Here is a 72,089-nt window from a genome sequence, read left to right as displayed (position 1 = left end):
AACTCTTTGAGAACTAGTGTACCTTGACTGAGAAACAAAGAAACTCTTCGAGAAAGCAGCTCAACCAGTTTTATGAGAATAAATGTAGGAATCAATTAAAATAGGTTTATAAGACACAGTTTTAGAATAATGTTAGAAATATTATTTTATTTAGATTCTTAAGTTTAGAAATTCTTAAGTCTTTAAGTTGTATAGGTTTCTGATATGTTTTAAGGATGATTCATAAACTTTAGGATATTTTAAATATAAGATTTAAAGGGACTTTTTTAGATGGGAATTTTAATTTAGAAATAAAGTACAAATGTACTTTAGGTTAATGATTGGCTAAAGACTTAGAGTCTGGTTACGTAGTTTGGCATCAGTTAATAAGGAAATAACATCTTGAGAAAAATAGTAAATCTTGGGAAAATCTGAAGGATGTAAATTGGTGACATGTTTTATTGATGATTCTGTACTTTGATGATTGTATGGCTGGGGGTCATATCCTGGAAGAATGTAGATCGGTGTGCTCTCAATCATGGTTAAGGAAATGTCATGTCTTGGCAAAGTTTTAAATTATATAATCAATGACGTATTGTGAATCTATAATGATGAGAAAAATTGTAATAAAAAGGGGACCCAGAGAAAGCAGTTTTAGCTCTCTCTCCGGAGATTGCTCAAACGGAACGACTCCTGTCTCATCATTTCGCCGACGCCACTCCTCCTTCAGGACTCCCTGGACCCTGCTGGGGCTGGACCCCGGCAATTGGCGCCCGAGCCAGGGACCTGAAGGTAATCCCCTCGGCACCTGAAGGTAAGCCCCCTCGGCATTTGCCCCCTTGTTTTCGGAGTGGATAGGCCATTACCCGTGGGTTTCGCGAGCCCCCTGTTGGCAGAACAGGTGAGAGTGGGTAATTAGGTAAAAGAAAAATGGGAAATACAGAATCCAAGGAACGAGGATTATTCATTGATATTGTTAAACATTTGCTTAGAAAAAAAGGAGTTCAGGTTCCCACTTCACAATTACAGAGGTTTTTTCATTTTATTCAGGAATGTTGTCCTTGGTTCCCAGAAGAGGGAACCTTAGATCTAAAAACATGGGTAAAAATAGGAGAAGCTTTAAGAGCATATTACTCTAATTATGGACCAGAAAATATGCCTGTAGATGCTATAGCATTATGGAATCTTTTAAAAGATATGTTAGATCCAGCTCAAGAAGCTGAAATCTTAAATAAGATTAACTTAACTGTCCCTACTGAAGAAACTCCCCTAAGGAAGGACTCTAGAAGTGAGACTTATGTCCTAAAAAAAGATGAGGAGAAGGATCACTCTTGTTTACAAAATAAAGATAATTTAGAAGAAGCAGCTACTGAATATCATAATGAAGAATTCTTTGCCCCCATAAGTACACATTCTTGCGGATCTTCTACCAAAAATAAATTGGGTTCCAAAATGAAAAATACTTTACCACCTCCTCCACGGAATGTAGGATTTAAAGGAGCTATGAAAGAGGCTCTACAATCTGGAGATTTAAGTTTTACTCTCCCTATCACTTTTGATTCAAATGATGAGAATTATATGCCTCAATGGGAGCCCCTTCCTTTAAAACTTTTAAAAGAATTAAAACAGTCTGTTCATGATTATGGGCCCACTTCTCCTTATACTTTACAGATAGTAGAAATTATTGCCACTAGATGGATGACTCCATATGATTGGTTTGCTACTGCAAAATCTTGTCTCCCTGGAGGAACATTCTTACTATGGAAAACAGATTATGAAGATAGAGCTAAAGAACGCTCTCGATATAATAAATCTATAAATAGTGAAGTCACTCTTGATATGTTAATGGGAGAAAATGATTGGGCTCAGCCAAGTGATCAATTACATCTTCCTCATCCTGCCTTGATCCAGTGCTCAGATTTAGCAGTTAATGCTTGGAGACAATTGGAAAATAAAGGAGTTAAAACTTCTGGCTTAAGTACTATAAAACAAAAGCCTGAAGAACCTTTTGAGGAATTTTTGTCTCGATTAAAAGAATCAGTGGAAAAAATTATAACAAATAATGAAGCTGCACAAATTATAATTAAACAATTAGCTTTTGAAAATGCAAATACTACATGTCAGACACTCCTAAGACCTATTAGAAAGACAGGAAATTTATCTGATTTTGTTAAGGTTTGTGCTGATGTATCACCCTCATATTTGCAAGGTGTAGCCATAGCTGCAGCATTACAAGGACAAACAAATGTTCAGTTTCTTAAAAGACTTCAAAACAGAGAACAAAATAAAGGAAATCAAAGCTGTTTTTCTTGTGGACAGACAGGTCATTTTAGTAAAGTTTGTCCTAATAAAAATTTTCAAAATAAAGAAAACATAGTTTCTAATCAGATATCTAGACCCAAAACTTTATGCCCACGTTGCAATAAGGGTTTTCACTGGGCAAAAGACTGTCACTCTAAATTTCATAAAGATGGGACACTTTTAATAGGTGGACCAATGCCTCAAAAATTTCCACAAATCACTGCCAATCCATTGCCGGGAAACTAGTAATGGGGCCCTCCTCGGGCCCCTTAAATAATAGAGGACATCAACAATCTTTTTCAACAGAATATACTATAAGGGCTTTATTAAGAGCCACACCAGATTCAGCAGGATTAGATTTGGCATCTTCAGAATCAGTAGTTATTCTCTCAGACTCTTCTGTTCTAGCTATACCTACTAAAATTTATGGACCTTTACCTAAAGGAACTTTTGGTCTTATTCTAGGAAGAAGCTCTGCTTCCCTACAGGGAATTAAAGTTATTCCTGGAGTTGTTGATTCTGATTTTATTGGAGAAATTAAGATTTTAATAGAACCTCCATCTCGGAAGACTTTGATTATTCATAAAGGGCAAAAAATTGCTCAAATTTTGCTACTCCCCTATTTATCTATCGGAAACCGAACTATTTCAAATGAACAAAGACAAACAAAAGGATTTGGCTCTAGTGATATGGCATTTTGGGTTCAAAAAATTCAAAATTCTCGTCCTATGAAAAAATTAGAGATTCAGGGAAAAATAATTGATGGTTTATTAGATACAGGAGCAGATGTGACTTGTATAGCTGGAAAAGATTGGCCTTCAACCTGGCCTACAACAGTAACTCCCTCAACACTTATGGGACTTGGAACTGCTACTAATGTAGCAAAAAGCACTCAAATACTTAAATGGGCTGATGACAAAAATTCAGGAACTTTTCAGCCATATGTTATTCCTTCTCTTCCTTTTACTTTATGGGGCCGAGATATAATGTTTAAAATGGGAGTTTCTCTCTGTACTGCTCTTGTAGAAGAAGCTCAACAGGATTTTTAATTGGGGCCATTGTTGAAACAGCAGATAAAATGACTTGGAAAAATGATGAGCCTGTATGGATAGAACAATGGCCCTTAACAACAAAAAAATTACAGGCTGCAGACTTGTTGGTTAAGGAACAACTTAATTTAAAACACATAGAACCTTCTAATAGTCCATGGAACACTCCTATATTTGTTATTAAAAAAAATCAGGTAAATGGAGATTATTACAAGATTTAAGAGCTATAAATGCTACCATGGAGGATATGGGTTCCTTACAACCAGGACTCCCATCTCCAGTAGCTGTCCCTAAAGGATTTCATGTTATGGTAATAGACTTACAAGATTGCTTTTTTACTATTCCATTACATCCTGATGATCGCAAAAGATTTGCTTTCAGCCTTCCCTCTGTGAATTTAAAACAGCCATATCAACGTTTCCAATGGAAGGTGTTGCCTCAAGGTATGAAAAATAGTCCTACTCTTTGTCAAAAATATGTTGCAATAGCAATACAACCAATAAGAGATAAATATAAAGATGCTTATATCATTCATTATATGGATGATATATTAATTGCTCATAAAGATGTCCAATTGCTTCATCATATATTATTAATGCTGACACAGTCTTTACAAAATTTTGGTTTAATCATTGCCCCAGATAAAATTCAGCAATCACCTCCTTACAATTATTTGGGTAGAATTATAAATACTCAAACTGTTTCCCATCAAAATTTGAAATTACGGATTGATCATTTACAAACTTTAAATGATTTTCAAAAACTTTTAGGAGATATTAATTGGATTCGTCCTTTTTTGAAACTTACTACTGCAGATCTTAAACCCTTATTTGATATTTTGAAAGGAGACTCTAACCCACGTTCTTCTCGTATTTTGACAGAAGAAGCTAAATTGGCTTTAAATAAGGTAGAAGAAGCTATTAATAAACAACAATTACAAAGAGTTGATTATACTCAAACTTGGGATTTTCTTATTTTACCTACTCCTCATACACCCACAGGAGTATTATGGCAGTCAGGCCCTTTAGAATGGATTCATATGCCAATTACTTCTAAAAAGGTTATTTGCTCATACCCTACTGTGATTGCTTTATTAATAATAAAAGGAAGACATAGAAGTAGAGAGTTATTTGGGAAAGAAATGGATAGTTTGGTGATTCCTTATTCCAGAGATCAATTAAATACACTTATGGAACATTCTGAAGATTGGCAAATAGCTTTACAGGGATATTATGGTCATATTAAATTTCATTTGCCATCTCACCCTTTGTTATATTTAGTTAAGAATAATCCTGTTATTTTTCCAAAATTGTTTTCTTCTGAACCTTTACCTCAACCAGCAGCTTTAGTTTTCACTGATGGCTCCTCAAATGGACGAGCATCTTTAGTTATTAATGATAAAACCTATGTTCAACAGACAGAGGAAACCTCTGCTCAGAGGGCAGAAATCATAGCTGTAATTATGGCTTTTACCCAATTAAAAGATCAAATGTTTAACTTATATACTGATTCTCAGTATATTGTAAAAATTTTTCCTCATATAGAGACAGCTTCTCTTCCTCAACATAAGACTACAATTTTTTATCATTTAAATTCTTTACAGAAGTTAATTTTAGATAGACAACATCCTTATTTTATAGGACATATTCGAGGACATTCTAACTTACCAGGAAAATTGTCACAAGGCAATTCATTGGCAGATTCATTAACCAGACCCCAAATTCTTACTGTTCAGGAAGCTACAGCTAGTCATGCTTTACATCATCAAAATGCTTCTGCCCTTCGACAACAATTTCATATCCCTAGGGAATCAGCTAGAACTATTGTCAAAAATTGTCAAACCTGTCCATCATTATTGCCAACTTTACCCATGGGAGTTAATCCTCGTGGTTTAAGACCTAATGATTTATGGCAAATGGATGTTACTCATATTCCTTCATTTGGAAAATTAAGTTATGTTCATGTTGTTGTTGATACTTTTTCTCATGTGATTATTGCCTCAGCAAGAACTGGGGAAGCATATAAAGACGTAGTGCAACACTTGTTTATTTGTTTCTCGTATTTGGGAATGCCTAAAGCATTAAAAACAGATAATGCACCAGCTTACACTTCAAATGCTTTTAAAAAATTTTGTGATATGTTTAAAATTTCTCATTCTACAGGAATTCCTTATAATCCTCAAGGACAAGCTATAGTTGAGAGAGCTCATCAAACATTGAAAGCTCAAATTACTAAACTTCAAGAAGGAGAATATAAATATAGTTCTCCTTATCATGTTTTACAACATGCTTTGTTTGTGATCAATCATCTTAATTGTGATTATAAAGGAGTGACTCCCATGTTAAGACATTGGGAAAGTGAAAAAATATCAACAAAACCCTTGGTAAAATGGAAAGATCTTTTGACAGGTAAATGGAAAGGACCTGATGTATTACTAACTTGTGGGCGAGGATATGCTTGTGTCTTCCCACAGGACGCAGATTCCCCCATTTGGATTCCTGACAGACTGATTTGACCCTATGTCCAGCCTCCGGACCAGAAAGCGGAACAGATCGTGCCCTCTGAGTCTCCGACACGCCTCACCATTGACCACGGTGCCTGAGGAAGATTTGATGACTACCTTGATTCCATCTTTCTCTCGAATGAGCTTTGATGACCCTCAATCCTTATTCAGACGATCATCTTCTACAAAATTTGCAGAATTACCAACTTGGGGACAATTAAAACAATTGACTCATCAAGCTCGAGAACTTATTTCTATTCAGTTAAACCCCTGCACTCCTAAGAAAATGTTTGTTGCTATACTAGCTATTCTTGCCTGTCAGGTAACCAATGTGTCTTCTGAATATTATTGGGCATATTATCCTGATCCACCTTTATTTCATCTCACTACTTGGGGAAAAGGAGATATTAAGGTATTTACCAATAATACTAATCTCCTGGGGGGTAAATCTAATTCTTTTATTACTCCTATATCAACTCATAATTTTAGTTTTAAGGGTCATAGTCATTTACCTCCTCTGTGTTTTAGTTATAATATTATTCCAATTGTGGGCTGCATACCACTTAATTATAGAACTTTTATGACAAATTCTCCAAATGAGGAAAATGATATAAAAGATCTTTGGATGCTTTCTATTTTAGCTTTAGATTTTCCTGATTTTAAAAAAAATTTGCCTTCAGAAAAGCCTCCTTCTATGTTTCAAGATTGTAAAAAAGCTGAGTCCCATCTTGATCATTCATGGGTAAGAATAGATAGACAATTTGGATTTCCAATGTGGCATACATGTATGTTTATTAAAAAAGGATTTAAAATCTTTCCAAAAAATTCTTCTTTTCCAATATATGATTTTTCTATTTCTGAATCTAAATATGAGGCTCCTAAAATTTTATCGTCACCTTCATGGAATACTCCTTGAATACGAATTATTAAGAACATTCCACTTGAACCCATGAATGAATGGTTCTCAGCTGGATGGGTTGCCCCTTTATATTTTACTAAAATTAAACAACATTATCAGGTTTATACAAAACTTTACAGATTATTGGCTTCTTTAGACATAATACATATAATTAGGCCTTCTTTAGTACATGAAAGTCATTTTGTTACAGCTTGTGTAGGATCTCCTTATACAATATTACTTAAAAATCAAGGAACACTAAAAATTTCAAAATTAGAGGATAAAACTTATGATGTTGTTTGTGAAGGTTGTACATTAACAAATTGTATTGATCCTAGCATATCAACATCCAATCATATTTTAATTGTACATAAACCTTCTTATGTTATGTTGCCTGTTAAATTAGATTCTGTTTGGTATGATGATCCTGGGTTACAAGCATTAGATTCAGTTAATCAAGCCTTAATTTGACCTAAACGTTTTGTAGCTACCTTAATTTTAGGAATTTCAGCATTAATTGGTATAATAGGGTCCATAGTTGCTTCCACCACTGCATTAGTTAAAGAAGTTCATACTGCTCATCATGTAAATCAGTTGTCAAAAAATATTTCTACTGCACTTATGATTCAGGAACATATAGATACAAAGTTAGAAGCTAGAGTTAATGCTTTAGAAGAGGCTGTCCTTTACATTGGTAATCAAATTCAAAACATAAAAACTCGAATGACAACTAGATGTCATTCTCAATATAAATGGATTTGTGTTACTCCTCACACATATAACTATTCTGAAAAAACATGGTCTCAGATACAATGTCATTTACGAGGATTATGGAAAAACACTAACTTAACTCTAGATATAGATAAATTACAGGAAAAAATTAAAGACATTAGCCAGGCACATATTTCAGAAACAACCATTCCAGAATTAGCTGACACTTTTGTTTCCAAATTAAACTCTTTAGTCTCCAGCAAAACTTTATTTTCTATTTTAATTAATAGTGGTTTAAGTATTTTAATTATTCTTGTCCTTATTTTTGTCCTTCCAGTCCTGTTCAGATTGCTGAGTCGTGAAATTCGTTCAGCCCATCTGGAACTAAAATTACTTCATTTAAAAAATAAAAAAGGGGGAATTGGTGGAGGCGATCCCCCACTCACTGTCTTGACAGGGTCACAGTGAGAAAAAGTGTTGGCAAAGCCGCTCTCCCACTGTCTTGACAGGGTCACAGTGAGGATGAATGCTGGCAAAGCCACACTGGTTGGTGGGTAACCGAAACCATGAGACCCTTTTTTATGTAATTGGGACTTTGCATTTTCATGCTTATGTTTCTCACAGGAGACATGAGTATGTTAAATGCCAAACAAATTAAATTTCAGATGGCTAGAACAGAACAGGTAGTTCATGCCTTGGAGGCCGTTCTACCCACCCCTCAGCATATCAAGGACAAAGTAAAAGGCTATTCTTCTATCTTAGTACATTGTGGACAAACCTAATAATGGACAACAATCATCCTCTGAAAAACAAACTCTTTGAGAACTAGTGCACCTTGACTGAGAAACAAACTCTTTGAGAACTAGTGTACCTTGACTGAGAAACAAAGAAACTCTTCGAGAAAGCAGCTCAACCAGTTTTATGAGAATAAATGTAGGAATCAATTAAAATAGGTTTATAAGACACAGTTTTAGAATAATGTTAGAAATATTATTTTATTTAGATTCTTAAGTTTAGAAATTCTTAAGTCTTTAAGTTGTATAGGTTTCTGATATGTTTTAAGGATGATTCATAAACTTTAGGATATTTTAAATATAAGATTTAAAGGGACTTTTTTAGATGGGAATTTTAATTTAGAAATAAAGTACAAATGTACTTTAGGTTAATGATTGGCTAAAGACTTAGAGTCTGGTTACGTAGTTTGGCATCAGTTAATAAGGAAATAACATCTTGAGAAAAATAGTAAATCTTGGGAAAATCTGAAGGATGTAAATTGGTGACATGTTTTATTGATGATTCTGTACTTTGATGATTGTATGGCTGGGGGTCATATCCTGGAAGAATGTAGATCGGTGTGCTCTCAATCATGGTTAAGGAAATGTCATGTCTTGGCAAAGTTTTAAATTATATAATCAATGACGTATTGTGAATCTATAATGATGAGAAAAATTGTAATAAAAAGGGGACCCAGAGAAAGCAGTTTTAGCTCTCTCTCCGGAGATTGCTCAAACGGAACGACTCCTGTCTCATCATTTCGCCGACGCCACTCCTCCTTCAGGACTCCCTGGACCCTGCTGGGGCTGGACCCCGGCACCTTGTGAACAATCATTGGCTGTAAATGTAAAGATTGATCACTGGACCTTGTATTACAGTGCTGCATCTTGGTTTCAGAGCAACTGATCTTCAGACACTTGAGCATCTTGACCAAGTTGGAAGCAAAGAGAACCTTGGACAGGAACTCTACAACTTCTAGCCAAATGTTCTTCTCTGTTATATTCTACTCCTGCCACTGGCCTCCATGCAGCCCCATCTCTGGAGGCAGGGTACTCCAGAGGAAATGGAATAGTCTCAGAGTCGGAAAGCTAATTTGATGCTAATATTTCAGACACATATTTCTTTGAACTTTGAAGCTATTGTTGTATGCACAGATAAACAATTAGGAAATAACTCTACAGTAAATAAAAGTTTCATGTGCACGTAGAATGGGCTTTAAATCTTCTAAATGTATAGAAAAATGTAGTGAACTGAGTACATAATGTCTATGTTTAAGTATTCATATAAGGCTATATAGACAACTCCTGAATAAATTATTGAATGGCACATGGTGTCAGCACACACGGGGTTTGATTACACACTAAGGTTCCAAAAAAAAAAAAAAAAAAAGTAAAGGATGTTAAATTATATAAGTTAAAATTCTAATTCTCCTACTTATGTTCTGCATTATCCTTTCTCTCTGAAACTCAGATGTGTTTTTATAAAGTGAGACTCTTGCAAGTACATATCAGATATGAAATATGAAACACGATTGCCTATTGAGAAAACAAATTGTTTCTAAAAATGTACCATGTCTTCCTGCAAAAGGAGAATTTTCTTTTGGTAACTGTGCCCCCTAAATGACAAACAACTTCAATTCCCATGTCATTCTGAGTGGAAATTTACAACATAACTGGCAAAAACAATCCCCACTGAGCCACATCCCCAATGAGCCACATCCCCACTCAGCCTCACAGCCACAGGCAGAGGCCCTCCCACATGTGACCACAGGTTGAACTTGGAGGACATGATGTGAAGTGCAATAAGCCAGGCACAGAGAGACAGTACTATGAGGACCTCTGGATCTACTCCTACCTGAAAGCTGAAACACTTGATCTCACAGAAGTTGAGAGCAGAACCAGGATGAGCAGAGGCAGGGGAGGTGGGGCAGAGGAGAGAGGTTCGTCAGTGGGTGCACTGTTTCAGACACAGAGAATGAGTAAGTTCTGGGCTGCTGCACTCAGGGGTAAACACATCATGCATTTCAGATATCTAGAAGACAGTCTTCTCGCCACACAGAAATGGCAGGTGGAGGATTGCATTTAGAAATCAACTAAAACCTGCTAAGGGATGACTCAAGTCATTTACCAAAAATAAAAAGGCACTTTTTTTCATTCTCAAGGTCTTTGCAGCATTTTGGGGTTGGCAACTAATTACCTGCAAGAGAAGAGGTCCACTGGGGCCTCCTGAACACCCACTCTCCTCTGTGCTCCCTTTTTTCCTTCTCAGTAGGAAAAAAAAAAGGATTTGTAATTTTTCTCCCCATTTCCCGAAGTCAGTGCAATGTCTTATAATCAGCCATGAAGCTTGTCAGATTCAGGCATCAGCACTAAGTCCTCAAGAAGGAGCATCCCCAAGTGACTAGAAGGCAGGGCAGCGTCGCTCCCTGGGACACTATGAACTCATGGCTCCGCACCACCAGGTCCCTCCCTCTGACAGAGATGAGCTTCCTTTCTGGAGGCAGGACCTGAGAAGGCTGGTCCTGGGACCTGGGGGGACTCAGGTCTAGGTCCACATCAATGGAGCTGGCAAATCTGGGCAGGGACCTCTGTGGGGGAACAGGGGGCCTCATGTTTTGTGGATCCTTATCATGACCACACTTAGTGTCCTGAACCATAAACTAGCAGGCCTCTGCATTTATTTAACACTTCTTGCATTGTTCTCAGTGAGTTTGTATTAGTTTTCCGTGTTTGAAACTTTAGTTTTTTTTTTCAGTTTTTTCCTCTTAAATATTTCTTATTTTATTCAATTACATTCTTCACAGAATAAGAAGAAAAAAAAAGCAATTTCTATACAAGCTCAAAAAAGATCCCAAATAGCCAAAGCAATTTGGATTAAAAAGGGACACAGCCACATCAATGTTTATAGCAACACAATTCACAGTAGCTAAACTGTGGGACCAACTTAGATGCCCTTCAGTAGATGAATAGATTAAAAAAATGTGGCATTTATACACAATGGAATACTACTCAGCAATAAAAGAGAATAAAATCATGGCACTAGCAAGTAAATGGATGGCACTGGAGAAGATGATGCTAAGTGAAGTTAGCCAGTCCCCCCCAAAAAAAAATGCTAAATGTTTTCTCTGATATAAGGAGGCTGACTCATAGAGGGGTTGGGAAGGGGAGCATGGGAGGAATAGATAAATTCTAGATAGGGCAGAGGGGTAGGAGGGGAAGGGAGGGGGCCAGGGATTAGCAAGGATGGTGGAATGCGATGGACATCATTATCCAACGTACATGTATGAAGACATGATTTGGGTGTCAACATACTTTATATACAAATGGAGATATGAAAAGTTATGGTATATATGTGCAATAAGAATTGTAATGCATTCTGCTATTGTGTATTAAAAAAATAAAATCAATTAAAAAAATAAGAATGTGGGAACAATCTCTCATTTCCAGACACAGCAGAGCCAACCAAACAGCACAGTACACAAACCAGTGGAACAGAACTGAATTCCAGAACTAAGCCCACATGGACAGCCAAGTGGCTCCCAACAAAGGTGCTAACGACACTGGAGAGAACACTGCCTTATTTTTGACTTGCTTGTGGCTTATTTCTAGGAAACAGTTTCTTTCTTCATGTTGACATTTTTTCCCAAAACCAGTTGAAGCACTTAGAGGACTTTTGGGGTCATTTCTCAAGGCTGACTGAGGAGTAGGTGGAATCACCTCTTTTTGTTTTACTCCAAAGTGTCCATTGGGAGATTTTGATCTCCAAGGATGAAATTCCTGTCTGTGAAGTTTGGAATCAGGCAGGAGCTGGTGATAGAATAGTCCACATTTTGAGCTAAAGGTCTGTGATATCAAAGAAACCAGGGTCTAATGTGACACAGAAATCACCTCCTTAGAGCCCGCTGAGAGCTGCCTGCAGGAGACCAGGAGAGTGGGACCAGTGCAGGGTGGCTGGTCCCACTCTTCCATGGCTCTGGAGCACCATGACGTCCTAGGAGCACAGCTTGGAGGGCTTCAGGAACAGTGGCCTCATCCTCCATCTAGAGCCCAGAGGTCTACATAACACCTGAGCTCACCTGCACATCTTTGGATCCAGAGAAGTGCCTTTTCTGCATGTTTGTAGTTGAAGAGGTACTGGGAGGGCTCTGTGGCTTCTGCTGGAACCTGCATGTCCTTTAGTCACCAGGACTGAAGCCACTGCTCGGGTGCAGGTGAGTCTGGCCCATGCTCCAGGGGATGCAGAGGGGGAGGAGGGCTGAGCCAGCACAGGCTGGGGAGGGACCTGCAGACCTCAGGGGTGATGAGCCAGCACAGGCTAGGGAGGGACCTGCAGACAGACACTCAGGGGTGATAGACTGGCAGAGAATGGGAAGAGACCCACAGATAGACCCTCAAAGGTGATGGGCTGGCACAGGCTGGGGAGGGACCTGCACAGACACTCAGGAGTGATGGAATGGAGGCCAGAGGTAAACTGCTTGGTGGTCTGAGGCAGAGGGCTGACACAGGCTGAGGCTGTCCCTGTCTCTGAGGCCTGTCCCTACCTGTCAGTGTAAGAGGAGCACAGGAGGAAGGAGTCCAGGCCATGGTGAAATCAGCCTCCTGGAGCCCCAGAGCAGGGCTGCTTGGCTGAAGTCTCTTTCATCTTCCCCAGTGACCTGAAAGAAGAGGGGCTGGGCATGCCAACTGATTTCCACTCTTGGTGATCTCTGCTCCATACTGAGACTTAGTGTCTACACACAGGGTGCTGATGGGTTAGTTCTAGAGCTTGCCCATGGGAAGGCGAAGGAGGAGCAGCTGCTGGGACCTTGCACAACTGTGAGGAGGAGACTATCCAGTCCAGAGAGGCACAGCTGGTGAGTCCCTGTCAGCAGAGGCAGGCACCCACACCCACCCCTGGGGATTTGGGAGGGTTGCACAGCAGCAGCAGCCCCAGGGCACAGACCTTGGGAAGAGCCACAGTGCCCCCTGCTGTTCACCAGGCAAACATCAGTCTTGTGGAAATGGTGTCAGGAACATAGCCTGGGAAAGCTGGGCCACACTCCCCTGCTCCATCTCAAAGTCACTCATGTGAGTAAGCAGCCTTTGCCTCTGGGGAACTCCTGAACTTCCAGGAGGTTAGGACATGGGGAATGTGGTCCTCACAGCATGAGAGGAGGTTGTCAGGAAGGGGTGAGAAAGCCGAGGGGGCTCTGGGAGAAAAGATGAAAGGACCTGGGCAGTGGCTTCCTCAGGGAACTGGGAGCAGAGAGAGAGAGAGAAAGTGTGCTTTGCTTGCCAGGAATATAAATATAAATATAAACCCCAAAGGCGCATCCTCCAGCCACACCTCACCTGCCTATAGTTACTGCAGGTGATCCATATCAGTGGATTAATCCACCAGTTAGGTAGCACCTCTCATAATCTAATCATTCACCTTTGAAATTCCTTGCATTACCTTCCTTGCACATGAGCTTTGGGGGGAGAGTTCATTTCTAAAACATAACATTCAGCAAATGTCCTCTACTGCCAAGCTTGACAGATGGGTCACCAGATGCTTGATAAACCAAAGGAGGCCAAATAATAAATGATCTTATGTTGTTGTAATAAGAAAGTCTTTCTTCTTTTTTTAAAAATATTTTTTAGTTGTATATGGATACGTCTCTTTTTACTTTTATGTGGTGCTGAGGACCGAACCTAGTGCCTCATGCGTGCTAGGCAAGCGCTCAACCACTGAATTACATCTTCAGCCCATCTTCTTTAGAAAAAGATGTGTGTTCCCCCTTCTGAACAATGAAGAAGGTGTCATAGGTGATCTCTTTGACCGGTCTCTGGTCCGCTTCCATGGCCCTTTCCTTGACTGGGCCCATCCTTGGCACAACTACAGAGCACAGGTTTCCCAAAAATTCTGTTGCTGAGTCTGTACAGAGAGAACTCAACCCCTCCTGTTATCTTCTCACTTTTTAAAATTTTTTTCCCAGAGATTTGAATTTTAATTTTTTTCAATATCTGGTCAGAAATCTCAAGTGGTTAGAATTGTTAGATATTTGCTTATCATTAGGGTCACCACATTAACTTATGCTAACAAGTCATCAGTTTTTAAATTAATAGTGTTATAAATATTGTTATATATTAAAAATCAATGGTACTCTTGCACGCCAGTTTTTCCCCATTTTTTCCTCTAATACTGTCATTTTTAAAATTAATTAATTAATTAATTAGAATTTATATGTATGACAGCATTTTGATTCATTGTACACAATTGGAGCACAACTTTTCACATCTCTGGTTGTATACAATGTAGCACTATATGTGCAGTCTTCCATGTCCCTAGGGTAATGATGTCCATCTCATTCTACCATCTTTCCTGTACCCATGCCCCCTCCGCATGCTCCTCCATTTTGCCCAGTCAAAGTTCCTCCATTTTTCCCATGCACTCCCCCCCCCCAATATGGTTCAGCATCCACTTATCAGTGAGTGGCCTTTGGTTTTGGTTTTTTGGGATTGGCTTACTTCGCTTAGAATGATAGTCTCCAACTCCATCCACTTACCTGCAAATGCCATAATTTTATTTTCTTTTAATGCTAAGTAATATTCCATTGTGTATATAAATTTCTCATCCTCAACCCTTGGTAGCTTGTCACCCTGCCTGTCTTAAGCAAAGATCATCTTCCCTTGGGCCAACAAGAATCCCCCGACTACTGATATTTCATCCCAGTAATTTTCTATGCACAGAACTGCTCCATACCCACCTCACTTGGGCTATAAACCTCACTTATCCTCCCCTTATTGAAAGTTGGGCCTGATCTATCTCCCTGGATGGGATAATCTTTACACCTCTCAATGGTCTTGAAAAACATTTTTAGAATAGTTTTTTTTTAAACTGGTAGGGCTAGGGCTACCTTCCTTTCTGTAGGTAGGAAGGTAGCCTCAGTTTCTAGAGGCTTCCCACATTCCTTGGATCATGGGCTTATCTTCAAAGGGCAGTAGTGGTAGGTTATGCTGTCATCTCTGTGCTTCTCAGACTGCAGGTGGGAAATACTTGCTGCGTTGAAAGATTTATGTAGAGAATTAGGGCCAATCTGCTTCATCTAGGATGGTCAATCTCAAGGTCTTCTACCTAAATCATATCTGCAAAGTCTTTTTCCATAGATAGCAACATATTCACAAGTTTCAAGGAAAACTACCCTGAATGTGCAAATCCCCGACAATTTCAATACACACAAAATTGAGGTTTACTTGATTTTGAAGGAAAAAGAGGCACAACTATAAAAGAAAAATGTCATACATGGAGAAATGATGGGTATCTGTGAGTCCTGGGGATCCTCTCAAATGCTAGCATCTGTGTGACACACACCAAACACTTGAGAATGAGCCAATCACGCAAAGCATTCTTTAAAGAAATGCGTGCACATTTTTTAGTCATAGAATTTCACATATCCATCAATTAATTGTCCCTGTGGAAATTCAGCTGCCCATGGTAAAGCTACTTGTACTTTGGTTAGAGCTATTGCAGAAGGGTTATCATGGTCCATTGCTCCCAGAACAAATTAGAAGGAACCTCATGGCAATTATAGGAACATTTTTAGACTCAGACTGTTGAGAATTAAATTGACTCTGTAAATGCACTTTAAATCAATTTTAATTTTAGCAATGTATATGTTTTGACTTGTTTTCTCGAAGGAATTTGAAACTTTCAGACTGCCCACTATCTTAAAAAAAAAAAACCACCACAACAAAAAACCCTCTATTCCACAAGAATACACCCAAGATTGACATCGTGAGCAAGACACTAAAAACTTTTAAAACAGAGGCAATACAAAATTTTGTGTGAATATAAAGGATGTGGATTATGTGCGTTAATAATTTACTTGGTATGGAAACATGTGCCAAATGCCTACGGCACAGGACTCTGCAGATGTGGGTGAACCGCAAGAATAACACAGTCTAAGGAGGAAGTCAAAAGCTTTGTGAAATGTCAAATGACAACTGAAGTAACTGCCCAGGAGCAGCGGCTGGCAGTGCCCAGAAGCATCTGACTGGACAAAGCGATCCTGTGAAGGGATCCGAGGAGGAAGAATCACACAGACCATCTCTGGACCAGCGGAGGAAGGCGTGCTCACTCAGGCATTGGGTCGGAGAGGAGGTTCCAACAGGGGTGACAAGCATCCGACTTTCCTTGGGTGGCTATCTCTGTGACCTGGGGTTGAAAGGCCTGTGGAGCTTTCCCTAAGGGCAGCAGCTGGTCCATGGTGCTCTCCGCACGCGGGGCCCCCAAGCCTCTTCCCTCAGCAATCCTGGCAATCTTTGAAGACAAGCTCACTGCAGTTCCCCCAGGAGACCTGGCTCTCTTCCTCTCCCATCTCTGCTGTGTGGGCCTTCTTGTCCTCCAGCCTCTGCTCACACTTTGGTCTTTCTGGTCTGCCTTCCTCCCCTACAGATTCATGCCTCTTTATCCCTGAAAGAAAAGCCCAGACATCCCCCTTTTCAAAACAGTACAATGGCCTTCCTTCACTGCATCTCTTGTGAAGTCTCTGGTTTATTGATTTCATTTCGTGGACCCAAAGCCTTCTTTGGATATTTCTATAGGCATATGTATTGATATATAGGAAATTTGAATTTTAATGTCTATCTCCTCTCTTGAGACTGCAACCACACCAACTGTGCAGAAACCAGCATGGATCGGGGCTGGAAGACCAAAGAGGGCAACCTTCACTAGACATAAAATCAGGGGTTTTAACTGGCATTTTAGCTTGGCCATTTCCTACATCCTAATGTCCCTGTAGCCATCAACTCCAACACAGTCCCTTTAGGATGGTAATAAATTACACCCATCAACATGGTGTTCCAAACCCCACCCTTGCCAGGGACCACCACACTTTGCCTGGGAGAGGCCTTCTTTATATCTGTGTCCCACCATCCTGTCCAATGCCACTTGTCACAGACCAAGGAGCTCCACTGGGATGACAAGAGAAAGGACAGCATACCTCAGTCCACTCACCAGCGGAGGCCTCGGTCCCCACCCACTTGATCTGGGCACAGAGATGCTTTTCAGTGTCACTGTAATGAGTATGACCTGATTCTCATCAGCTCCTTACTGTAAATGTCCAAAATCATGGCCGAATATGTTACCAGAGGTGCAGGTGATTAAGTCAGAGGGCAAAAGATGGTGATGTTGTGAGATCAACCCTTCTAACTGGAAGGAGGATGCCTCTTCACCAGCAGCTTCCTCAGCGCCACCTTCATATCCTTGTTCCTCAGACTGTAGATGAGGGGGTTCACAGTAGGTGGCATTACAGTATAGAATACCGAAAATAGCAAGTCCAGAATTGATGGAAATTGTGGCAGGGGCCGTAAATAGGCAAAAAAGCCAGAAGAGAAGAATAGAGTCACAACAAGGAGGTGAGGCAGGCATGTGGAGAAGGCTTTGGACCTACCCGCTCTAGAGGGCATCTTTAGCACAGCGGAGAAGATGTGAATGTAAGAAATATCCATGAACACAAAGCATCCAAAGTCCAACAGCAGGCTCAGCCCAATGACCATTAGCTCCCCAATGTTGTAGGAGCAGGCCAGGGCCAGCAGCTGTGGGACGTCACAGAAGAACTGGTGAACATCAGGAGACCTACACCTGGGTACGGAGAAGGTAGCCGCTGTGTGCAGGATTGCATTGACACCTCCACTGACCCAGGAGGAGGCTGCCATCTGCATACAAGCTCCATGGCTCATGAGGATCTCATACCTGAGCGGGTGACAGATGGCCACATAGCGATCATAGGACATGACTGTGAGTAGGGCTACTTCCGTTGTGGCAAAGAGGAAGAAGAAAAAGACGTGGGAAACACACCCAGGGAATGAAATGGTGTTGGAATTTATCAGAGAGTTTGTGATGGATTTGGGAACAGTGATGGAATTGAGGCACAGATCCAGGAAGGACAAGTTCTTTAGGAAGAAGTACATGGGGGTGTGCAGCCCATGGTCCTTGGTGATGAGGATGAGGATGAGGAGGTTCCCAAGGAGGGCAGCCAGGTAAGCCATCAGGAACAGTGCGGCGTGCAGGATCTGGAGCTCCTGGATGTTAGAGAAGCCCATGAGGAGAAAGGAACTCCCAGAGGTGAGGTTGTCCATCTCTCTGGATGTCCTAGCATTTACTATGAAAAATAGAGAGTGTGAGCTCAGGCTTCACCCAAAGGCTTCACTCTTCTGTTTTCCTAATTCCCTTCTTCTGACTCACCTGTGCATGGATCAGGAAATGTGAGATGACCTGAAACTGACACCAGCAAGCCTCCATGAGGCTATTTGAGCACCGTGTCCACACTCTGTGCATGATGGAAAAGGGAGGTCAGCCTAGTCCAAATCATGAGACTGTCATCTAATCTGCACGAAGGTCTACAATCCATACCTGACTCAAACGTCACATACTTGACACTAAAATAGAAGAGGCAGGGGCTTTGGAGCCATCAGTCCCAAATGCAAATTTTTATTGAGGCACTTATTAACACTGAGACCCCGAATAAATTATCCAAACATCATTTCCCTCAATTTACAGTGTAAATTTTTCCACCTGGTCTCTGATTCATTTGAATAATGCACATAAAATATCTAACAGTTTGTGAACAAGAAGGTCTTTAACCCATACTACTTCTATATGGATTCAGCCTTCCTTCATTATGGCAAAGTCAGAAAAACATTGAAAATGTGAAAACAATAGAAAAAATACTGAGTATTGCATCTAGTTGCATGTTATTACTTTGAGCTACTTTACAGTGCTGGAGGTTGTCAACTATGAAGATCATTCTTGTTCATTGAAACAGAACTGATTCAAATTCTCATGTAGTGCAGTAGGTCGCTGCTCTATGGACCATGTCATTCATGGTCCACATTCTCTGTAAACCCCATCCTGCTCCATTTGCCTTGAGTGTGACACTTTGATTTGTCCTCTGAACCACTTGTGGTGTCTTGCCAGTCCCTCCTTATTTAATGAGCTAGACCAAATTTTGTCCTGCACTTTTTCTTGACATACAGTATCTGTGCATGTCTTGGGGCACAGTATGAGTGATATGTAATGATGGAGTCAAAGTAACCAGCATTTGCTTCTCTCCAACACCAATCACTTCCATGTGTTGGGTAGGAACATTTAGACTCTTCTCAGTATTTTGAAATATGTTACAGACTGTTGAAGGCTAAGGTCACCCTACTAGACACAGGAAGACAACACCACATGTTCTCAACTATTTGTGAAAACTGTAACACTGACCTCATGGAGAGGCAGGTGGAACAGTGTCACTGAGACAGGGAAGAGTGGGGAGGAGTGGGCCCAAAGAGGCAGGAAGGGCAGGAAGACACAGTCAGAAGGAATTCATTCTGGGTTCCATAGCCTGCGCTTGTTTTATATTCACATGAGAGTCTTGATTTTACTGTCTGTCTATCTATCTATCTATCTATCTATCTATCTATCTATCTATCTATCTATCTATCTTATTCAGCACTTACCTGGATAGCAATTCCTAATATTCACAGCCACACTTCATGAAAATACTTGATAGATCTTAGGGGAATAATGCATCAGAGACAGACAAGAGAAATGCAAAGATGCTCTTCATTTTTTTGTCGTGTCATAGTTTACTAAACCCTGCTGCTCTGTAGCACTGATCTGTTTACTGTAATATCCACACTAATTTCTTGCACATACGGGCCTTCTTATCCTCCCCCAAATCCTCAAAGTGGTTGCCCTTGTCTTTCAGGCAACACTGCAGTGAATCCTAGGCAGTTGGGGCACCAATTCCCCCCTTCTGTTCAGAACCACCTGCTGGCTCTGCTTTCCCCTTTGGGTCAGTCTGGGTGCCACAGCCTTCCAGCCTCACCTGTCAGTGGAGGTGGGCTGCTTGTCACCAGGCTGAGGGTAGGAAACACCTGCATGTCTCCACCAAGCACTCTCTCTCTTCTCGTTTGCTTTTCTGTTCCTTCCCATGTCTCAGAGGAGGAAAGGCCCTCTCCTTCACAGAGCTGTAGTGCAGATTGCACTGGGGACACTGATGCTGTTTTGCAAAGTGAGTTTAACATCCACGTTTCCAAATGTGTTCTGAGGAGCCAACCTAGGCAGGATCCCTGTGTGAGGGCTAGCAGCCACTCCAGGGCTCCCCCTTGACCAGTTCCTAACCCAGTGCTTATTTGGTGAATGCCACCAATGTTTTTCCTGAAAAATGCTATTAATCATTCACACCAAGCTTTTTGTTTTGTTCTTGATAAAACTTCTGCACTTAAAGACTTTTTGCCTCCTGCCTCCTAGATCTACTGAATCAGAAACCCTGGGACAGACCCAGGGCAGGAGTAGTGATGCCCACTCAGATGGACGTGGCACCTGCTAGTGCTGAGGCTTTTACTGGAGACCTTCTCTCTCTTTTTTTTTTCTTAAACATATTTGTACCCATCACTTTCCACTTTCCTTCTGTCTCCTGAGTAAACACAGACTTACTCTGTCGTTTCCAGCTGTCAAAATAAATTCTCAGCAAGAGCCCCTCTTCCTTCTGGAGATCCAGTAATTTATCTCAAAACTACTATGCGGGAATTACATTTTAATTCTCCAATAAGTGATAATAGAATAATTTCCTAAACAGTACCTGGAATAAGCATGTACCATGGCACCCAGGGGTCCAGGCAAGGGCAGGCAGCAAGTGTGTCATGAGTTGGGAGGAAACAAAGGGGATCTGGTGTAGAGAATGGAGGAAAGGGGAAGGTCCTTCAAGCTCTGCTCCTCCAGGGTATGTGCTGAGGCGGAGGTCTGAGAGGTGCTGGAGGAGGAGGTGGGAGCTGGCGAGGACGAGTGGAGGCTGAGAGAGGAGTTCTCACCTGTCCTGCCTCAGCAAGGGCACCAGGGCCTGCCGCAGGCCACAGAGAGGCGCATCCCTCGCACAGCTGCTGTCCACATTCAGCAACTTGCCAGCTGAGAGTTTCGGGGACAGGGAACCAAGTGAGGATGCTAGTTTTAAGAGCACAGGAGGGCGCCATCTCAGGAGGTTGGCAGGACAGGGTCATACCAGGTGGGAGAGGGAAAGAGAAAGCACAAAATAAGGAGGAAAAAAATGCAGGGAAGGTCATATGTGCTCTTCAACAGGTGAGGGAGAACAGAGGGCAGAACAGAGAGCTGGCTGCAGAGCCCTGGGGATGAAGTTCTCCCATTTGCTCCCAAACTGGGAGGGAGTGAGAGGGACAGTCCCTGCTGGCCTCATGGTGTCTCTGCCTCTTTCCCACTGGCTCCCTCTTCCTGACCTAGCTGTCCTGGACCCAGGGCTGTAGGAGACTCCTGTGCTAATGGGAGACAGAGTAGCAGGGCTGCAGAGTGTCCTTGCCTCAGGGAGGGTGAGCAGCAGCTTTGGGTACACAAGTGATTTGTCCGTGCTGCCTTGATTAATGTAACATAAAACGTCACAGCTCCTTCTAAGAACTTCCTGGCATTGCTGATGTGTAGTTAGAAGGGTGTGCTTGGGGAAAGCCTTCCTCTGTCCCTGGAAGCACCCACAGCCTGCCCAGGGCTGGTGCCCCTGGCTTTCCTGGCTGGGCTCTGAGTGGAAAGGAAGACGCCACAGTGCCTTTGAAAGCATGCATATACCCACTCATCTTTGATCACCCAACATATTTGGAAATTATTATAATTGTATCAATTCAGAAAGACCAGCAAAAGTAGATTCTAATTGGAATGAAGTGGCGGCTTCTTATATTTTTGGAAGTTTCTGAAAATATTTCTGGGCTCCAAAATAATTTTAATATATACTGTTCCCCTTTTCAATATGATTAACTCAGAAGTTGGCTCCTAAGGTCCATGTGAGGAGGATGTGTCCAGTTAATGGAGCTCACCCTCCTGGACTCTGAGCTCCCTGTGATGGCTGCTGTTCCTTTTTTTCAGAGTAAGGGGGCTTGGGAAGGTCTACATTGTGGAAGGCTCGCCAAAGGCAGAACAATTCAGTTGAAGAAATTCACTACTGGGAAACTGAGATCCTGAGTGCTTAACCTCTACCAGCCATAATCGGAGTCTTTCCAAGTGTTACTATAATTTATATCTATGCTAAGATCAACCTGTAATATGCCACATAATAAGGTACATATTTTTATAAATATGCAATTTGCAGTGGTATATATACATAATACTTATATCTTTATAACAGGGAGGGAGTGCCATGCAGGAAACCTGAGCACTCAGCCCACCTCACATAGCAGGGGCAGGACCTGAATGCAGGTGGCCAGACTCCACAGGACTCTCAGTGTCGATAACTTACCTGCCCCCAGATGCCTTCAGGAACAGCTCTTTTTTCCTGAAATTGAATAGAGAGGCACTCTACCACTGAGCTGCTTCCCCCATCCTTTCTGATTTTGACTTTGAGACAGGGTCGCTGCAATGCCCAGACCTCTAACTTGCATCCTCCTGCCTCAGCCTCCTGAGTGGCAGGCCACCTGTGTCCCCAGCCATAAAAAAGTTTGAAGAAGTGACCTGGTAACTGGGCTCCTCCGCAGTGTGCCTCTTGTCCTGAAAACAACTTCACATCCCAGCTTTCTGTTCCTAACCCACATGCAGTATATCAAGCCTAGGGTCTGGTGTCAGGTGGCCCCAGGGGTCTCCTCCACTCCATCTCCCTGTGGGCAGCCAGGAGGTGGGTTTAGCATGTGTTCTGACTTCCCTGCATCACCTGATGCCTCTCCTGAGCTTCAGGGCAGACCCAAGGAGCACAATCCAGACACATGGGTGCAGCTAGCCTTCACAAAAGTGACTTACATCTGTGGAGAGCAGCCAGGTAGGAGACAGTGTAACCCTGGGGCCTGTTCAGCAAGGGGTGCAACCCCAGGGCCAGGACTGCTACTCACGCTGCTGCTGCTTCACAGGGATTCCCTGAGTAGGCAGGTAAATACCAGGGGAATAGAGCCAATTAGCCACCACACTGTCCCTTGTTGGAAAGGAACTTCGCAGGAAGTGCCTCCTTCACTGCCTCAGTGGCAGCACATCTCCAGACTGACTACTCAGGCTCCTTAATCAGCTGTAATGATTCTTCCCTTTGTCCCTCTTCTTTATTGGTCCCTCTTAGTTATGTATGACATTAGGATTCATGTTGACATAATTATAAAGGCATGGAGTGTACTCCATCTTCACTCCCTCTCTCCTCCCTCCCCTGCCCCTTCCTCTACTCTGCTGGTCTTTCTGCTCTTTACTTTTGGATCTCACCTATAGGTTTACTTATGGGTGTTTGCATGATCATCCATGATCCTCTGTGATACATGTCACTTGTGCTGACTCTGCCAGGAGCTGAGTGTGATGGTGAAGGATAGTGTCTCCAGGGCTTGATAAATGAGGGTCCCCGAAATGATTTCAACCAAAGTTGTCAGAAATTATGATCATTTCCATAGATTCTCAGGAACCATCTATACTTAATATTCCTTGAGTTTTCTGTATCTGAGCTTTTGTTCACTGGTATATGAGAGTCTGGCTCTGACTTGTACTCCTTTCTCCCACACAGTAATGGATATTTTCTCTCCTTCTAGAGAGCATGTGCGATCTAATATCCTCATACTGGTTACTGTTTGGAGAAGTCCTACAGACAGGTGGACGTAATGCAAACTAGTGTGCCATCAAAAGAGGGAACACTTAGCTCAGGGGCATCTACAGTCTTTCTGGATATTTAAAAAACTGAATTTGAATGTGAAAAAACAGGTTCTAATCATATTTATTTTCCTGAAATGTCTTTTTAATATTTTTGGTCATATCACGTTTTTAAATCCATCTGAGTGTTAATGCAATTAATATGTTAAAAGTCAAAATATGTTAAAAAATTCTGTCTACCCACAGAGAACCAGGTTGACCTTCTAAAAAGAACACCTTACTGTGCTTTAAGGCTTTAGGTAAAGCCCCAACAGGGTGGGCACTATTGACACAGATGGCAGAGTGTCTGCCTAGTGCCCCTCTGTACCACCTTTGTCATCCTTGCTCCTGGGTGCAATGAAAGCTCCATTTCAGTGAAGTGGATCCATATAGAAGGGGTTAATTGTTTTCCAAACACATAACAATGGTTTTAGATTTATCATATTTTGCCAGAATTATTAATTAAACTAGGGGAAAATTTCTTAGTAAATACTTGTTTTCTTTAATGTTCTATAAATCACAAGGCTCTAATTGAGAAATTTTTATTTCTCAATTTATCTTTTCCTTATTTATCTTTTCCCAAGAACTTTTTTCATGATTTTTGTAGATACATTTCAAATTGTTCATTTGCCAATTAACAACTCTGAAATGTATGTCATCTCAAAAATAGAGGGAACCAGATGCTATATATTTCCATTATTTATTCTTAGAAATCGGCTTCCCATCCTTTTCTGCAAATGGGTATACATAGTCCTTAAATAAAGAAAAAGGACTTTGCAGAAATCTTGTGATATGAAAATAAAGCGGTCATCCCCAATTATTCTGGATGCTGTGTTAGCCGTAGCATCCTGGCACCATTTATTATATATATTTGAAAATATTGTCCATTTATCTTTTTATTCCATTATTTAAATCTGAACTATTTTAGTATTGATAGGAGGCAATAAGTTGTCTCACACACACACACACACAGACACATACACGCAAACACACACACACAGTCACACACACACGGACACACACACACACAGACACATACACGCAGACACACACACACAGTCACACACACACACAGACACACACACACACACACTCACACACACACACACAACCCTGGGATGTGAGGGTAAGCATGACATCGACCTTGTCACCCAGGCCCTTTCATACATACAGAGGCAAATGATGATTCTGGCTTCATTGATCCGATAACAGGAAAGTGCTCTGGGCCAAACACCAGAGTAATCTGTACTGAATCCTCCAGAAATGAGAAGCCAAACCCAGCTGAATGTCTCTATCCACCTCACTGTGGGACTGCACTATCTCTCTATCCACCTCACTGTGGGACTGTAGTGTCTATGTATGACTTCATCACCATGTCAGCACTTTATGTTTGTGTAGCTAGAGTTCATGAATGAGACGATCCTAGCACAAACACCAACAGATATTTTGAGTGTGTGATTCAGTTTTAGGGCTCTACACATTGTAAGCAATACTATATTCTAATTTCTACAAACTTTACACTTTCTCAAGTGTAACATGAAACTCATATATATGTGTCAAGATTTATTCTACTGGATAAGATAAAAATATGTCCTGACTAATGAAAAAGTAATGATAAAATTTATTTAATACTAATTTTGATAGTTTTTATTGTTGTTGGATCATTTGGATTTTCAAATTTTATGGCCATTCAAACATAAATATATTGCAGTAAGTAGATATATATCTTATTGTATAATAAAATTTGACAATGGGACTGGGGATGTGGTTCAAGCGGTAACTCAATCGCCTGGCATGCTCAGGGAGCTGGGTTCGATCCTCAGCACCACAAAAAGATAAAATAAAGATGTTGTGTCCACCGAAAACTGAAAAGTAAATATTAAAAAAATCTCTCTCGGGGCTGGGGATGTGGCTCAAGTGGTAGCGCGCTTGCCTGGCATGCGTGCGGCCCGGGTTTGATCCTCAGCACCACATACAAACAAAGATGTTGTGTCTGCCGAAAACTAAACAATAAATATTAAAAAAAAATTAAAAAATCTCTCTCTCTCTCTCTCTCTCTCTCTTTAAAAAAATTTGGCAATGATTTTCAATTTTCAGGACTCATATTTTAATTTATTTATTTAAATTAGTTATATATGATAGTAGAATATACTTATGCACTTTGATATATCATACATAGATGGGATACAATTTCATTTTTCAGAGTGTACATGTTGCAGAATCATATTGGTCAGGACTCATATTTTTTATGAACCCAATGTTTTAATTGGATTGCATTGGTCAAGAATTCCAATGTACATTAAAAATAATGATGTAGTAAGCATCTGAGATTATTTTTAATTTAACAGAAATATTTTCAATGTTATCTAGTCCTCAAAATGTTGCGACTTTTTATATATAATATACATATCTATATGTATTTGTATATGTATACATATAAATATTATATATATATATTTATATACATATATATATATATATAAAATTATATATATATATATATATATATATATATATATATATATATATATATATATATATAAAACCATTTTCTTTTGGGTGGGTACATATATATTGGAGTAGAGAGTAGTTAGCAGTTAGTGCAGAATTTAGCAGCTTTCTTTACAGCATCTAAGAACCTGATCATTTGACTTTTATTTATAGATCTAAAGTAGTAAATATGAGTGGATTTTATAATATTCATGTCTCTCTAAATATGTTGGATTATATCTGTGTATCACCACCCATCATATCAATTTTAGATTTTAGAGAATTGCTGCTCTTATTTTATTAGAGTCAAGTCTATGATGTATACTAGAGATTATCCAAAAAGCAGACTTCAAAGGATTAATTAATGTGTGATGCTTCCCAACTAGTAAACAAACAGCTTCATGGTAATTTCAGAAGTAAACTCCATTCTTAACTCCATTATGAAGATGTGAATGTGCAGAGGAAAACATGTAGTGAAACTTACTATGGATATGCCTGTTTCCAGATATTTGCATTTATTTATTTATTTTGAGAAAAAGAAGAAAGAAGTATTGCTTTGCTAGCAAAGGAGAAACACAGGAGACTTCTGTCCCAAAGGCTGTGACTCTCTTGATCAGGAGGGTCAAGGGATTTCCCAGATATTTGCATTTATTAAGAAGCAAGTCACTGAGAAATTGTGTATTGCCTAATGTTTCCAAAGGGTTACACCAAGATCAAGGTACATGAGGCCAAATAATTAAAGATGCAAGTAAAAATCAATTGATTTGGACATGGAAAAATCACAACCAAAAAAATAAAAATCCATGAACATGCTGTGTGAAAAGATCAAAAGAATATTTTAATCTCTGGTGAAACTTGCATGCTCTCAGGATATGAAATGTACATTTTAAACATATACTTCTTAGCCAGATGTGGTGGCACACTTGTAATCCCAGCTCCCTGGGAGGCTGAGGCAGGGACCATGGTCACACCATGGGAAATGCTGGTGTTATCAAGATGTGATGTTCAGGGCAGGTATAAAAAGCAAAGTAGGAAAATGCTGGCAAACTTGTGGAATGTGTCTTCAGACATTGCTTTCATGAGTGGATGGCAGCAGTTTCTCTAAAGTTAATTCAATGTCCTAATAAGTCCCATTTCTATGTATTTATAAATAATATGAAAACTGATCCTAAAAAGCTTTGCTTGTATGCAAATATCCACAGCAGCTTTGTAAACAGAGACTAGTGCCCATCCACAGGTGAATGGATAAACAAACTGTGGCAAAACAGACAAAATCAAACTGCCGCAACAGACCCAATTTCACAGGCGCAACAGTAAACAAGCCCCAAAGAAAGACAGCATGCTCCTGATGCCATTCATCCAGTGCTTCAGGATGGGCAGAGCGTGCTTCTGGGGACAGAAATCAGAACACTGGTCACCTTGGCCTGGGAAAGTTAGCTGGACATTCCCACTGGGCAACATTAGGTGTGATGGGGATGTTCTGTGGTTTGATCGCATCATCCTTTTGCTAGGTCTAGAGGGGTCACCTCTAGATGTACAATGTACAATGTACAATCGACTTTGCCTATAACTGACATCTCCCCACAGTGGCTGTGCTGACTTCCATTTCCCAGCAGAGCATGGGGCCACGGGCTCCTCTGTGTCCACATCCCACCAGCATCGTTGTTTGCTTGGTTGTTTTGATTAAAGCTATTCTGACTGGGGTGAGAAGGAATCTCAATGTAGTTTTATTCACATGTTTCAAATGACTAAAAACATTTAGCTATTTTCATATATTAATTGGCCATTTACACTTCTTTTGTAAGTGTCTAGATTATCTGCCCACTTGTTTTTTTAATTACAATTGAATTTAATTAAAAATTATATCAAATTTTTATTGGTGCATCATAATTATACTCACAGTGGGATTCAACATGCCATGCATTTGCTCATTTTTTAAAATTAAATTACTTGTTCTTTTGTTGTTACTTTTCTGCTTGTGTTTTGTCTCTAGTTCTTCACGTCTTCTAGGATGGATCCTGCCATTGCAGAGGTCTTTTGCTTCCTTGGTGAGGTTAATTTCTAGCTATTTTTGTGGCTAATATGAATGGGATTATTTCCCCCAGGTCCTTTTCCAACAGGTAAACTTGGGTTGTACAGCAAAGCTACTGGGTTTTATGTGCTGATCTTGACTTCCTGCTCTGCAGGGTTTATCAGTTTCAACTGTCTTTTGGTGGCACCTCAGGGTTGTCAATGGACTCATGTCATCTGGAAGCAGGACTAAAGTCACTTCCTCCTTTCCTGTGTGTGTCTATCTTTCTCTTGCCCCACTGTTCTGCCTGAAATATTAAGTACCATATTAAAGAGGGGTGGTAAGAGTGGACAGCCCTGCCCTATTCCTGGTTCTGGAGAAACTTCTTTCTGTTTTCCCGCTCAGTACCATGTTGTCCATGGGTTCATCCTGTGCACCCTTCATGTGGTTGAGGGGTGACTCCTCTAGACCTAGCCTTTCATTGATTGCTTAGGACTCAGACCATGTTCCATCCTCTGTCTGTAAATGTTGATTTGATTAATGTGGTCAATAGTGTTTTTCAGATCTGTATTGGATTATTTTATCTGCTGAATTTATTAATAACTGACATAAGGGTGTTGAAGTCTCCCAATAAAATTGTGAATGTGTCTATTTCTCCTGGAATTTTAGTAGTTTTTGATGTCCTTGTGTCTGGGGTATACAAATTAAGGAATTTTACATCTTCTTTGCAAAATGACCTGTTTCATATATCTAATTCTGTTATTATTCCTAATTACTTTCATTGTTCCAAAAGTCCTTGTCTGAACTCAACACAACTGACCAATTTCCTTTGTTTAGTTTTAGCAAGGTGGTTCTCTCTCCATTTCTTTACTTTTAATCTACCAATATCTTTATATTTAAAGTGATTTTTTAATAAGTAAGCATATAGTTGATTTTTATAATCAACTCTGAAAATTTTCATCGTTTAAGTGTTCTGTTTTGAACATTTATATTTAAAGTAATTATTGAAAGAATTAATTCAACTTCTACAATGTTTTTAATTCTTTAATATTTGCTTTTTTATTTGTCTCTTCTTTCTGACTTTTTTTTTGTACTGGGGATTGAACTCAGGGGCACTGGACCACTGAGCCACATCCCCAGCCCTATTTTATATTTTAATTAGAGAAAAGGTCTCACTGAGTTGCTTAGGGCCTGGCTTTTGCTGGGGCTGGCTTTGAACTATCAATCCTCTTGCCTCAGCCTCTTGAGCTGCTGGGATTACAGGCCTGCACCACCACCCCAGCTGCTCTCTTTCTTTCTTTTTTTTTTTTAAGTATTTTATGTGATTTAATTTGTCATGTCTTTTAGCATACTAACTATGTATCTTTTAAAAAACTTTAGTGGTTGTCCTTGAATTCTAACATACATTCTATCTAACTTAGGTCCACTTTCAAATAGCACTGTGTCACTTTTTGTGCTTGAGAAACCTTAGAGAATTAAGTAACTCATAATATTCACCCAATAACTGCCCAAACAGTACCGTTGTGGGAAAAAATAGCCTGATTTATGTTTATTTGAATTTTGAAAGGTTTCTAATCATCTCATTCCCCAAATTGTGATTGTCAGTTCTGCATGTCACTGCATGTCATCCTATCATGTAGATCACAAGGAAACTCTTTATTTTATTTTTAATTACCTTGATGTTATTGCAAAGAAGAAGCTGTCAAAAGCTAAACCATGTTTAAAATCAGATTATTGGGTCTAAGCTTCAAGCTCAATGGTGGAGTATATGAATAGGTTTCCATTTCCTTTTTTACTTCTATTTCAATATGGCTTTACTTTTTCAACAATTTCAAATTTCCAACTTTTTTTCTCTAAAACTAGGGCTCATTTGTTTTGCTTACCAGATTATTTACTTAGTTTCCCCATTTTCCCTTAATTTTTTCACCCATGAGATCGCATTGAGTTATTTGATCTTTTCACAGTCACATTTCTTAACACCCTCAGGCTGAGCCTACACATGTCTCTAAAGCTCCAATTCTTCTTTTTAGTGGACTTATTCTCCTTCATATTGACACTGTGCACCTTTTATAAAACTAAAATAGCCATCTTCTAAGCCCTGCAGACTGATCTCTTAATCAATTAGCACCTGCAAAAAAACTAGATGATGAAAATCCATGCTACATTCACATGCTTCCTAAGGATTTTTAAATATAAAATCCTAATTTTCATAATAATTGCTTGAGGTAATAATGAGAAATTCCACCTCATATATGGGAAAATGGTGTTTATACAACTATGCAGGATTATATAACCAGTGACTAATGATAAAAATATTATAATTTAGGAGGAATTAAACACTAGTGTTTTGGTTTGCGTTTGCTGTTTTAATTCAGAGGAAATTCAGTGCACCATTTCTTTTTGTTACTTCTCTTTTCAGTTTAAGCAGGCAAGTAAGATTTGACAATGTAGAGTACTTTCCATATTCTAATATGCTTCAGATAATAAATGACCATGAATTCTCATCCTTTTAAAATTAATAACAGTTACATTCAGTTACAAGGAGAAAACATCATGGCTGAATACAAAGTGAGACTATGATCATAAGGAAAAGATCAGATAAGGACAGTAGCCTAATTAAAAAATCAGGAGAAAAAAGTGTGCTACACGTCATGCCCTGATAGAGCAGTGGGTACCGGGATATTAGCACTTAGTGGATGTCAGCTTCAGTGTTATTATAGGTGAGGTCATGGCAGCGAGGAACCTCTCCTCAGAAGTGGAACTACACATCATGACTGCTGGGCAAATCTTTGACTCAGAACCTAAAATCCAGTGGAGCATTGATGGACAGTGAATGGATGGCCACCACAGGAAGACACTAAAGGTGGCCAACACAAAGCATGCCATGGAGCAGCTGGAGTGTCCACATGATGGGTTCTGAAAGCTGGAGGAGATGGAAGCGGCCACCTGGTGACAAGCTGTGGGAACCAAGAGTGATCGCCATGGTCTCCAGTATTCACACAACAGGAAACAGAACCAGTAGAGAGGAAGGGTGGTGCAACAGGAATCCATGCCAATAGGTGTTTGTCAAATGCACCAAGAATGTGAGTGGAAAGTAGAGTCTCTTCAACCAGTTGTGCTGGGAAAACCACACAGTCAATGTAAAGAATGACAGATGCTTATCTCTCACCATGGACAAAAATCAACCTGAAATTAATCAAAGACCTAAGACCTGAAAGTACGGGTGAGGGTTTGGATCTTTGAGCATTTTGTGTTTTTTAATGCCCAGATGCTGGTTCCACATGAAATACGTGACAATGTCTCAGAACCAGGAGATAAGATGATATCTGGATGTCAGTCATGCCCTGCTGACTGCAGATTAGCATTTGCTTAGAAGAGAAGAAGTGATATTGAAAGTCCAAGTTCTGATTGCTCCATGTGGTGCTATTCACAGAGGATGAGAATGCAGAAGCAGTCCTGGTGCCTTCAGTGTGGGGTGTGTTCAGGGCAGCTGAGAGAGCATGATGTAAATATGCTTCAGAAAATGAAAGGTAATGGAAATCATGCTGAAAATCTCGATGTTTCAGAATAGATATGGCAAGAGTTCCTGAAGGATTTTTGTTACTATAGGAGCATGTAATATCCACGTGTTTAAGGAACTGAATAGACACTTCATGGAAGAAGAAATACAGGTGCTCAATAAATATATGAAAAAAATGTTCAACATCTCTAACAACTAGATTAATGTCAATTAAAACTACACTGATATTCCATCTCACTCCAATCACAATGGAAATAATATTAAGAATACAAGTAAGTACAGTAAATGTTGGTGAGGATGTGGAGGAAAAGATTCACTCATACATTGCTTATGGGACTGCAAATTGGTGTGACCAATCTGGAAAGCTGTATGGAGATTCCTCAGAAAATTTAGAATGGGACCCATTTGACTCAGTTTTTCCACTCCATGGTATATATTCAATGGATTTAAAATCAGCAAACTACAGTGATACAACCACATCAATTTTTATAACAGCTCAAATCACAATAGCTGAACTATGGAACCAAAAGATGAATGAAGAAAAAAATTCTGGTATGTATATACAATGGAATATTGTTCACCCTTAAAGACAATGAAATTATGGTATTTTCTGGTAAATGGATGGATCTAGAGACTGTCATGCTACTTGAAACAAGCCAATCCCCCCCACAAGAGGCCAATATTTTCTCTGATATGTGAGTAATAAACACACAATGAATAGGGGGGTGAGGGGCAGAAGAGAAATACAATAAAATAGACAATGGGGAATGGAGGGAAGGGAGGGGGATAGGAAAAGTAAAGACAGTGGAATGAGTCTGACACAATTTGCCCTGTACACACATGAAAACAACACAGTGAATCCACCATCTTGTACATCCACAGAAATGGAATCCTAACTAGAATAATAGATATTCCAACCTTGTATAAAAACATCAAATGGATTCTACTGTCATGCACCACTGAAAAGAAACAATAAATTTTAAAAAGATTTTTTTTTTCTTAAAAGGTAACCTCTCAATGATGAAGAAAGAAGACAGCAGGAAGAGGAACCAAAAGAGTAGTTTAATTGTGTACCAGGGATGGAATTCTAAAGATTTCCCAAAAGGAAAACCAGATAAAATAATGGTGGTGGAGAAGGACAGAATCCTGCTTCAGCACCAAGGCCACCTACCGACCTCCTTAACCTGTTCTTTCTTTAGGAAAAAAGGGTGCTGGGAAAGCCACTGAATTGAGGACATATTGACTGTAGACAACAATATCCTTTAGAAGGATAAAGGTGAAATGAGAATGGGTTCTACTCTTTGGATGTCTAATCAGAGGATAGGCTGAATAGTAGAATCAGGAATGGTCAGGCATGCCGATGTCTCTGGCTGGGCACAAATCACGAGTCTCCACACAGCTTGTAGATTCAAACAGCAATTCTTTATTCCCGAACTCACACCGGCCGTCTACAAACACGCTCTGGGGGAATCCACGTTCTCTGCCCAAATCCACTCCGTTCTCTGCCCAAATCCTCTCCTGCCTAAATCCACTCCGCATGGGCTTCTATCTCCCAAAATATACTGTCTGACCCTAAGCACTCAAGAGGAACTCAGCAGCAGGATACGCCCTATTCTAAAGGGGGAACACCCTACTCTCCTATTATGCTAAACTTCCCTATTCTAAAGGGGGAACACCCTAATCTCCTATTATGCTAAACCGCCCTATTCTAAAGGGGGAACACCCTAAACACGGATCCTGCCCTGGTCCTTGAGCAAGGTCACCTTTCAGAAGTCCTTCCACTAGACAGCATGGGAGTAAGCTGGCAAGGAATTTGTCATACCTACTTGGCTGATGGCTCCCAGCATCTCCCCCCTTCTGATTAATTAAACAACAAGTAATGTGGCTTAAGGACCGTGCCTGGTAGGTTGTCCAGTTCAACATATGGCTCTTACCCGTCATTGGAAAACTGACCTTTAGGCGTCAGCCTCCTGTCTTAGGTTGATACCAATGCAACTGGATCATACCCGTCACTGACTACCGGTCCAGCATACAGCCATACTTGTGGATAGGTCTATGCACCAGTGGGGGGGTGAGGTTCTTTGCCTCACCTCTGTTGGCCCCCAAATTTGGCCTTGGTGCCAGTGGGGGAGTGAGGTTAATGTGGCTTAAGGACCGCGCCTGGTAGGTTGTCCAATTCAACATATGGCTCTTACCCGTCATCGGAAAACTGACCTTTAGGTAACTGACCTTTAGGCGTCAGCCTCCTGTCTTAGGTTGATACCATTGCAATTGGATCATACCCGTCACTGACTGCCGGTCCAGCATATAGCCATTGGCCCCCAAATTTAGACCATCACTAGCAGAAGGGAGGAGGATACAGAAATGCCACGACACCAAGCCAATTGACAGTTCCTTTGGAAAAATTGCATCATTGGTGACACCATCAGCAAAGATCACTGGTGACACCATCAGCAAAGATATGCCAGCATTACCACAATTTGCTGCACTAAACGTAGTTACATAGTCCAGGCAAGTTCTGTAAGCAGTTCAAAGTGGAGGAATCTATCAATCTGTCCATCTCCTCCCAAAGTCCATTGCCTCCCAAAGTAAGTTGACTTCTTGCTTGAGCATACTTGTTGAGTTATATTCATTGGGATGAAGATAGGAATTCTGGCAATGATGCTAAAAAGACATTATCCTGAAAAGAATTATTAAATATAATGAAAAGGAAAGGTGAAAGTAAACAAACAGATCTGTTAACCTCCTTAAAAAACAATCCTTAACAGCTGTTTACCTGATTTAAATTAGTAAACAAGCAGATCTGTTAACCACCTTTAAAAACAATCCTTAACAGCTGTTTACCTAATTTAAATTAAGCCATTTAAATCACGTGAATAAAAAAAAAAAATTCGGATCCATTTTCTCATGAGCGCTCCTCATATATGAAATACGCACACACAGACATACAACACAAAACACAAATGTGCAAACAAACGTACAACACATAAGATAATAATAAAGGCCTTGTAGCTTTACCTAGGTGAAATCTCCATTGCAATGTTTAAAAACTCTATAGTCAAAAAAAATAAAACTGATCAGAAAAACATTAACCTAGGTTTGTGTGAGCTCAAAAAATAAAAATAGAACCTTATGATGTGGGAAAAATGCAATAATAAAATAGATATTGAAAAAAGCATCCTTGTTAATCACTGTTGCAGATGTAAGAATGGCCAAGCTGGAGTTCTGGATATCAGCTGTTATGGATTTGAGTCAAATCATCTTCTTTTCGATCTGTAGAAATCGTTTTAGTTAGTCTTTCTGGAATCCAAATTGGCTGCTGTTCTCCCTGTGGAAACACACAAACAGAGCCCCGACTCCAGACAATCACTGGGTCTGGACCTTTCCATTGTCCTGTTAGAATATCTTTCCAAAGAACTTTAGTCTTATGTACATTTTTTGGATACATATGTCTTTCTGCAGCACTAAGTCCTGATGAATCCAAATTTTAAAAGTTTAGAGTAAAAAGGGTTATTTTAAGTTTATCTTTGGGGGATATATACCCCTTTCCAATTCCCTTTTTGCTTTAATAAGCACGTTTTAATTCTATCTTGAATGTCTGTATCTAATAGTTGTCTTAGCTTTTTGCATTTTCTATCTGAAATACCTTTACTTGACATTTTCAACCATTTTCTATCTTATTTCTATCTTCTAGTTTTCATTTAAGGTTTGTACATACACCCTTAGTTGCTTTTTTTCTTCCTAGTTTTCTTTTGTTTCCTACTTTGTGGGTTTAAAATTCTTGTCTTCCTACATCTTCTCTATCTTCCTACATCTTTTCTTTTTACATCTTCTTTATCTTTTTTTCTTTTTAACTTTCTATACTTCTGTCTTTAAAATTTTTCACTTCAAACTTTTAATCTTCTTTATCTAAATATCTTTTATCTTATTATCTTCCCATTATCCTGGGTTTTTTTTTTTCTCCTTCATGAAGGCATCTTAACCACCTTCAATTTAACCTTTTAAAGCCTTTTAATTATCATCTATACTGTACTTTTAAATGTACTTTTTCACTACCTACCTACAGCTTCACTATTTTAAACGAGGCTTAGATTCTGTTTAAATCGCTTTCATGTTAGTTTACATGGCTGCCCTTCAACCAAAGGCCTTTTTTACTCCATTAAGAAGCTTTGTCTCAATCTGCCATGTACAAATACCTTTTTTTTCTTTCTTTCTTCCTTTCTCAAGCTTTTAAAGTAAGTCTAGTTTCTCAAAATCTTTTTAAATGGCATTTTACAACTTTTTACTTTACCACACAGAGATTATCTCATCTAGAAACATTTTTTAACCTTCCATATTAAAATATATTTTCACATCTTTAATCTTAATCTCTATTTTAGCCGTTAACCCTTTTTATAAATTCACATTCTGAAATAACCCTTATAAAAATTTCTGATTTAGACAAATTACTCCACTTTAAGAAGATGAAAGACTTTCATGTTTTTTATGATACTATAATACTGTAATTGAAACCTAACTGAAACTTCTTATACTTATTGTATATAAATTACACCTGATAGAATCTTAACACTTAGTAACCTTGTTTCAGCAAAGACACAGACCAAAGCAATATTAAACATTTTCCATTCACCAATTTATGAAAACACACATAATGATTAAATATATTACCTTATGGAACTTAGTAAGTAAAGAGTACTTGATTTCATATTTAGTGGTTGATATTTTAACACTCTAGTTTTGTAAATTAATCAGATGTCTGTAAAAATCAAGATCTTAGACAAGCGTAGTAAACAGAATTAGCCATCTCTTTCTTGTTGAAGAAAAATTCTTCTACAGGATACCATGATGGTCCCATTGATATATTTAATAACTCGTCTTTAAAAATCCATGGGCTACATTTTTGTATTGTATCAACATATGCCCTAATTGTTCTTGGTTTTACTGGGGTGCCTTTTTTCTCTAACAATTTCTCTTCCTCGGAGGTGAACAACTTCAAACCTTGAGTTAACCATTTTCCCCAGTTTGCCTGAGAAAGTTCTAGGAACAGGCAACTTGAAATAAAAACAAAATAAATCAGAACAAGAACACATTGTTTTTTGAAATGCTCACCCATTCTTTCACACTCCTTCAGGGGCGAGTAATTTCACTTACCCCCAAGCTTCAGGCGTTCCGCGTAAGAGCCACCAGATGCCGATGTGTCTGGCTGGGCACAAATCACGAGTCTCCACACAGCTTGTAGATTCAAACAGCAATTCTTTATTCCCGAACTCACACCGGCCGTCTACAAACACGCTCTGGGGGAATCCACGTTCTCTGCAGTTTGAAATAGAAGGAAAGGAATAATTAGATTGTAGACAGATTAAAAATGTGGTCCTTATGTTATATTCAGGGAAATGATGTCAAGAGAAAGATAGAAATTCATGATTAGGGGCCACAGCATGAGAGTGATGATAAAGATTTGAGAATACCATTCAAGAAAACATCAGAGGAAAAAAAAACATGAATTCTTACAGATATACTGAATGGAAGAAGAATTATTTAAAAATGATTTTTTTATGGTACAATCTGAAGAAATCAAGATTTGTATGTTTCTGTGGTGGAACTGTATGTAAGACCATTGAAGTAAAGGACCTTCTGGGGAGAGAGGAGAAGCAGCAGGTGGTGGGTGGGGACATCCACAGGGGGAGACTCAGCGGGAGAGCAGGGGAGGGATGGAGGAGGTTGTCTGCACCCCCTGGGCATCAGACACCTGGACCAAGGCCAGCTGTGCAACACCCAGCGCTCAGACTCCGCTGGCAGCTCAGCCTCTGCAGTGCGACCTTCATGTCTCGGTTCCTCAGAGAGTAGATGACGGGGTTCAAGGAAGGGGTGAGGATGGAGTAAAAGACGGTTGCCAGGCGACCCTGGGTGGCGGAGTACTGAGATGCAGACCTCAGGTAGGTGAAGCGTCCACTGCCGTAAAACAGGAGGACTGTGGTCAAGTGGGAGGAGCAGGTGGACAAGGCCTTCCAGTGGCCGTCCCCCGAGGGCATCCGCAGGAGGGTGGAGAGGATGCGGATGTAGGAGAGGACCGTGAGGGCGAAGGAGTTCAAGATGATGCAGCTGCTCACGGCAAAGCCCACCTCCTCCCTGGGGTGGAAGTCAGCACAGGAGAGCCTCACGAGAGCAGGAATGTCGCAGAAGAAGTGCTCCACTACGTTGGGCCCACAGAAGGGCAGAGAGAAGGTGTTGATGGTGTGGAAGGCAGAGTAGAGCTTCCCGCCCACCCAGGCCAGGACCACCAGTGCCCAGCACCGTCCGTGGCTCATGATGGTCCCATAGAGCAGGGGCCTGTAGATGGCCACACACCAATCATAAGCCATGGCTGTGAGCAGAAGCACTCAGCTGAAGCAAGTGTGAAAAACATGTAAAGCTTAGCCACACACTCGAGGTAGGAAATGACCCCAGGGCCCTGTAGGGTGGTAGCCAGTGCCTTGGGGATGGTGACCGAGATGTAGCTCAGGTCCAGAAAACACAAATTCTTCAGGAAGAAGTACATGGGTGTGTGGAGGCGGCTGTCTGTAAGCACAGCTGTGATGATGGACATGTTCCCTAGGAGGTCAAAGGCGTAGACCAACAGGAAAGAGACAATGACCACTGGCCTCCCCTTCTGGGATGTCTGAGAAGCCCCTGAGGATGAAGTGAGTCACTCTGGTCTGATTGGACATTTCTCCCCCTCTGAAGTTGTGTTCAGATGCAGTGGCCACAGATAGCTAAGAGAAGGTCAGCTGGGAATATGTCTAGGGAGGTCCTTTGTCTACAGAGGTGCATCTTCTCTCAATGGAAAAACATCCTAGAAGCAGCTTATATGAGAATCATAATCCAGGAAATTTGATTATTCTGAGGAATCACTCTGCACCTGTCCCCCAAGTCAACTGTTCTGATCACACTGCAGGAAAACAGTGTCTCATGGAAGAGAGGAGAGGAGGGGAGGGAAGGAAAGCAGAGAGGAGAAGATAACAGAGGAGACAGATGTCTGACAATTTTTCCTCCCATTCATTGTGGGGGCTTCAGGTAAGAGGTCTCATGTATTTACTTCACGCATTGACCCAGGTCACCACTTGGAGTGTCTCCACATTAACCCAATTGGTGATGCTTTAGTGAATGGAGAGATGGGCCTTTTTTTTTTTAACACCTTCCTTCCTCATGGTGCTCCTGCCTATAGATTTCCCCAGCCCTCCTAGGTTTTTCCTGTTATCACCTTCTCGCCCAGCCTCCTTTACTGCTGTTAATTTCTTTCTTAAACTATTGGCTTTCTTGGGGGATTTTTTTTGTCAAGTTGAAATATTCTTGGTATTTTTGGTAGTTCCAGGATTTATTACCAGATATGGTATTGACATTTTTTTAAATTTATGAAATACAATTAACATCTTGATCAGGAAATATTTAGTTCATTAAAAACCAACAAGGACAACCCCAACTTCTAGCTAATAAGATCTAAAAAACACAATGAACAAAAGGAAAGGAGGAAGGAGGCACAGATCAGGAGGAGGAGTAGAAGAGGAGGGGTTAGGACATAGAATGAAATGCAGTCTCTCTGCAGCAAACCTTTTAGTAAAGCACAAAGGAGAAGGGCAGGAATGTGTTCCCGCCATTCGGGATTCCGTCTGTCTGTGAAGTGTGGCTGAGTCTCTACATACTGAGGACATCATCCAAAAGGAGGTTGGAGGGGCTTCTTGTCTCTGAAAAAATAAAATAGAAGTCCACTCCTCAGAGCCCAGTCTATGACCTGCAGAGGCAAAGCCTTCTGTTTTAGAAGATGCTTGTTCTTTGTGCCATGTGTAAATCAGGTAAGAGGTCTCGTGTATTTACTTGCAGCATGGAATAATACTTTGGAAAACACTAGCTATAATAAAAAACTAGGAATGGAACCCTGAATTGAAACTGCTCTCCAATTCCTTTGTATTCATCCAAAAGAACTAAAATTGGCCTAGTATAGTGACTCAGCCACATCCATCCACATTTACAGCATGACTCCCAAGAGCCAAGATAGGGGATCAGCCCAGGAGCCTGTGAAGACATGAATGGATCTAGAAAATGTGGACTAATATGGCTGAGTTTGCTCAGCCACCAAGAAGAATGAAATGATGTTATTTACTGTAGATGGATGGAGGTGGAGCAAAGGGATGGAGGTGGAGAACTTCATGCTGAGTGAAATAAGCCAGAGTAAGAAAACCAAGGGTGGAATGTTTTCTCTCTTATGTGGGTTAGAACAAAATAAGGAATGGGGGAAAGAGTGGACCTCAAGAAGGGAAGACAGTGGGAGAGGAGGAGCTGAGAAATGAGATTCACCAAACTATGCTGTGTACATGTGTAAACCCCCAGGGAAGGACGCCCTTGGGTTTATCTGCACAGCGCTAATTTAAAAAACAACAAATAAATAGAAAGAAGGCCATTACAATAGGAAGGAGGTTAGAGAATAGGAAAGGGGAGGGGAAGGGGAAGTACAGGGGGCTGAAAGGTGGCAGTTTAGTTTCATGCACATACTAATATTTCCAAATAAAACCTACTATCATGTATAACTATAATGCACTAATAAAATCATTAAAATTATTTAGTAAAAAAATTAGTGTCAAATTTCTAAAAGGAAAGTCATATATATATATATATAATTAATTTAATTTAAAATATGGAATATTTAATGTAATTCACAAAATCTTATAGACTGTACTTACTACAGAATAGCATATTTAGTTAACATGGATATATTTTACAAACAAGGGAAGATCAAAAACATGTACCTAGCAAATCTAAGGTTCAAACACATTTTTAAACAGCTGCTTTTCTCTGCATAGATGTGTCAAGCAGTGCCATAGTGAAGTTCTGGCTCCTAATCCCTGTTGGGGGATGATGTCCTTCAAGCCTCATTTTTTAGACAGGACAGGACACTTGCTGTGATGCAGCAGCAGGAAGGTGCTGGGGAGTGGCCACAGCTCACCTCCTCCTGCAGTCCCATTCTTACTCCCAGGCCTCCTCACCTGAGTGACTGTCAATCCTGACTCAAGGCTTAACTCTTCCAGCCAGGCCCTATGACAAAGCTCTGACAGCTGCCCATTAACAACACTTTCATAGGGAATTCTTATTCACTTTGGAAGATGGTTAAAGTTGGTAAATTTAACTTTATTCCAACATTCAATAAAATTAAAATACATCCATGCAAACTTTTCTCCACTGTCACCTCCTGTGGAGGAGTCCTAGAATTGCTTCCTATCCTCAAACACATTGAAGTCAAGTTGAACACAATGAACATATTGAAATTAGAATACATAAAATTAAATTTTGTGGGATCTTTTATAAAACAGCTCTGCTAGGATCCAGGGAAACTGTCTTTGACTGAATGCAGGAACTTAACTTAAGCCCTGAGTCCAAGTGTGCGCACCAAATCCCTGCTCCTAGGGGTCTGGTTAGTGTCTGTTTCTTACTTGCTGTCTTCTCCCTCTGTGGGCCTGATCCTGAAGAGCAAGACAGGCCTCTTTTCCTGTGTGCAGTCTGTGCTCAGCAGAGAATAAAGGAGTGAGCAGCTTGAGTGCAACCTGGTGGAAGTTACCCTTAACACACTTGGCTTTAGACGTGGTTCTGCAGGAGCTCACTCTAATATTTCCAGCTGTGTGAGTGTGCAACCTCCTGCATAGGACAGTCAGAAACCCTGCAGTCATCATAACCCCAGGATAAAATATGCTTGTGACAGTTATTGAATACTATTGCCTGGTAGAAGCTCATCTGCTGCTCTGAGCCCTTCCTTCCCCAATTTACCCAAAGTCCAGAGAAGACATTCCCTATATGCTGCAGAACTACAGAGTCAAGGTCACGACCCCATCTCTGATTCCCACAGCTCTCCTCAGTATTCAACATTAGTAAGAATTGAAAGAGAATAGTTGGTCCTCCTCCCAATGGTCAGTGGGTAGGTAGAACTGGACTTGGAGAACACTAAAGAGCGTTGATACAGGTGAGGATGCTGCTTGAGTTACAACTCTGGGAATCTGTTGGAGGCAGTGCTGGAATTTTCCTTAGGACAGAGACATCTGTGCAATACTTGGGAAATGGCAACTTGCTCAGAGTTCAACCACTAGAATACCTATTGTGTGTGGGAGGTACCCCAGGGTCTTCTCCTACCTGGAATTCCTGATGCAGCTTGTCACTTAATTCTCTGTTAGATGCAAGGAAAAGTAATTCAAGGAGTAGTGTGTGTATGAGCGAGCAGCAAGGTCCTGGGGGAAACCAGAAGGGTATGAACTCTTGGCTGGTCAGGGATTCAGCAGTGGTCAGCAGGATGCCCACACCGGCTCAAGTCAGACACCCAGGTGAGTCTGTGGCTCCTGCTTCAAGGTTCAAGGAGCCGGGGAGAGTGACTGTGCACCTGGGCTGAGGCTAGTCCAGCAGAGCTGGGGACAAGATGTGCCCTTTCTCTCTCCCTGAACCACCTCCCCAGTCCTCCCTCATCCCAGGGGGACCTGAGGAACACTGGATGGTGGAGGCCACCCCTGGGTAAGGGAAGAGAGAGATGTCAACTCCTGAGTGTGGGATGTATTCTTGGGTGGATGACCTAACATTTTAACCAACTGAAGTCATTTAAACAGCTGCAGAAATAGGAATTAGCAGTGATTCCCATCTGGAACATGAAAGACTAGTAAACTAGAAGTAGGTGTGGAGGAGAGCAGAGTACAGTGGGTCTCACCAGGAGTCAGTGAATTTCAGGTGTTTGCAAATATTAGAAGCTCTGGAAATTAAGATTGTGTTGATGAGAATTTCCAACATGACAACTTGTGCCTTCTGAACAGTAAAACATCATTCCCTTTCTTAACAAAATTAAACATTAACCAGTGTCCTCGAATACTCTGCTTTCTAGAGGATGCCAACCAACCAATGAAAGCAATGTTTTATGGGAGCATGCTGCTGCTTTCCCTGGCCCATGAATGCATTTGTTCCCAAGGGTTAATAGCAGTTTGACCTGCCTTTCTGCTTCAGTGTGTACGTAATTGTAAAAGAGAAAGCACTGTTTCCATTAGCACATAATACATCATGAAAAACACATTTGAAATAATAATTTGAAACATGTGTGGCAACCCAGAGGGGAGCACCTCATGTTCTTGCACTTTCGGGAATCTGTGCACTTTTCTTTAGAGTGCTGCTAGGTGTTGGAGAGGGCAGGCAGGTGGCCCTGAACTGAAGATGCTCAGAGCAGAGACACATTCTTCCTATGGGGCCACTGCTGTTGTTGTCCCTGGAATCCCACCTGCTACCGTCCTGCATGAATTCATCCTCCCTGTCCTCCTATGATAGCCCATTGCCCCCTTCAGATGACTCAGGCTGCCTTCCACCCTGTACCCACTTCAGCTTTACAAGAACAGGCACAATCAGTCTTTTTTTTTAAGAGAGAGAGAGAGAGAGAGAGAGAGAGAGAGAGAGAGAGAGAGAGAGAGAATTTTTTTTAATATTTATTTTTTAGTTTTCGGCGGACACAACATCTCCGTTTGTATGTGGTGCTGAGGATCGAACCCGGGCTGCACGCATGCCAGGCGAGCGTGCCACCACCTGAGCCACATCCCCAGCCCCACACAATCAGCCTTTTAATTTCTTTCTTCTTTTTTTTCAAATATCCCCACAAAGACTATCTGCTGACCACAAACCACACAGAAAGACCATCTCTGCCTGGACCATAGCCAGTCATTCAAGGACTCCAGCCCTCCAGTGTCTTCATGGTTATGATGTCTCGAGTGTCCAACATACTTGTAGATAATCTCCTGCTACACAGAATTCTATGTCTTCAAGGGCAGTTCTCTAAAAGCATCTGGTGCATTATCCATGGTCACTAAGGGTGAGCACTTCATATCTTTTCTCTGCACATTTGGGGTTTTCCGGAGACAGGTTCACCCCATGCTTCCCCAGTGTGACCTGATTCTACCACAGCAGTCAGAGGTGCACATTTGGCAAGTTGGCCCCCAACTTCTTAGGTGTGTTTATCAGAGGCAGTGTGCATTAGGTCATAATTCCTAAAAATTTGGGAACCTAAAACAGGGTCATTTGTGGACATCTTCAAGAAGATCATGATAGTGAAACACCTGTGAATCTTTATTCTCATCTTTACAGGGGAAGAGCCATTTGATGCTTTCAACATTCCATAACAGAGTTGAAGTCATTTAAATAGCTGCAGAAATAGGAATTAGCAGTGATTCCCATCTGGAATATAAAAGACTGGTAAACTAGAAGTAGGTGTGTTGTGCTTGTGCATAGCTGGTGTGCAGATGCAGCAGTGAATTTGAGCTCTGATTGGTTGTAAAATAGAGATAGTACACCCATTTTTATCAGAGTCTGTCTAATCTCTAGCCCTGCAACATTCTATAATCAATGAAAGACAAACTAAAGATGTCACATGCAGTGAGACAACCATGAGGTTTTGTCTCAGTTAATCAGATCTCACATGGAGCAAGACTTACTTTTTGTATGTAGACACATCCAGGTGAGGGCAGAGCAGAACCTCCTCATCAGCAGGTCAGCAAGTCCTAGGGAGGAGAAGGCTGGAGATGGGGGGGGAGTTGGCTGGTTCTTCTGCATGTCTATTAAATAACAAGTACTGACCTTACTTCACACCAGCAGGGAAAATGAGATAATGGGATTGGAGCTCTCTAGAGAGTTGTCCTTGTACCACTCCCTGGGTATTTTATTTATAGATACTGTGGCCTGAGAATTTCTAGGGGCACCTTGGGAAATTTGAAAGACATTGAAACAGAACAATTTCTGGAAAACAAGGAAATTTTAGTTAGTGAAAGAAATTTTAGTAAAATCCATGGTAGAGGTTGATAATGCAGGAGTTTATATGGCTGCAGAACAGGAGCTCATGGGGCCCTGTGTCGGGTCTATCAGATTCTAGGAGGGGAGGTGCTTAGGTATGCAGACGGTTTAGAGATTTACCTATGTACATACACAGGTGTATGTATGTATGTGCATTAATGAATTCCACAAATTAAAGTCTCTCAGCTGTGTCTACTTTGCCAAAGAGGGTGTTTCTTGAGTGGTGCTAAGAAATTTGTCCTGTAGAATACAAATATGAGAGAGAAGAACACAGCTGAGTCTGTGGTGCGTGCAATGAGCTAGGGAGGAGTGTCACAAGTTTGAGGCCACTGTGGATAATTTAGTGAGCCCGACTCAAAATGTAAGTTTTTTAAAAAGCAATGGGGATATGGGTCCGTGGTAAAGTGCCCCTAGTTCAATAACAAGTACTGCCATAATTTTGTTATTTTAAAATATAAGATGTGGGATGGGAGATAGTGCAGATTTGTTTACAATCAAATTAAGTGGTTATCAGCTTGTAGGCAATTGTTAGAACAATATGAGGTTCCACTGAAACCTCATAGTAACCTCAAAGCAAATACCTTCAGTAGGAAGGAAAGTAAAACATGCAAAGGTTACCAGGACAGAAATATCAAACTGCAGGCAGGCAAGAAGAGAGGGTCAATATTAGAAATCAGTCCTCTCCTGTCAATGATTCCTTGAGTGTAAGTGGATTTAGTTCTGCAACCTGAACAGAGGGGCTGATTTATGAAATTATGAAGTTCAATTATGAGCTGCCTCCTGAAGACTCACCTCACTGTGAGGACAGAGTGAGGCAATGGCACAGGGAGGGTGTTGTATGTTATGAAGGCCAAAGAGAGCAAGGGCAGCTGTACACACCTCAGCCAGACTCTAAGGACAGGCAGAGGTGAAGTCCAGTAATGACACGCCTTCAGCTCCTCAAGAGGATGTAACACCCAGCACACATCATGTCACACACCCATGCAGGGAAACACACATCAAGGATGGGAAGGCAGGAAAGATTAGTTCCTTGACAGCATGGGAACTGAGCACCTCAATTTCCAATATGCACAGGTTGCACTGCCAGCAAACTAACAGAGAAATACTAGATTGGAAAAACACTTCAGGCCAAGTGGGCCTAGCAAACATGGAGAGGTCGTGCCATGCAAGAGCAACAGAGCACATCTCCTCCTCAAGCACAGACATAACATTCTGGAAGGCAGATTCCGTGTTAGGGCACAGCACAGGAACAAGTTCAGGAAGATTACAATAATATGTGGTTTCCTTTGAACCACAGTGGCGTGAGAGCAGAAACTGAGGACAGGAAGGGATTTGGAAAATCACAAATGAAAATACAGAGAAATTTTAAAATACACTTCTGAACACCTAGTAGGTTGATAAAACAGTAAAAGCCAAGTCTAAATACCATGAGATGGATAAAAATGGGAAAGCATCATGCCAAAATATGGGGGTACCTCCAAAGCAAACTAAGAAGAGAGTTTACAAGGAAAAAAATGAAAGTATAAAAATTGCAAAAAAATTATCTCAAGTAACTAGGAAATAAATAGACTAACTCATTCCAAAGTTAACAGGGGAAATAAAGAAGAGGACTAGAGAGTCTGAGAGAGAAAGAGAAGAAAAAGAAAAAGATAGCAAAGCAGAAATAACAGAAATACAAAATATTAATGAAATAAGTATATTTTTGAAAAAGAAACAAAACCAACACATCTGTAAGTTGATTAACAAGTAGAAAGGAAGAAAATCCAAATTAATGCAATCAGCACTGAAGGGGAGAGCTCACATCCTTTTGCAGGACGCAAAGCCCTACAGGAAAGCAGCATGAAGGAATGCATGCTGAGGGGCAGAGGAGGAGTCTTGGAGTGAGGAAAGGAACCACAGGCTCATGCACTTGCCCCAGGCCAGGACAGAAGAACCACAACCTCTGCTCAGACCAGCAATGTGCAAAGGGGAGGAATCTTTGGGAAGTTTCAAAAGAGGCATGAAGGCACCTTCCTGAAACTTCTACCCAGCAAGGTATTGAAAGACTGCAGAACAAGCACGTGAGATAAAGCAAGAACATGCATCCATATAGGACAGAGAGAAGAGAGGTTCTCATTGTTTACTGAAGACACAGGTAATATATATAATTCACACACAGGCACCCACACACACACACATAAATTGCTAAATTGATATTGCACTTTCAATAAAGTTGACAAATACAAAATAAGGATTCAAAAAGTTGAAGTATGCTGTAACCAAACAGCAAACTATCATAAAAATGAAGATGAATAACCCATTTATAATGGGTAAAAGCAATATGTAGTGATAAATTCAACCAGAAGGTTAAAGAAGTTACTGAGAATTAAAAATTTTCATTGGAAGAATGAATGCATTATAATATTTACACAACCAAAAGTCTGCGGATTTAATGAAATCACTGTGTAAACTCTCCTTTTTCACAGAGAATAAACCATTTTAAAAATCATGTGAAAACACACACACACACATACACACACACTCACACACACACACACACAAGAAAGGAAATAATGAGCAAAGCCTACAAAGCAGGGAAAGCATAAGACCTTATTTCTAACCCTACCACAGAGCTGTACATAACTAAAATAGCACAGGACTTGGAAAATCTGGGTCATTTGGACAGTGGACCAGAACCGAAAGCCAGAAATGAACCTACTCATGAAGAGGAAATTGGTTTTGAAAAAGTATGTCACTACTGCCACGGAAACAGGGTAGTGATTCCAATAAAGAAGGTCGGGCTAGTCTCTCCGGATTTGCAGAGAAAGCAAGGTCGTGGCCACAGACAGCCTGGTGAAGGTAGATCTGAACTTGACAGCAGCCCTGGGGAAGCCTCACCCTGGTCTCTCCCACAGGTACCTCAGTGACTGATGGAGTCCGGGGGCCTCACTGGCCTCTCTGGACCCTACTCCAGGGTGGGAAGCTGCTCCTTGAGAGGGCTGTCAGGGGAGAGGCACTGTGGCCACATCAGGGACAGCCAGGTGTGTCCCTCAGCCACTGGGGGGAGCAGGTGACAGTCACAGTAGAGGCAGCATCTCCCTCTGGACCCATGCCAAGCTCAACCTTCAGGTCAGGGCAAGACATAACCCCCACCCTCCTCCTGGTGCTCACTCCTCTCCACAGCCCTGTTGACAGCGCAGGCAGCAGGCAGCTCAGGGCTCCGCACCCCCAGAGGTGAGGGAAGCCACAGCCTCTGCACCACCACCAGTAAGTTCCCCAGAGCCCACAAGAGCTTTGGACTGCTCCCACATCCTGCAAGACAAGGCCTTCAGTGAGTTCCGATTTTCCCTTAGACTGTGGCTGACTGCAATTTTATAAGGCTTTCATAGGTCTGGAGAAAATTCTTATCCAAATGTCCTAATAAGAATTTTTTTTTTTGGTGATTAGATGTCAATTTTAAGATCTCTAAACCTAGTCTCCTTAATACAGATGAGAGGGCATAAAACAATATTTTCTATGCTAATTTCTGAAACATGAACTCAGGATTTATTTCAAAGACTCCACTGTATTGTAGAATTTTGGCTTAAGGATATAGCAATATTCAAAGCAAATATCAACAATCTCATCATGCAAAACAGGATACTGACAACACTGTAATCAATGAATAGATTATTGAAAATATAAGGGAAAGTTTAATTCACTTATGAGGAAGAGAGTAAGACATGATAGAAAATAATGGTGAGCTTAATAAAGATTTGTTTAAATTGCCAATATGTGACCACTAAAAAGAACCAGTGACCTTCAGTGATACAGTATCATTCATGAACAGTTATTATTGTTGGTTTTGTGACAGATTAGAATGCTGTGAATCAGCATTTAAATTAAAGGCTGGCAGGAATTTCTGCCTCTGTCGCCTTCGTATTTTTGTAGAAATATGTCTCAAAATGCAGGCTACAGCCGTCCCTCCAAAGAAAAAAAGAAAGAAACAAAAATCAGGAAAATAAAAGAACATGAAACACGAGAAGAAAGGTGAGGAAACAAAAACCAAGAGCAGGATCTGGGTTAAGACGTTTAATCAGTCACCAAGGTGACCAAATGGACTCAGAAAAGTAAAAGGAGGAGGAAAGCACATTCACACAGAGAAGACAAAAACACACATATTCTTACAGAAACTGACACAGTGGAAGAATAGTAGGAATCAAAGTCCATTGACTGGGAAATAAGGTGCAAAGCACCTGGGACTAGCCAGGGCACGTGAGTAGTGGACAGTGCACATCCTTGTCTTCACTCCTCACTCTTCAGCAGGACCATTCTCTGGAGGCCTGGGCTGCTTGGCCCTGCTCCTGTGACAATGTCTGTGTGCTGCTGCATTCCATTAGGACATTCAGACTTTGTGAAGGAAAAACTCAGAAAACATGATAAGACACCATGGAAAATGTGATCAATGAACTGGAATTTTATAGAAAAACTTTATTGTTAAAGCCAACATTGAATCCCCTTTCCTGCCAAGATGTCTCTCTCTCTCTCTCTCTCTCTCTCTCTCTCTCTCTCTCTCTCTCTGTCTCTCTCTCTCTTACACACACACACACACACACACACACACACACACACACATTAAATAGGAACAAATATCAAGCCTGATCTTTCCATCCAACTTGCCCTTTTTATTGCAGAACATTTCATCAAGAATGAACAGAACGTCAGGGCTCACGGGCTTCCTTCTCCTGGGTTTCCCTGGCCCATGCAACCTTCAGCTCCTACAAGCTGGGGCTCTCACTGCAGCCTACCTGGCTGCCCTGGTGGGGAATGGCCTCACCATCACCATCACCTCCCTGGACCCGGGCCTCCATTCGCCCATGTACTTCTTCCTGAGGAATCTGTCCCTCTCTGATATCTGCCTCATTTCTGCTGTGGTGCCCAAAGCTGTCACCAACTCTGTCACCCACTGCCACTCCATCTCATTCCTTGGCTGTGTTTCCCAGGTCTTCCTGGTGCCTTTCTCTGCAGTTGCAGAGCTGAGTCTCCTCACAGTGATGTCCATGGACTGCTATGCCGCCATCTGCCATCCCCTGCACTATGAAGCCATCATGAGCAGGGACACCTGTGTGCAGATAGTCACTCTGTCCTGGCTCAGCAGTGGCTTTGTATGTGCCATGCACACTGTGAGCACCTTTTCCTTTTCTTACTGTGGAAACCGTCAAATTCAGCAGTTCTTCTGTGACATTCCGCAGTTGTTGGCTATTTCTTGCTCCCATAACATGACTGCAGAAGTCGTGCTCATCTCCATAAGTGCCATCCTGGACACTGGCTGCTTTGCCTGCATTGTCGTCTCCTACATCTTCATCTTCTCCACCGTCAGGCGGATCCCGTCCACAGCAGGGCAGGTCAAAGCCTACTCCACCTGCCTCCCCCACCTGGCAGTGGTAGTGCTTCTCCTCTCCACTGCCTTCACTGCTTACCTGAAGCCCCTCCTAGGGTCCTCCTCCTCCACTGACCTGGTGCTCTCTGCGGTCTACATTGTGCTGCCCCGTCCCTCAACCCAGTCATCTACAGCCTGAGAAACAAGGCCATGAAGGCAGGATTGGAGAAGCTGGTCACCGGGAAGCTCCTGACAAAGCAGCACATGCTTCTGTTCCTCCACGGATAGAGCAGATCCCTCTCCATGTTTGTGCATGTTCCAGGCTGCTCTAAGCTGGCCTGTTCTTGTCTCAGGGTTCCTGCAACCTTGGTGCTGATCGTGATCCAATTGGAGTGAAAGACGCTGACAGGTTATCACTGAAGGGGGGCCTGGTCTGACACACTGCAGTCCAGGAGAACTGCCAGAGGGGCACTGGGGGTCTGCCCCTCTTCCCATCATGCTCTCTTGTCTTCATCTTCTTGGATAAAATCATATATCTTGGGTTCAGATATTTTCAAGTTAGTTGTTTAAGTGTCTTACTCAACTAAGGCTGTGGACTCTCTGGTGTCACTGATTGAAAGCCAAAGAGGAAACGTGCTCTGGGTGACCTCAAAGTCTCCTGGTAAATGGGCAGGAGGTCTGGACCTCCCTCACATAGTAGGAAACTCTTGATGATGTTGTGTTGTATCTTTGCCTTTGTAGCAATTGTTTACTGAGTCATTTCTTGTACCTTTAGATGCAAAACAACACCTAGTAAATAAAGTATCCCTCCAGCTAAAGAGCATATGTTAAATACCAATTGAGCAGGAGGCAGGTGTGACCTGGAGTCACATTCTTCACACACAGGTAGCTTTCCCACCACTATAGGGGCATATGCACTGGCCATGCCCCTTGGTCACAACTTTGTACACAATTTTGTGTTGAGGTAAATTAGAAGAATTTCTTTAAAAATTTTTGTGCAAAAGTCATGACTATATTAAAACAATTCACTTTTCTTAACACTTTGAAAATATATTTATTTTATTCCATTAACCACTGCATGGAACTACCAAGTAAAATTGTTAAATATGTGCTCATTAATATCTCTTTTTCATCACTGAACATTCATATCTTTCCATTTACCTGCAGGGAAAATATGCTTCAAACCAAGCTCAGTTACTCCCAGCTCCTACCTGCAGAGAGAGAGAGAGATGGGAGGGGGAGAAGGGGGTGTATGGGGAGAGACAGAGAGAGAGAGAGAGAGAGAGAGAGAGAGAGAGAGAGAGAGAGAGAGAGAGAAAGAGAGAGAAAGAGAGAGAGATATTATAACTGACCTTCTTCATTTTCTGTCTGATGACTTAAGATAAATAACAATATGCGGAAACAAAATTCTTCAAGGAAACATCTTCATAAATGTTCATTGGAGAAAAAGGGAAGATTGAAGCATGCCTTCTGTTTTCCCTTTTATTATCTTAAGAGATCATGTTATCTTTTTGCTTTTATTGTCTTATCAACATTCTATTTTTACATAAAACTACCATATGCTGTAGCAGACTTGCTGCTGAGTACCTACACAAAGGAAATGACATGAGTGTGCAGAAGGAGGTCAGCAGGACCACAGTCCTGCAGCTCCATTCAGGGTATCTTAGAAATGGATGCCAGAGTGTCCACCGAACACTTGAGAAATGGGAAGGCCAAGGAGGTGCAGCCTCCAATTCCAACATCCAGGAAAGCTGAGGAATGAAGATAGAAGATACAAGGCCATCCTGGGAAACCTAGTAAGACCTTGAGTCACAATTAAAAATGCAAAGGTTGGGGGCCTGTTGCACAGCTCAGTGGAGAGTGCACTCAAGTTCAGTCCTCAGTGTCACCAAATGTATGATGAGTGGATGACAGTGCTGGTACATTTATAAACAGAATAAAACTGAGCCTCAGAAAGACAAGAATCTGCAGTCTGTGGCAGATTGGGTGAAGCTGAGGGTCACTGTGCTTGGTGAAGTAGCCGGACCCAGACAAGCCAGCGCTGCCCAGCGCCTCACACTTGGAACAAAAACAACTGCTTCACTGAGTGCAGAGCTGCAGGGTGGTCAGCAGAGGGTGGAGAGTGGGGTAGGAGGAAGGAGGGTGGCCCAGGGTGGTCAGTGGGTGCAGTTCCACAGGAGCAAAGATCTGCCCTGATACTCTGCAGTGACTATCGATGACAGCGCTTGGAGGGGCTATTTCCAAAACCTGGAAGAAGGATTTTGGAAGTTTTCACTATAAACAAATGGCAAATATTTGAGGAATAGATGTGTCCATCCTGATTAAACATTATGCAATGTCAAGGAATGCGCACATCACATGGTGCCTCAGAATATGTACAATGTACTTTTAATGTATCAACCAAAGTAAATTTAATTCAACTACACTAAATAGGAGAATATTGTTTACTTTGACTTTGGGTGGTGCTGTAGGCTACTTTTAACCACTATTATCAGTCACTCATATCCTTGGTGGAGAAAGAAAGTTAAACATAGATGGAGAACTTCATCATCTTTAGATCTGTTGTAGGTCAGTGCAGGTGCGGTTTGGCCATTACTGGACTCATTTCAGGCTTCACATTGCACCTCAGATGTTGGTTCATTATCATATGTACAGATGCTCATGCTCATCGTGGAATCATATTCAATGCTGCTGAACACAGTGTGTGTTAACACACCCTAGTATCTCTCTGTGTCCATCTTCAGCACTCAATGCTTTGCTCACTCGGTGTCACATGGAAGCCAATCAGGACCCGAGTGTCTGTTTTCCTTCCCTCCTGCTGCCTCCGCACTTTGTCTTTCTAGAGATGCCACAGATTGCTCTAAGCCTCGGTGCTCAGGTCAGTTCTGATTCACTGCAGCCTCGGTCCCAGGGTTTGTAGGGCTGGCACCTTCTTGTCTCCATGCACCATGTCCCTGGGCACCTGGTCACTCACCAAGGGGCAGCATGGACCTCAGATTACTCAGTCAGCACATCTTACCAGTGTTCTGCATAGGGGTGAGCTGGTGATCTATAGAGTCTGAAAACCCTTTAACCCTAGCAGGTTTTCCAGATGAGACGTACATAAGATCATAGTTAAGGCTTTCAATTTTATAGTTTAGAATATCCCATGGAAATCCTATCATTACTTTGAGACATACATTTATTGCATTTTGGAAGCCAACAATAAGCATGCACGGTTGTGAAATTCCCTACAAAGACACATGGTGTATGAATAAAATGTATCAAATGACGATGCATTTTATAGCAAATAAGAGAAACTAAGTAATTTAAGATATTAAACAGAAATTAATATATATTACATTACATCATGTTTCCATTATGCTTATTCAAGACAGAGCATTACACTTTAAGCTTCCATTTTGGGGCTGCGGTTGTGGCTCAGCCGTAGAGTGCTTGCCTAGCACATGTGAGGCCCTGGGTTTGATCATCAGCACCACATAAAAATAAATAAATAAAGATATTGTGTCCAACTAAAAATTTTTTTTTTAAAAAAAAGCTTCCATGTGTTACCCTAGTTTAATTACACAGAACATGTGGATCCTAAGTATAGCATCTTGTTTGAGTTGTTTAAGTATAGGATGATAAATTGAATATAAAGCATATACTTTTTATCTTCAATATTTTACAAGGAGAAAACTGTGAGTTACATACAAAGTAAGCTTTTGATCAATGTAGACTTCGGATCTTTTAAATAATATGAAGAAAGAACTAAAGTTGAGCTCCAGTCTACTTTCCACAAAAGTTGAGAAAAATATGCTTCCTCCTTACTAACCATTTCTTACACAGTGTCAGCTGCAGGTGGGCATCCATTGGCACCATTAGTGTGGCCCATCCTGGCCAGAGCTGGGCTCATACTGCATGGACCATGACATCTCTTCCTATCTCCTGTTTCTAAATATCTGAAAAATCTTTGCCAAATAACCTATAATAAATTGCATTTATAATACATTGCACATAATACTAATTCCTTCTCAAGCAATCCATTCCATGACACCATTGTGAAACTTTAAATTTTATTGCAGCTAAATACTGATTTTGATGTAGACTATAATTTCATGTGAAGTCCACTTATGAACCTTTAGGTACAATAACAAAATCTTTATTTTTAAAAATTTTTATGTTGACCTTTTTTCCCATATTGCAAATTTCTCTTTTAAGTGACTGAAATTTTATTTTACTTTTTGAAAATTATTTTTTAATATTAATGCATGTTATAATTTCCCTACCTACATACTGGCTAGGATGTAAAGATTTCAGCAAATATGTTGATCATATTAATGACGATGAGCATGTGTATCCTGAATTCAAGGGATTTAGAATTGGTTTAACCAGAAAATTTGAAGAAAAGCAGAAAACCTATCCTTGAATATTCTCAAACCTGCATCAAACAAGGCCCTTGTAACCCACTGACAAGCATGAGGAGCTGCCCCTCCCCACAGGAAAGTGCACACCCTGACGGTGAAGACAAGGGGTTTTGAGCTTGGCATTGGCCTAGACATTTTTGATGTCTAAATCTCCATTAAGCAAGTTTCTAAGCAGGGACTTGAGACTGCACAGATTGCTTGATTTTATAGGGGTCACCATTTACTCTTGGCCTCTCATTTTACCCAGAGGACCAAGTGACAAGCTCATGCCCCAGTGTTTAGAAACAAGCAAGCACAGTGTCTCTATAAATCTTATATTAATAATTCAAGTGCCGGGAAGGGACCCTCAGCAAATGATGTTTGTCACCCCTCAACTGTCATTGACTAGGGACCTTCTGTTGTACAGACACTGCAGCTGAAGCCACCGTCACACTGAATAGATTTATGGAGATTCTTCTCTGGGTGCTCTGTATGGTTTTAACTAATGTCTTCCCACATAATCTCCATGAGCAGAAAATAAAAACTAAAGAAAAATAAGAGCTCCTGGAGCACTCCTGTGAGAAAGCATGGTCCCAAGGGGCAGGGGAAAGTGAGGCCTCGTGCTGGGTGCCCATGCCCTTATAGTGGGTGGTGTCTCTCTACAGGACTGGTATTCAGCAGACTGGCTTCCTGTGCACCAGTGATCAGGGCTCTATGAAAAAGAATAGATAAGAGTCATAGGAAAGTGAATACATATAAAAGCATCCATGAACTTGGGAGAATTGTGGGGAGACACATGCATAGGGAAGGGAAGACACAAGCTGAGAAAAGATGCCTCTCAGTGAGCCTTCAGATCAATGATGTTTCTAGCACACATAGAACCAGCCTTAAATCACAGAATATAGCTGATGTCTTATAAAAAGACCCCTTGTCAATAAAAGATCATATGACACACAAAGAAACAGGGAAATGTGTCTAGTTAAAGAAACAATACAAATCTACAAATACTAAAGACACCAACTCCAGATTTTCTAGAGAAAGATTTAATATCCATTGCTTTAAATACATTCAAAAAGCTAAAGGAAAATACTAAGAAAGAGTGAAAGCAAAAGAGAAAAATTACACCTGGAAAAAGTGAAAGTACCAACAATTATATAGAAATTGTAAAATAAAGGAAATGGAAAAATTCTGAAGACACAAGTCAGAAATGAATTGAAAATGTACTTAAATGTTCAATATCAAACTCAAACTCACCAAAAGAAGAATCAAGAAACTGGAAGACAGTTAATTTGAAATTATTAAGTCTAACAAAAAGAAAATAAAAAAGTAAATATTCTTAGAAACTTACAAGATGATATCAGATTGTAGAGAAAGATTTGAGACCTTCTGTAAAAACATACAAAAATTATACATACTTAAATAAATATATATGTAAATATATCTGCAAATCCAAGACACTCAATGTACTCCAGGTAAAATAAATCTAAAGAGATGAAGACCAAGTGCCATTATTATCAAAGTGTCTAAAGCAAAGGCAAAGAAAATATTAAAAGGCACAAGAGAAAAGCAACTCATCACATGAAACTAATCCTCTAGAATATTACTGGTCAGTCTCTCAGTAGAAACTTTGCAAGAGTGGTTTGATATATTTAGCATTGGGAAAGAGAAACTAACAGATGAGAATTGTATATATGGCCAACTACTCATTAAAATAAGAGAGAAATAATGATATTCCAGAAACAATAAAAAGTAAGCAAGTTAATCAGCACTATAAATGTCCCACAAGAAATGGTTAAACTAAAATAAAAATGACAATAGACAGTGATATGTAGTCATATAAAAATAAAGTTCTCTGATAAAGGAAAATATAAAAGCTATTAATATTGTTATTTCAGTTGATTTCTCCACATTTAACTTTTCTTACAGTTTAGAACAAAAAACATCCAAATGATTTTAAGTTTGTTATTTGGGAGATAACATATTAATATGTAATTTGTGACATTGTTAATGTAGTAAGATGAAATCTAAGAAAGTAGAAATTTTGTGCATGATCAAAATTAAGTTTGTGACTTTTTAAAACAGAGTGTAATGAACCAAGATAAACTTAGGTTGATAGATATCATTCCCAAGTTAACCAGACACTCACACACTCACACACAACATGTATTTAGATTACTTAATAAAAAGGAGAAGTGAATCAAAATATGTCACTACAAATAATAATCAAACTCAAAGGACATCAATCAATAAATAAATAAAAATGAAAGAGCTCAAAGACACATAGAAAACAACAAGTGACAAGAAGAAGTCCTCTGTCATTAACATCATTAAATGTAATTGGATTAGATTTTCCAATCAAAATACACACATCAGTAAATTGAATTTTTAAATTTTTTTTGGTCCTGAGGATTGAACACAGGATCACTTAACCACTGAGCCACATTTCCAGCCCTATCAGAGACAGGGTCTCAACGAGTTGCTTAATGCCTCACTTTTGCTGAAGCTAGTTTTTACCTTGAGATCCTCCTGTCTCTATCAAACAGCTAGAATTACAGGTGAGTGTTACTGCATTTGGTGAGCAAATTGGATTTTAAAAATAATACAACCTTTTACTGTCTCTTAGAATATCAACTCATATTTTAGTAAACACAAAGGCTAAAATTAAAAAGATAAAGAAATGCGTTCCATTAAAAAAGCAACTGAAAGATACCAGGGTGCTCTAAAAATATCAGAATGCAAATTAATTCAAAGTCAAAAACTTCTAAAAATACAATGGCCATTACATAATGATAAAAGGTCATGCACATGTGGGATTATCAATCATGAGCACATATTCACCACATATCAGAGCTTCATGATAATTTGAGAAAAATGGCAGAAAGGAAAGGGAGAGACAGCTCTGAACTCATATTCATATACTTCAATACCCAATTGAATTTAACTAGAAGCTACAACAGAGAACAGATAGGAATATAGAAAACTAAAACAGCACCACATACCACCTGGACCTAACAGACCTCTCTATAGCACTCCACCCAGTGATAGGGAAGGGATAAACTTGAAATACGCATTGCAACTACATAGCAAAGACTAAAGAAAAATGATAAATACACAAATTTGTGTAAATTAACATTGTCTCATGAGAAAACAGGCAGTTAGAGAAGAAATTGCCATCACTATCAGCAAATTTCTGTATAAACATGAAAATAAAAGCACAACAACACAAAAACTGAAAGGATGCCAAGAGACCAGTGGGAAAAGGAGATTTGTATTTGAATATACTCAGATTCAAAAAAGAAAGACTTCACATCAGTCAATTAACTTTACACATTGAAGACATAGAACAAGAAAAACAAATTAGACACAAACTTAGGAAAGAATGAAGTAATAGATTGAAAAAAATAAAGAAAAACTAAATAGAAAATCACAAAGAAAAATCAATGCAACTTGAACTTCATTCTTCAAAAGTTTAAAAGAATGACACCAAGCTCAGCAAAACAGCAAGATTGATTTCAAAATAAAATGAAAATTAAAGACCTGGGGATGGAGCTCAGAGATAAAGTGCCCGGGTTCAATACCCAGTATCATAAAAAGAACTTTAACAAAACTCTTACACAATAAAAGACAGAAAGTATATCCTAACTCATTTTTTGAGACTAGCATTACTTTATGCCAAGCCAAAGGGAAAAAATATTAAACACAAAACAGATATCGCTGGTGAGTATTTTTAAAATCATACTCCTTGGAATTGACCTAAAAGAAGTAAAATCAGCATACTACAGTGAAACAGGCTCATCAATGTTTATAGCAGAGCAATTCACTCTGGCCAGTCATGGTCTAGCTCAGAAGCCTGTCAGTAGATGATGGATTAAGAAAATACAGTACAAACACACAATGGGGTTTGACTCAGTCATAAAGAGGAATGAGATCATGGCCCTTTCAGGTAAATGGATGAAACTAGTGAACATCATGCTAAGTGAAGAAGACAGACTCAGAAATCAAGGGTTGAGTGCTTTCCCTCATGTGTGGAAGAGCAGAATTAGGGAAAAAATTAGGAATCCCATCAACAAAGCAGGGAAATCAGTGGAATAGAGGAAAGGGGCTGAGGAAAAGGGAAGAAGGATGAGAAATGAGAAAAATGGTGGAATGAATTGATCAAATTGTCCTGTCTATATATATGAGTATATCAGTGAATTCTACCTTTATGGGTATCTATGAAGATCAATTTAAAAGATACATATATAGAAGGAGCATCAGAAGAGGGGAGGAAGGGGAATGAGGGAGGGAGGAAAGGAGGGAAAGAGGAGGCACTGGGGACTGGATTAGAGTAAATTATGTTCCATGCTTGTATGACTGTGTCATAATAAACCCCAACATAGGAATAACTAAATTGTACTCATAAAACATTGAAGAATGCTTAATAATATGCTTCGTAGTTTAAAAGCACATGGAAAGTGTTACACAGCATAAATAACTGGCACTTATCCCTAAATGCAAGAGTTTCAATGCCCATACACAAACATAATCTATCATTTCACCATACATGCTAGCAGGAATAAGGGAGAAAAATCACTGATGATCTTCTCCCCTGGTGGAGAAGAGGCACTCTGTAAAACTCATTATAGTTTCATGATAGGCTATTAAACTGGAAATCGAAGGAAATGGGAATCCACTTAGGGAAACAATAGGAACAGGGAAAGAATTTGAATAGCAGGAATAATAAGAAGGATACTACCTCTGAACAGTCAGAGTCTTACAGTAAATCTCAAAGCAAAGACAATGACCAATGATGAATGTCTGAAAGTTTCTTTCTAATATCAGAACAAGAAAAATTACCTACTTTCACTACTTTCATTTAATGAAGAACTGTATGTCACAGCCAGAATAATGAATTAAATAAAAATAAATAAAAGACATCTAACAAAATAACTGACAAAATTTTAATTTACCAATAGCATGATCTTATCTGTTTAAAAAAAATCATGAAGTTTTCCCAATAAACTGCTATAATTAATAAATGAGTGCAGCTAAGATGCAGAATTCAAAATCATAGAAATAAGACAGTGATGTCTATAACATAACCATGAGCAATTGGAAGAGATAAAAAAAACAATTCCATTGGTAGTAGCAACAAAAAGAATAAACACGATTGTCTATGGCTCTGATTTCCTTCCAATGTGGATTTGAGGTCTCTCTCTTGACAGTGGCCAGAGGCCAAGGTGGGCACTCCCTGGAGGAGCTGACTGGGCAACATCAGGTTCAGGTGTGTCAGACGGAGGGCAGAGAAGGAAGTGAAAGCCCAGCACACGACACAGAAGAAATGTACTGCTCTCCTATGCTCATGTCCCAGAGATGTCAGAGGTGACAACTCAGAGTTGGAGGTGACAGGGAGAAAGAGTTAAGTTTGGGGAGAGAAACCATGGGACTCTGCCTTCACCAAGATCCACAGGCGTTATCTGTAGGCTTTCTAAGTGAACTAGCTAATGTAAAGAAAACTCAGCAAAGGGGGCACTTGTATACTTCACTGAGGTGCTGGCCAGCTGGCCAGCAGCTGCAGGGGTGTTGGATTTGTGCTCATTAAGGTGGGAAACCAGCTGCCTCATCTCCACAGCAACATGAGAAAAGCTCGCTTCACTCAGGCCAAAGGCGGTGGGTACAGCTGGGCTTCAAACCACTTAAGTGGGGTCTGTAAATGGACCTCAAGGGAAGCAACTCTAATAATCAAGGACATGACAATAAAACATTCAGGAATTAACTTGGACAAGGAGGTGACAGGCTCGTGTACAGAAAATTACAAAACACTGCAGAAAGAAGTCACAGTAGGCACTGATGAATGGAAAGGTATTCCACACATAGGCAGTTGAAGACTTGAGCATTCAGAAACCTGATAGAGATGTTCAAGTGACTTAAAGATATTTCATAGCTGAGATACACAGAGAAATCATGCAGAGTTCAAATAATAATAAATGTTGGAGAGGAAGTGAGGAAAGGAACACATTTACACTGTTGGTGGGACTGTAAATTAGTATAACAACAATGGGAGTCAGTATGGAGGTTCCATGAAAGTCTGGGCATGGAGCCACCATTTGACCCAACTATACCACTCCCCAGTATTTATAAAGAATTAAAGTCATCAGACTACAGGGATACATGCAGACCCATGTTTATAGCAGCACAATTCAAAACAGCTTCCAACTATGGAACCAGCCTAGGTGTCCATCCATGGAAGAATGGATAAAGAAAATGTGTTGTATGTATACAATGATGTTTTACTCAGCCATTAAAAACAATGAAATTGTGTTATTTGCAGGAAAATGAATGAAACTTGAGATCATTATGTTAAGTAAAATAAGTCAAACTCGGAAGGTCAAGTGTATAAGTGGAAGTAGACCAAAAAAAAAAAAAAAAAGAAAGAAAAAATGGGGAGTCACCTAAAAATAGAAATGAGATCAGTAGAGTAAAGTTTGCATGGGGAGGGAGGAGGGGAGGAAAAAGGAAAGTACTTAGGAGTGATATTGGCCAATTATATTGTTATAGTGTGTGCATGTGTGAATATGTAACAATGTGTCCCACTAGAATGCAAAACTATAATGCACAAAAAATGCACACACAAAAGAACAGTAAATAATATAAAGTCAAACACAATCCTAATATATAAAAGTATATTTAAAACACCTTATAAACAATTGGATTAATATGTTATTTTAAATTATAAAACATTCTTTGGTCTTATTTGAGAGAAGACATATATCATAAGGAAATAGATAAAGAGGACATCAGTGCTTCACAAGCCTAAAGTGAATGAACATCAAAAAAAAAAAACAGAAGAATGTTATACATGTAGAAATATGTGAAAAGACACATTTGTATTAATAGAAAGTGAAATGAATGACAGCATTCAAAACTTTTTTTTTCTTTCAGGGACTAGGGATATACCTAAGTAGATTAAATGTTTGCCTTACATGCACAAGGCCCTTGGTTCAATCCCCAGCACCACTAAACAAACAAGCAAACAAACCAAAACCCCTTTTAAAAATGCAGTTATAATACAAACAACTTCTGAAATATTAGTATGAGGATTAACAGTGGTATATGGACAACCAGATTTCTACATGCAGAATAGCACTGAAAATTCCCAGCACTTCCTTGATGTACCAACTGAACTGTATTAAAGACTTTAACATAAGGCTGGATACTACTCCAGCAAAATAACTGGGGGGTGACAAACAACTTGTGTAGATTGATACAGCAGGAGAGGGAGCCCTTTGTAGGACAGGAGCAGTATGTATACATTCCACACAGCTTATCTAATTAACATAAACTAGATACAGCAGTCAACCAATCAGGAATCTCCACACTTCATGGCTCACTGGCGTTACTTCACAAACCACTCCTTCTGGCATTTTGCCAGGTGCCATCCTGACTTGTTTACAGACTCTAACATTTCCCCCTTTTGTTTAATTTAAATAATGACCATAGTGGTTTTTACACAACCACCATAAATAACCTGCTACAAACAGAAAGGGAGGATACAAAATGCCACAATACCAAGCCACTTGATGGCTCCATGTAAGAAGCCCTTGGAAAAATTATACCAGCAATGACACCGTTTGAAAAGATACTGAGTTACAATTTGTTGTAGATTACAGTTTGTTGTCTCAGTCCAGGTAAAGCAGTGTTTCAATAGATTAACTCACAGTCCAGGTAAATCACAGTCCAGGTAAGTTCTGCAGGAAGCTAGCTTGATCCGAAGTCTCGTCTATTTCTTAGCCGAAGTCTCGTCCGGTTTTCAGAAACACTGGAAATTCTTTCACCCTCGTTCTCACCGGCACTGGGATGAAGGCAGGAATTCTGGCAATGATGCTAAAGAAAATCCTGTAGCATTCCACTAAGAAAACAACCTTCTGAACAATTTAGTATATTATCTCAAGGTTTTTTTCAATTGAAATAAGCCTTAATAGTGCTCATTACTCATCAGCCTCCAGGTGTGGGAGAACCATTGTAGTTATTGACATTGGAAATGATCAAACTTCAGGGATGCCAGTAGCATCTTCTGCCAGCTGTAGCATCCCGGGCTGCCCCAGATGGCCCAGGGGAGAGTCTGGGGAGTGTCCCGGACTCAAACTGCCACTGGGCTCAGGGAGCAAGAGCCTGCGAGACTGTGCCTCCAGGTCAGGTCTAGATTTGGGCTCTCGCAGTGGTGTCCTCCTCCCCCGGGCAGGGGGGCAAGGAAGAGCTGCCTGCCGCTGCTTGGAAAGCCCTTGCTGTGCCATGACTGGCTCGCACACGTGGCGGCCACTGCACCGATTCACGCACCCTCCGGTAACAAAAAGTATTTAGTAGTAGCCTTTTGCTGCAACTTTTTTCCTGATAATCTTTCTTCTTCTGAACTTTCTTTTTCTTTCTGACTAGAGTTCCTGGGATTCCATCAACACATGCCCTAACTGCTCTTGGTTCCACTGGGGTGCCTCCTTCCCTTAGTAATTTACTTTTCACCCCTTCCATATTTTCATCACAATGATAATACAGCATTTCAAGACAAAACAAGACACAAACATACTGTATCAATATTCTCCATTTTCTCAAAATGGCCATTCTTCCTCTCGCCCTATCTGCCTAGGGATGTGCAGATTTGCTCCTGTCCTATCTATGGATGGGCAGCTTTTTTTTTTTTTTCTTCACTTACCCCCGAGTGTACAGGGCTCCCCGTAATGGGCCACCATCTGCCTGAGTCCAGCTGCAGCAAAATAACCAGGGGGTGACAAACAACTTGTGTAGATTGATACAGCAAGAGAGGGAACCCTTTATTGTAGGACAGGAGCAGTATTTATACATTCCACACAGCTTATCTAATTAACATAAACTAGATACAGCAGTCAACCAATCAGGAATCTCCACACTTAATGGCCCACTGGCGTTACTTCACAAACCACTCCCCCTGGCATTTTGCCAGGCACCATCCTGACTTGTTTACAGACTCTAACAAGGGAATCCCACTCTCACAGCTCTACCTCCCAGAGTACTGGAAGTACTAGGAAGAAGTATCATAAAAGAAAAAGGAATAAAAATCATCCTAATCAAAAAGAAAGATATAAAATGATTTCTATTTGTGGATAACACAATTTATATGTAGAACATTTCAAAGGCACCAAAAAAATTAGAACTAATAAATAAATTCAGGAAAGTGCATGATACAAAATCAACATACCATGGTGGAATGAGATGGACATCATTATCCTAGGTACATGTATGAAGACATGAATGGTGTGACTCTACTTTGTGTACCACCAACGAAATGAAGAATTTTGCTCCTTTTGTATACTATGAACTGAAATGCATTCTGCTGTTATGTATAACAAATTAGAACAAATTAATTAATTAATTTCAAAAAATTGGAAAAAAATCAACATACAAATTCAGTAGTACTTCTCTACACAAATAATTACCAAGGAGAAAAGGAAATCAAGAGAATAACCACACATTTGATTGCATAAAAATAACTGTAAAAATCAATTAAGCAAGGAAGTGAAAGATTTGTACACTCAAAACTAAGCATTGGTGAAAAAAAGTAAAGAAGGCATAAATAAATGGAAATATACCATATGTTCATTGTTATTATATGGAATTTATATGGTTAAAATATCCATGCTATCCGAATAAATGTAGATTTGATGGAGTCTTTATTAAATCTCAGAAACATTCCTCACAAAAAAATGGAAAAATTTTTTTTGAGCCACAAAAATTTGAAATGTTCATAATGATGCTGAGAAAGAAAAACAAAGTCGGAGGCATTACACTTTCTAATTTAAGATATTTTTACAAAGCCATAGCAATCTACAGTATAACACAGACACAGAACTAGGAACCTAAATAAATGGAACAGAGAGCTAAGAAATCATCCAAATATATGTGGTTAGGTAGAAAGAATCTCAACAAGGGCACCAAGAAGGCACATTGAGAAAGAGGAGTCTCTTCCAGACATTGCTGAGTAAAAAGGAATATCCACAAGTGAAAGGATGAAACTGGCTTCTTTTCTTACATCATATGTATAATCATCTTTAAATGGATAAGTGACATAAAAAATAAGGCCTGAAACTATCAAACTTCTGGAGACAAGCTTAAGGGAAAATATTTTCAACACTGGTCTTCATGGTGAGATTTTTGGATTCCAGCTCTGGAAAGTTGCAGAGAGCCTGCACTCAGAACAAGCACTTCTAAACCCCTCTGGGCATAGTTAGTGGACCACACAGGACATAGGCACAATAATGAGCAAATCATAGAGATAAGCAATGGTTGGAAAAATGAGGGAAAATTTTGGAATCTGTCAAATGAATTTTTTGAAGAATACTCATGAGACTCATTAAGCTAAGTAGATGGCAGATAACCTCTGGGAGCTCATCTTCAGAGTTCTGCCTCCTGAACATCCCTCCCACATGAACCCTGGTGCACCTAGGAAGCAATACCCAGAGGCATCTGATGTAAGCCCTCAGGTGTCTGATGCAGGCAGTATCTTTGGGGTAATTAGGTGGCCAAAAGAACTGGGAAAATTAGTTGGCCAATTAGAACTGGGAAAAAAGCATGTTGCAAGAGAAATGCGCCACAAAAGAAGAGAAAGTACTGAAGGTGTTGGGCTAATTGTGCTGCCAGAGGGAGAACTCAGCTCCTGGCATGAAGAGGCAGCACTTCACATGCTTCTGTGAGAGGATTATGCTTACCTTAACATGAATTTTTTTTCAAATCATGTGAAACTAAAACTTTGATAGTTTAATCTTTTCGAAAGATGTTTTTGATTGGCAAATCTTCCCTTTGAAAAATTAATCTAGAGGGATGACTTATTAGATAATTCTAGAAAACATTTCAAGAGTTTACAGCAATCTGTCTCAAACTCTTTTGAAGAACTGAAGAGAAAGTAGCCCTCCCAAACTTCATTCTGAGAAGGCAATCATTGCCCTGAAACCACAAGGAAGGACATAACAAGAAAAGAAAACTAAAGATCCATATCCCCAAAAGACCAGTAATACAAAAATCCTGGGAAAAAAAGCAAATTGAATTGGACAGCACATTAAAATAATCATACACTTAAGCAAGTGGTATTTATAAATGGGATGCAAGGGTGGTGCAACTTGCATCAATCAATCAATGCAATACATCAATTAACCAAATGAAGAACAAAAACCATGATCAATGGAGAGATTGAAATCAGTGCATCTAAGATCAGGGATAAGGCAAGGTCCCCTCTCTCAGCCCTAGTATTCAACAGAACACTAGGATGTTACATTCTATCCAGAGGACAGAGATATGAAGAAGAAGCAGGAGACATTCAGATACATTAGCACATTTACCACTTCACATAGTTATCATTATTTTTTTTATGTCTGTGGTGAAAAAATTTAGGATCTTCCCTCTGCAACCATCAAGTATACAATGCCCTGGAGTGTAGTCTACATGCTGGGCAGTAGCTGACCAGCACTTATTGACCCTAGCCAACCTCAATCCATTTCTGCCCCACATAATTCTGTGGGCTCAAAATTTCCAGAGTTCACATTCTAAGAGCCTTAGTATGATTATCATTTTGTTATGTAGTACACATATGCCTACTATATACCTGAAATATATATATATCTTATATAGATGACATATACATACCACATATATATGTATATCATCATACAAAGTAGATGTAAGCAAATTTTGTTGTTTCATTATACCTCTATAATATAAAAATAATACCACTCTGAATATTCTTTTTAATAGTACTCTTTGTTTTTCTTTATTTCTGCTTATTTAACCCAGGGAATTAAACTGAACTATGTTCATAGCAGTTTTAATTTTTTAACTTGAGCCATGGTCTTGCTACATTGCCCAGGCTGGCTTAGAACTTGAGATTCTCCTGACTTGGGTTCCTTGTGATGAATCCAGCCTCATTCCATTTTAAGATTGGGAGCCATCTCATCACAAAGTCATGAAAAGTTAATTTCTGTTTTACTATAAATTACTGCAATTTATAAACTTATATGGGATTCCTGCCCATGCGTTGAACTCACCCATGCCTGACTTTCCCTGACCAGATAACAACCCTCTCTAAAACCTCAGTAATGCCTCATAAATTCTGATGTTGGGGTCAAAATTTATTCCCTACTTTGAAATGTTAATCTATGTAGATTATTAACTTACTGCCTTCCTTTGTATTATGCTTGTCAAAATTCTGTTACCTATAAGTTCTCACAACACATGCTTTGCAACTTTTTGTGCTATAAAACTGTGGTCCTAGAGAGCTGGGGGCTACTCTCTAGCCCGGGGTTTTGGAAGAGATAGTCCTGGCCAGTTCCTGTGTACACAAAGATAAGCTTGCTTTAATTTGACTCACAATTCAAGTTGGTGGTCTTTTCTTTGCATCGTGGTTTAACACTGGGTCACTGGGATTACAGTTGTGCACCATCACACCAGGCCTCAACTACACCCTCAAAGTGAGAGAAACTATTTTAACTCCTTATAGTTGATATATTCTTTAAAGTCACCGCAAATGCTGAATTAGTAAATACTGTCCCATTGCTCTGATGAGAAATGCAGTTAGGCCCCAACAACCCTGATCAAAATGAATCGCAGCCTTTTCACCAACCCCACAGACCCTGTTCTGGGAACAGAGCTATTGTTCAATGCACCCTGTGGGTTCTTTCATCAGCTCTGAGATCATCACCACCAACGCTGTGACACAAACCACTCAAAGCTCCTCACACACATGTATTCTCCTAGTAAGACATATCAGAAACTAAGGGTTCTCAGGGACACGGGACAACACCTAACACCATACCTTGGGGGCATTTTGAACAGCAAAGCACCAAGAGCAGAATTATGACAGTAGCGATACAGGACTTTGACAGAGAAGCGGACATTAGTGTATGAACTGAGAGCCCAAAAAAGAAGGCAGAGTTCTGCTCCATCCTTCCTAAACCAGGAGTGTGCATTGGGCATAACTCAAATAGTGCACTGTTGCTGCATTTTAGGAATGGTCCTTAAGGGTTGCAAGTACAGAGTCTGTGGTCACATTTGTGGGAAAATCACAATGAGCAAGCTCACCAACACAGAATATGAGAAGAAGAAAATTCACCTGTATGTGGTCTGATTTAAAGAAGTCTGATAAATAAAATTATAAATCTAGGACAAGAAATTGTCTCAAATAAACTGACAGGATAAATTAGGGAAATTACATGCACCACAAATGTACCATTAAAAATTCACCATTAATTTCAAAAGAAAGAAAACATAGAGATTGAAATAAAAAGAATGTATAGAACACATTATAAATATAAACCCTAAAACTCACCAAAACAATCTGTTAGGACAAACAGCTAATTTAAAGAAATTGGAGGATACAAAATCAACACTCAAATTTTATAATTTGCACTAACAATGACTAATCAAAAAAGGAAACCAAGAAAGCGATTCCATTCAATTTTGTATCAAAATATATAAAATACATGTAATCAAAAGCTTAAAGATTCTTACATGAAAATATAATAAAAAATGCCCAAATAAATATATATATAAGTATGTAGAATGATGTTTTGTGTCTAGGATAAGAAGTGTTAATGTTATTAAAATATCTAGTTCCTTAAATGTTCTACAGCTTCAATGCAATCATTGTCAAAAATTGTAGCCCTCTTTTCCTTTCAGAAAGAAAAAAGTATTGTAAAATTCATGTAAAATGCAGCTGTCCTGAAAAGGTAAAATACTCTTGAAATGAACTGACCAAAATTAAAGGCCTCACACTCTGGTTTCCAAGACAGGACCTTGACAGAGAAGAGGACACTAGTGTATAAATTGAGTGTATAATTGAGGTTCTGGAGTTGGATGAATTGATTAGACCTAAAGTTACTAGCTCTCCTACTGGTACTATGGAGATTACTGATAATCCATGGTGTGAACCGTTTAAAGAGATGAACAGTTTAAAGAGATTTTGAAATAAATGAATTTGATGCTCCCAATTCACCACTTGTAAAAATCAAGGCATGGGCTTTTTGTAGGCTTTCTGTCCTGGATCCAGAGCCCAGGTTTTTGTGCTATGCAGAAGCTGAAAACAAACCACAGGGAGAATGCTGAGAACTCGGAAAGCCAAGAAATGTGCTGAACCATTTAGACCATTTACCTACTACCTGCCAAGATCCAACATGGCGGCGGACACAGAGAGATCAATTCTCTGACCTCTTCAGCTGCGCAGGCAAAGGGAGTCTTAAACCGCCTGAATGCTGTTTGTTCAGGATCACTAGGCAATGCTGGGCTGATGTGGTCCTGGGATGAACAGTCTGCACCCTTCAGAACACACACCAAGTCTGGAGCAGGTGAATTCAGGCTCCCGTATGCCTGCCTCTGGCAGCCAAACAGCCATGACTCTGCGCTACAAATGCTCCCGCTGAGTAGAGAAACAACTTGTCAGTTCCTCCGTGAACCTTTTGAGGTGATACCAACCGAGCCTTCATAGGCAGTGGGCCCAGGATTGAGACAGAACCTGGGAGAGCCAGACTGGACCGACCCTTCACATTGGACACCCGGCAAGGGAAAAAAACAGCCGCCCTTCGCATTGGACACCACCATGGAAGAGAACTGAGGTCACAGAATTTGGCGGAGGGGATAGCTTCATTGAAACTGGTGTCTGCAGGTGTGTGACCCCCGGGCGCCTCCTCTCCACACAGCGGGGAAACATCAAGCTCTCCCATGAGTGTGATTGTCAGACCGAGGGAATCACGAGTGGCACAAGACCCACAGCTACTGCTCCCACCAGCGCTGACAACCAAGGTCTCTTACACCAGCACCTGGGGGCATGGCTACCAGAGGGCAGGCAGAATAAGTTGACAGCTCCCAGCCCATGCTCCACAACCTTAGGGTCTGGGGGAATGGCAAACAGAGAGAGTGTGCCCAGTCATTAAAGAAAATATTGCTCCTGGTAGCGGCTGACCCGGCGTGTAGCCAGTTTTGTGATGAACGTCACAGGTGAGTGGGGCCTGGCTGGAGGAAAAGCGGGGAAGTGACTGGAGACCAGGAAAGACCCTGGGCGCCCAGGATTAGAGAGCCACCCAGTGGGGGAGGAGGAGCCGCCTCACAGAGATTGGTTCCTGCGTATTGAGAGGAAAAGCTTGGCCTGTTGGGCATAGCCCCACCTACTGGAAGAGAAGTTAATCGAACTCTAAGACTGCATTTTTAAAATTTATTTTTATTTTTATTTTTAAAATTTTTTAATTTTAATTTTAATTTTTTTTTGGCTTTTCATTTTCCTTATTCCCCTTTTCTTGAATTCTACCTGTTTACTCTCATTCTCTTTAGCGACTTCTTCCCTCCCATTCTAATACCTTTCTTTCCAAGCATTACGACGCTGTTTATATGTAATTTACTAAATGTGTTTAGGTAAATGTTCCGAGGCATTATATAGTGCTACCCATTTCCTAGCTACCCCAAATACTCCGGATTATTCTCCTGTTAATATCCCTTGTCAGTGAGCAATCTTCCAAGGTTGCCAAGATATACCAACCTCTGTACCATCACATCACTCGACCTAAACATAAGTCCCAAGACCAAATCACAGATTGCTATATGCCATCAGAATCCATATGCATTTTATGAAACGAATGAATCTGCTTTAAAGTGCAACAAAATTCATCATCTCTAGTCATAGTCTCCCATCACAAAGGAGAGACTCCAGAGATACACAAAACCAAAATAAATTTATAGGAGTAAACAGTAACTCAGCAGTCAAACAGAACCAGAAGTAACATAAGCAGCATGAAAAATCAAGGAAGAAAAGGAGTACAAACAATGCAGGACAGCCTAAATCTACAGGAGAACCTAGAGGCATCAGAAAAATGGTCAAATAAAGAACTCAAGGAATACCTTATACACGTGGAATGGAATCTTAAAGAGGACATGAGACAGCAAATTCAAACAATGAAAGAACACATTGAAAATGAATTACATAAACAGATTCAAGAAGCAAATAAGCAACTTTACCAGGAGATAGAGATTATAAAAACAATCAAACAATAATCCTAGAAATGAAGGAAACTATAAACTAAATTAAAAACTCAAATGAGAGTATCACTAGCAGAGTGGAGCAAGTAGAAGTCAGAATGTCAGAAAATGAAGACAAAATATATCATCTTGAAAAGAGTCTAGCCAACTCAGAAAGGCTGGTAAGAAACCATGAGATAAACATCCAAGAGATATGGGATAACATAAAAAAAAACAAACTTAAGAGTCATCAGGATAGAGGAAGGTATAGAGGTCCAAACCAAGGCAATGAGCAAAAGAGAAAGGTGGCAGATTACATTCAGGAGTAAACCAATAAGGTTAACGGCTGATTTTTCATCACAGACACTGAAAGCGAGACGATCCTGGAACAACATATTTCAAACACCGAAAGACAAAGGATGCCAACCAAGAATTTTGTATCCAGCAAAAGTAAGCTTCAGTATGACAACGAAATAAAAATATTTCATGACAAACAAAAGTTTAAAGAATTCGCAGTCAGAAAACCAGCATTGCAAAGCATCTTGAGCAAAATACTACACGAGGAAGAAATGAAGAACAACAACCAAAACCAACAGTGGGAAGTACCTCAGGAAAGCAAGAGAGTGTGTGTGTGGGAAAAGCTAATCATGGAGAAACAAACCAAATTATAAAAAAAAGCTAAATAATCAAACATGACTGGAAGTACAAAACATATATAAATAGTAACCCTAAATGTTAATGGCTTAAACTCACCAATAAAACAACATAGGCTGGTAAGTGAATTAAAAAAACAGATCCAACAATATGCTGCCTTCAGGTGACACATCTGATTGAAAAAGATATACACAGGCTGAAGGTGAAAGGTTGGGAAAAATCATACCACAAACACAGTCCTCGGAAGCCAGCAGGGGTGGCCATCCTCATATCGAATAAAATTGACTTCAAGACTAAGTTAATCAAAAGGGAAAAGGAAGGACATTATATACTGTTAAAGGAACCATTCACCAACAAGACATAACAATTATCAATATTTATGCACCAAATAATCGTGTGCTGCAACATTCATAAAACAAACTCTCCTCAAGTTCAAGAATCAAATAGACCACAACACAATAATTATGGGTGACTTCAACACACCTCTCTCACCATTGGACAGATCCTCCAAACAAAAGTTGAATAAAGAAACTATAGAAAATATAGAACTCAATAACACAATCAATAACCTAGACTTAACTGACATATATAGAATATATCAACCATCATCAAGGGGATATACTTTTTTCTCAGCACAACATCGATTGTTCTCAAAAATAGACTATATATTATGCCATAGGTCAATCCTTAGTAAATATAAAGGTGTGGAGATAATACCATGCATGTTATCTGATCATAATGGAATGAAACTGGAAATCAATGATAAAAGAAGAAAGAAAAAATCCTACATCACTTGGAAAATGAACAATATGTTACTGAATGATCAATGGGTTACAGAAGACATAAAGGAAAAAATCAAAACATTCTTAGAGATAAATGAAAACACAGACACAACATATCGAAATTTATGGGACACAATGAAAGCAGTTCTTAGAGGGAAATTCATTGCCTGGAGGTCATTTCTCAAAAAAAGAAAAAAACAAATAAATGAGCTCAAACATCATCTCAAAACCTAGAAAAGGAAGAGCAAAACAACAGCAAATATAGCAGAA

The 72,089-nt window shown here is 40.2% G+C and overlaps 2 protein-coding genes and 1 pseudogene across 2 annotated transcripts; 1 reads left to right on the top strand and 2 right to left on the bottom strand.

Moving 5' to 3' along the window:
- Positions 1 to 17,382: 17,382 nt before the first annotated feature.
- On the bottom strand, positions 17,383 to 18,315 carry LOC143400218 (olfactory receptor 14A16-like). The gene has a single exon (XM_076857529.1). It carries the CDS (start codon positions 18,313 to 18,315, stop codon positions 17,383 to 17,385), a length of 933 nt encoding a protein of 310 aa, XP_076713644.1.
- Positions 18,316 to 37,574: 19,259 nt separating this feature from the next.
- Positions 37,575 to 38,540, bottom strand: LOC143400217 (olfactory receptor 5AR1-like; annotated as a pseudogene).
- Positions 38,541 to 49,328: 10,788 nt separating this feature from the next.
- Positions 49,329 to 50,198, top strand: LOC143400216 (olfactory receptor 14A16-like). The gene has a single exon (XM_076857528.2). It carries the CDS (start codon positions 49,329 to 49,331, stop codon positions 50,196 to 50,198), a length of 870 nt encoding a protein of 289 aa, XP_076713643.2.
- Positions 50,199 to 72,089: the final 21,891 nt, after the last annotated feature.

This window comes from Callospermophilus lateralis, chromosome 5 (assembly GCF_048772815.1).
Source record: "Callospermophilus lateralis isolate mCalLat2 chromosome 5, mCalLat2.hap1, whole genome shotgun sequence".
NCBI lineage: Eukaryota > Metazoa > Chordata > Mammalia > Rodentia > Sciuridae > Callospermophilus > Callospermophilus lateralis.
This window is presented reverse-complemented; position numbering and strand designations above follow the sequence as displayed.

Coding starts and splice junctions, on each gene's coding strand:
- LOC143400218 (XM_076857529.1), bottom strand. CDS start 18,315: ATGGACAACCTCACCTCTGGGAGTTCCTTTCTCCTCATGGGCTTCTCT.
- LOC143400216 (XM_076857528.2), top strand. CDS start 49,329: ATGAACAGAACGTCAGGGCTCACGGGCTTCCTTCTCCTGGGTTTCCCT.